Consider the following 69489-nt stretch of genomic DNA (forward strand, 5'->3'; position numbering starts at 1 on the left):
CACCAATAAAGAGCATAAGCAATCATGTTTCTAAAATATCATATGACTATTCTCAAAAGCTGAATCTATACATATAATGCATGGTCTTAATATTTTGTGCCTTCTTTATTTAAGAAGACCTTCTAGAAAGTCTTCTTATTCTTCCAAACAACCAATATAATCCATTTATCTGTGACTACTCTCAAAAGCTAGGCTCGATTTAAAAATAAGCTCTTTCATATTTTCATTTTTTTTTTCAAATGTATTTGACTCAATTTCTTCTTCGAAGGAGAATGAAAGCTAAAACAAATTAGACCAAAATATCATATGCCAGCTCATTTGAAAGTTCTTTTAGATATTCATTTAGAAAGGTTTAGCATTGTCCAAATTTCACCTAAGAGAACATTTTAACCAAACTTTAGAATTCTGCACTAGCACAATGTGCTATTACCTGGCTAAAATCTTCAATTTTTTTTTTAAATAGCTCTATTTCAGCTCATGAACTATCCTTAATTTGCAATGGACGTTTCTTGTGCTAGGTATCGGTCACTCAGTACTTCAGATTCAAAACATGATAATTTGATGAAATTATACAAAAAAAAATAATCAGTGTAATAAATCAAAGTGATAAACAATAATTAGATGTGTCAGGACTAATATCCTTGGCAACCTGGAGCAGGTATTCTACGTTAATATCATCAGGGTAGTGTTGTAAAAGTTTTATATTGGTCACAAAATCACCACTTAGCAGTTTGCTTTTCACGCAAAGTAGCATTGCGCAACAGATCCGAAGAAGCATATCCTTCAAAAAAAGATTTTAGCCATGTAACATATTATTAATCAAAATGACAAAGTAAAACCACGATAATTTTGTAAGCTAAGTATTAATTTTATCCTGAAAGTTTGCCGAGGAGTTTGATTGAGAGAGATACCTGAACACCAAAAGGGTTACTCAGAAGTGTATCCCATATTCTCAAGATAGACTCAAATTTGAACTCTTGCGTGAGTAGGAGTGTAATCCATCGGAATGCATAGAATTGTGGTTTAACCTGTTCATGAGGTTCAGCGGCATCAATTTAAATAGAATGGAACTGTACAAAACGTTGAAGTAAAAAAGTTTAAAGGTTCTACCTTTGTTCTCAATTCAAGATGACGCCATAATTGTTCATCATTTACTTCTAATAAATCTGACAAGCGAGAAAGTGTAGCAAGGATGCCACTTGAACTATTATCCAATTGTTGGCAGAAATGATCCACTGAGTCACCCAAAATTCGAACAAAACAAGAAAAACTATCTGCTTCTACATTTGCCTAATAGAAACAAGACAAAGCACAAGTAACAAAGGATAAAATTATGGTCTTTATGCTCACTAATATTTATTTATGCAGACAATTTTCAAGAACAAAAATGTGATGGATGATACGAGAGGAAGACAACTGTCATACAGCAACATATAATTTTAAAATGGCCAAGTCTAATAACCCATCAGGTAAGTTATATAATTTATGGTTGTTCAGTGTAATAGACATTGGTCAACATAACGGAAGTTGAATCATGCTTGATTGGTGCTGCTTCAATTCTAAAACAAAGAAATTAAACATCTAAATTGTCTAGAAGTAAGATTTTCAGGCTTCTGCACTGGATGATGAAAACAGAAGAGGCGTTAGTGGCATCATAAGCAATATTGAATGTTAAGATATATACACTAAAATTTAAATTTCCAAAACACAATTGAGCCTCCTTCAACCATTAATTTTGGTTTACTGCCGAAGTCATGTGAATTTTCTGCGTCATCATATATACCATGCATTTAACCTAGCTAAAGAAAAACAATGGGAACTGCCACAAATCACATAATAAATTATGCAGGGAAAATGCTTACAGCATTTTGCTTGTCGGGGTCAGTACTAAATACATAGTATATTGGTGCCAAGACCTCGTTCATGCCTTGCACATAACGAATCTCAGGATTTAACTTTGCAAAAAGGAGAAGGATATTCTTCATCGCTTCCTATAGTTAAAGTATCAACAAAAACTTCAATAAGAGTCGAACCCCCTAAAGTTTATCACTCAACACTGAAAAGTGGAAACAAAATTGAGAATTGTTTGATAAGTAGCTCAGCTAAAAACCCAAACTTACAACAAATTAACAGAAAACCTTTATAGATTTTTGGTGGTGCAGTTAGTTACCCTATTTTTGCAACTAATTGATGACTCCCCTGAGAAAAATGGCAAATCTGGATGTGTACGCTGCAGATCTCGATCTATCTGTTCTACGATCTCTGTATACTAGAAGATGGACAGACAGCGATAAGTATAAACTTCATTATCCAAACGAATTCAGTCAAAAGTAACTTCATAATGGAGGAGAAATTTACCTGAAAATATTGACTCCAAAGACTAGCCTTACCAAGGCTCAAAGGGTGATCTTCGTGAGAAATTTCATGTCGCCTAAGGGGGCCATCAACATCATTGTCCTCATGCCGCCTTGTTGAACTTAATTCCTCACATTCCTTCCAAATATGTCTTGACTGTCTTAGATTCAATAATATGATCAGTGAAAACTGGAAAGCAAGAGCTACAACACAAAGCACACCAAATATAGCCAGATAAATGTTTGATATAAATATAACTGCTTATGTTAAAATGCAAAAATCAGAATTATATTACCGGATTGCAGAGAAGATCCTCTTTCAGATTAGCATACTTTTGCCTATTCTCTTTTAGTTTCTTGTCCCACAAGTCATGAGATGAAGGTAAGTAACCCAAGAGTAGCTGGTTGTGGAAATCATAGTAGGACAATCAGCTGCTTGTATGAAGACATAACTACAATCAAAGGATTTTATAATTTTGCAAATGGAACATAAATCTAATATCTTCATTACCAGAAGATGGAATGGAAGTCATAAACATAGGATATATTATATTCAATGGTTCATCACTATTGATGTAAGTTTTCTAAGCATTAAGATGTACTTTCTAATACCAACATAGTATGGCATAGTTGACAGATAACCATGTTTGTTAAACATGTGGTCAAAGGTTCATCTGTTAGAAGATATCAACTCCTTAAAGGGATCTTAGTTGTGAACGATTAGTTTTTGACATTTTAGTGTTCACCCTAAAAAAGTTACAGTCTAATTCTCATGTTAACAACTTAACATGATGGAGTGAATAATTACCTTCCAAGCCGTTGCACGCAAACCTCCTCCATCAGGAATACCAATGTTGGCAATTCTTTGCAACTTTTCCAAATTTATCTCCCTTTGAGAAAGCTGGATAACGAAAAGGGTTAATGAATATGAAGGAACAGTTAAGAGAACGAATTGAAGGAAATCAAAACAAAACCATTTCCATTTTTCTTCTCCAATCACGACCAACCTCGTATTCCAGATCTGATCTTTTCTCTTCCTCTGAAACGGATTTCAACACCGAAACCTGAGTGACAGAATCTCTGTTCGGTCTCTGCCGAATTTTTCGCTCCTTGTCATCATCATCATCACTCTCCATGTGAAATCCTAACTCGCCGGGCTGAACTGGCTCGAGCTCCTCGCCGGACTCAAGTTTAAACTCAGAGCCTTCGATTTCATGGCCTTTTTCGTAGAACCCTGAGACCAAGCTGTCGAGACGGTCGGGAAAGACCCTCCCAACCTTGTCCGGAGCTGGAAGCTTGAGCTTGCCTTTGAGCATAGCGGCTGAGTTATGACCGAGTTTACAGAGGAATCGACCGAGTTGAAACAGTAGGAAGTGTAACGTGGAAGGATGAGAGAGTAAGAGTTGTTTCAGCTTCTGCTTCTCCATGATTCGGATATGAAACTCAGAAGAAGAATGGTAGTTAACGTTTGAATGGCAGTTAGGCGCCACAGCTTTTATTTTCAGACCTGTGAAATGGGCCTAGTGAGAAATGTTCGGCCCAACTGTATTGGGCCCTTTTGGGCTTTGGAACGAGTTCGCATAATCCTGCTGTTCCGGGTTTCAACTAGGGTAATCTCAAATTATCAGTACCCCTCTTTTTGTAGTCATCCTTACAAATAAAAATTAATCTTCATCTTCATAAATCATAATATATAAATTAAACTCACTCACATAAATATAATAAAAAGTAATCCCACAATATATAAGTGAAGGACAACCCTCATTCTTGAGCTAACTTTTGGGGTTGAGTTAGGCTTCTCACATTATTCATTTTAACATGGTATCAGAGCCAGAAACATGGTATCAGAGCCAGACTCTGTTCCTGAGACCTCGCCTTCGCGCTTACCACCCACCATTTGTTGGTTACGCACCAAGCCAGATTAATGCAAACGCACCAGAGAAAGAAAATTGACCACTTTTAATTCAATATATCAGAGATTTCCTCTTCCCATTGGCTCTACAAAATTAGTCAAAGTATTTATATATAGCTTGTGCTCAGGGGAGAAAAGCTTGTTCAATTACACTGCAGATCTTACTTATGCGTTTCACTGTTTGATCGAGAGAGCATAATGAAACAAAATATATATTAACATGAATTAGGAAATTGGATTTTGTCCTGTTCAGTTATCATACTTAGAAACAAAATGATAAACTAATCATCTTCTGTTTTTTTCCTTGTATCTGTTTGCTTAGTATGTTTAATTGATTAATCTGAAGCCTTTTATGCAACTCGTTCACATCATAAGAAACAGAAATATATTTCCCAAGAAGATAACAACCTGTGTATTACTACTTCTGAAAAAATACTAGTCCTTTAAGGCATTAACAAGTACATCAAATACAATCACAAATGTTTGAAAAACACATTCAATACACAATTCTAAACAAATATTCATTTTCACTATTCATTCCATATTCAATGGTGAGATAGATCTTCATGTATTATTCAGAATAAAACACTAACAAACTATGAGGTCACTCTTCAGCAAAGAGAGAGATTAATCTAAATAAAAGGAAGTAGCCAGTTTTTTGGATCAAAACTGAAAACTGAATGCCAATGTTTTGGTGTTGAGAGCTACCTGAATAACTTCATCTAGGAGATTTAAATCCAGAATTTTGGGAATGATGCCAGCACCAAATCCTTGGATCAGGTGCTTACCTTTGACATGTGTGCAAATGGGAAAAAAAATCAGCAAACAGCAGCCTCTAGTAGTAGTTGCCTAAGGACTGCTCAAGGTAAAGAATATTTTTACAAATTTATGTATGACATTTCAAGGAAGACACATTTTAACAATTCAAATGAATGACAATATTTAGTACCTAGATAGGCTAGATTACAATTAAAGTTAAATGATAAACAGGAGGACTGAATCCAGCTTCCAACTTCCAATATATAGGCCAGTCAACAATTTAACAGGATATATCCAAACGGGAAAACACGTAACACTAACTAATGTCTAATAGTGCTGTCCGAGTTTGTAGTTTTTACGAGGCCATTTTTTATGAACATAAATTCTACCGTTTGGCATATTTCAAATAGTTTCCAAAGGATGATCCAATAAGCAATTTTGGTATTAAAATGATTGTCTTGATGTCTGACTTCAAGAATTTCTGCTTGAATCAACCACCACATTTAAGGCTTCCTATCGCTATTCATAGTACAACCTAATTATTACTTATCTCTCAAAGAATGCAGAGCCACACTCCAGGTCTAAGCAGTAAGCACATTGAAATTGACCCTGCACATAGTCTTGGTAACTGCAGGTTCTGTCCAAGTTTTGCATTTGCACCTATGACCAGATAGCATATTTGTTCACAAAGGGTCTTTTGACAGCAATGGTTTACTTTTATTGCCTTTGTTCCAATTTGAACTTGGTTCAAATTCTATTGTTCAGTGCATATAACAAAATTACTTGTATATATCTTGATAGAGAGATGAAAATAATATAACAAATGAGTCCTGGATGTATTGACTTTTAATCTTCCATGAGTATGATGATAGAGCCCAGTAGTTATACAGTGAGATAGACCAGAGAGAAATATACAGAATGGTAAAATCACCTGGCTGTCCTCCATTCAAAACTGGACTTTCAGCTGACTCCACACCATACAGCTGGGGAGAAGAAATCATAAAGTTAGCATAAGAAACTTGTTCCCTTGTTCTCTCCCAGTGAAGAAAGTACGCATGGTAAACAAATCAACCTTAATATCCGGGTTTCTCTCCCTGAGGAATCTTCCAGCACCTGCTATTGACCCCCAGTTCCGGGTTTTTATTGAACCGATCTTGATGGAGCGTCTTAGAAAGTCTTTTTTGTATTAGTGTCACTTGAAAATTATCACTCCAAAGTCTGCTCAAAGGTAATGTTGCTAAATGTCACTTACCTTGTCGTTTTGATGACAATGGAGTCTATGGCATATTGCGTTAGTGAGTTGAAGGAAACCCTAATATTGTGGATGGAACACTTTGATCCTTCGAGATCTGATTGCAGGCACATAGGTTTATTATCTGCACCAAATTTTGTAGTTGTCCTATGATACATGAATTATAAGATTAACTTGGTAAAAAAAAATTGTGGTTCAAATTTTTCAACGAACAAAAAGATTAACATCTAATCGATAAAAAAACAAGCCAACTTAAAAAATATGTATGCATATTTTCCACTACAATAACATCTCAATAACAAAAAAAAAATTACATGTGATTGTATTGGCCAATTGATGTTTGATTCTTCATTTTTGTTTTGAATTCCAAGCCATGATCAAGTGCTGGATCACAGAAAAACTAAATTTTGCAAACTGACTAGAAGTCCGAAATGATAATCAAGTATTGTATCATGACATGCGGAAAAAAGATTTTATTTCTTTTTTAATTTCATTTTCTATAGCAGGTATATTTTATTTTGTCAACAATAAATTGTGACAATTTTAATTAATTACAATGATTTGAACGGTTAATTGTTATTTAGGGAAATTGAATGTGTGCACTTGATCCTCTAAAGAGCAGTATAGAGGATGGGATGTGTGCACTTGATCTCTAAAGTTGCACTTTAGAGGAGTCCAATCCTAAACATCTCATTATAAGTAGATGAATGCAATTCTTAATAAATTAAGCCTTTATTCAGAAAAAGGATGAAAGTTGGAAAGTAATTGTGTTTGTTATGAGTGAAATATGGGTGAAAGATTCTAAACAAAGTGAAGCTCTCATGATAGACTTTTCATTCAGAATTGAGATAAAAATGAGTAAAATACACATTAAATAGAGAAAGAGAGGGACCGTATGTCACATGTTGGCTAGACAAAAATAATCCTGCTTTCTTCCTTGTGATTTCCATGTACATGTACCTCCCTGGCTTCTTCATTTTTTTGGGTTCTTTGCTGGTGCCTCATGCATTAAAATATAATGGGTTCAACATTGCATATATTCGATTACACCTCATGCATTAAAATGTAATGGGTTCAACATTGCATACATTCGATTACACCTCATGCATAATTGATTATATACCCTTTTTTTTATATATAAAAAGTTTCTTAGATTCCCAATAAATTGGACAAATTTTTAAATAAGGGTAAACTGAAAATTTTATTAATGTTCATTTCTATTTATTTATTTTTGGTTTAATTATTCATTTGATTCCTATAATTTCATAATTTGTATATTTTAGTTCTTATAATTTGAAAGTGATTTTTTTGTCCTTATAATTTATATTTTAGTTCTAGTTTGAAAGTTGTCATTTTAATTCTTGTAATTTGTATTTTAATTCTCTTTTTGTCCATATAGTTTGAAAATAATTTTTTTAGTCCTTATATTTTATATTTTAATTCATTTTCAATTCTTATCATTAAAGTACGAGTAATGTTATCAATTATAGAAATATTAGCAAGTAATTTGTAACTAATTTATCGTAAAATAATTTGTAATAAAAAAATAATTGTTAATTTATAACTAATTTGTAATTAATTATTTTTATATATTTTTTTGCAACAAAGACTAAGAGGTAATTAAAATGCATATGATAGGAACTAAAAATATCACTTTCAAATTATAGAGACTAAAAGAAAATTAAAATACAAATTATAAAAACTAAAAATACAACTTTTAAACTATAAAGACTAAAAAAGAATTAAAATATAAATGATAAGAACCGAAAATTACGAATTGTGAAACTATAAAGAACAAATGACTAATTAAACTTCAATTTTTTTTATCTCTTTTCACCTCTCTTTCATTTCAACCAAATATTCTTACTTTTCACCCTCTTTCTTATCTATTTCACTCTATTTCATTCCTCAAAAGTCAAAACCAAACGCAATATGTAAGCATATATGCAAGCAGTGTGTTGGAGATGCCCTACTAATAAGTAAATGTTAGTTGTGATCTAGATTTTCAAGTTTAGGCGTAGATTTTCATTTTTCCGTGTTTATAGGTTTCAACTTGCTTCACCTCCACGGTTAGTAACATCCACAAACTCCAAAAGTTACTTAAAACACCGCAAAGCTACCTACTTTGATGGTTTTGGTATTGTAAAACCTCCTTTGCCGATAGTACTGCGCGTAAAAGCGACTATTGGACAATTATTTTTCCTGCTTCGTAGCACATTGATGAGATATGAGGAAAGGAATAGTCAAATGGCACACAAGACGTCATATTAACAAGCTAAAAAGTAAAGTAATTAGGGGAAGGACTACAGTGCAATTACAATAATTCTGAGTACCATATTACAAATATGTAAATATTTTAAGTTGCACCTACAGCTGGACAGCATGGTTATTATTTTCAGTTGCTCCATTGTGAACAACTTTAAAACTTCCCATGCTAACATTCAGTAATAAAATTGATCTCTTGTGGTATAATCGTTGGCTTGATGGTGAATGGTGATGGCTTGAAAATATTGTATGATAATTGTATAGCACCTCAAAATTGAAAATGATTTTGTTGTTGAAATGGCGAAATGGATTGACAGAGATTGGTGTTGGAAATTTTTATTTGGGAATTGAAGAGACTCTAGTGATAATGAATTACATCAATTCTATTCACGCGGGAGGTAATTGTGCCGATTCTTGGTGTGATTTGATTATTTGATTATCTACAACACCATGAATTAGTAAGAGGTAAAAATTGTATAAATGGCATATGTCTGCTGCTCTGAACGGAATGACTTTTAATAAGAGATGGCAAGAAAATCTGTATTCATGGATAATACTTGAGTTGACCAGGTATGGATTCGGATTTTTCTCGGATACGGGTATGAGATTACTCGACCCGTCCCAACCCCGAATCTGAACCCATCCTGTCACTTAAAATCTTTAGAATTTTTGCATAATTTAATCAAAAGGCATAAATTTTTTATTACTAATTAATTTTATTTTAAATTTTTTATATAATTTAATATTATTTTCTTAACTATTTTTGTAGACACACACGTTATAATAAATTTATTGATATATAAGTAGTTAAAAATAAATGTTTAGCAATCAGTTTATTATTTCTAAAATCAAATTTTTAATATTTTTTTTACAAAAAAAATATTTTTCTAATTTGAATTGTGTATGGGAAGAGTTCGGGGATACCCAATACCCGACGGGTATGAAGATGAGACAATAAATTTAAACCCGTCGAGGTATGAGAATATGTTGGGGAGGGAGTCGGGATAAGGAATTGGGAAGACAATACCCGTACCCGCCCCGTCCCATTGCCATGTCTATTAATAACGGTGTTTTATGACTTCACTAGTCTTTTTTTTTTTTTGCTAATGTATTTTTTTTTGGGTAATGCCTACTTGTTAACTCATTTGACAAATACACCAAATTGTCACAAGTAATCAAGTTAAAACAGAAATCTGAATATCGAGTTCACATGAACTTTGTTTGTATTTAGATTGATGTATTCTCAATTTTCAAACAATTAATAAATTAAAGTAAAGATTTATGAGATGGAAAAATTAAAAGTAAATTGGCTTAAAAATTTAACTAGTATCTAAAACAAACAAGAGTAAGAAAAACAAACACTTTTGAATGCTAAGGTTAATTCAGAATGCAAATGCATAGTGGCCTAACATATTAAATTACTTGTGATATAATGTTAATAATTTTTTTCTATTTAATATTATCCCAATTTTTATCTACATCTACTCTCATACTCTAACCTTGATTCTTCAAGTGAAAGAGCCTAATTTGTTTATTTTTTTCTCCCAAATCTCTTCGCGGAGATAAAACAATAAATTACATTAAGAAATAAAAATGTATGAATAGGCTAAACAAAATCATTTTATCCCTAGATATGATTCACTTAGATGCCCTTTCTCAGTCCTTAAGAAAATAAATACTTCTCAATGCCTAAATCCTAAACAGATGCATGAGTATGAATGATCATATCACAATCAATAACAATAAGCACAAAAAAGCAACAATAAAAATTGAAATTGCATTCAATAGATAGTAAAAAATAATTACATTATAAGAGTTTGACTGCTAGACTCCCAACAACCGGGGGTTAGCCTCTCATTATCATGATAAGCTTTACATTTTAGGGGTTAATGGGGACGAAAGAAGAATAGGGATGAAGAATGAGGGAGGAGATGACTCTAGAGAGGATTTTTCCTATTTGAGAAGCTCAAGCTTTGGATGTATTCAGTAGAGAGCTCTGAGTTTTGATGTGTCTTCCTCCTTTGCTTCCTATTTCTTTTATAGGCCTTAGTTAGCTTAATTTTCACGCAACCCTACACTAAGCGCACTGCGCTTAGCGAGTATGGTAGTGATCACTAGCTTAGCGCGAAATCTGTGCTGAACGCGTCTTCAAGTTTATTCGTAGACTTTCTTATCAATTATATCTAAATTTTACAGTTATCACCATTTGACTTCACTAATCTATGGATTCGAGGATAATTCATTTTGAGTAATAAATAAATAATTAATTGATTATATGGATCTTTGTTGAAGTAGATAATGGTAGTTTTCTTAATCAACCAGAACGGGATTTTACATCAGTAAATTAAGAGTACCCTAAGTACTCTGCAAAATTACATTAGAAGACCTTAATAGGAGTTCTCTAAGATCATCTGAACCGTCAGCACATAACCCATGAAACTTGCCAATCCCAACACACTTTACGTTAAGACATTGATGGTAGTTGTTGTTTTTCCTCTAATTGGCGTATTCGCCCCTTTGAGTGTTTGAAACACTTGTTAGACTAGCGTAGCTGCTGCTTTGCTATAGATTATATATGTACATGGGTTGAGTATCCTTATACTCCTTAATAAATTTCTTAGCTTATAAAAAAAATATTCCAAACTTCGGAATAGTGAATGATACTTCTTGAATAATAAAAAAGTGAATGATACTGTTTTTAAAAAAAAAAATTGGGCTTTTTTGGCTTCTTCTTTTTTTGATAAAGTTGGTTTCGTATTTTTACTTTCAAAAGTCATGGCTCATAACAAATAATTTTACATAGGCTCCTAAAAAAAATTTAATTTAGTTGAGAGAAATGTCATTCTCATAATCAACAGGCCATTTGTGATTAAAATATTTACTATTTTTACACATAAAATATCATTATAATAAAAACAACAAACACAATTGATTTTACATATTTTTATTTTAGTTATCACCTTAATCGTTATAATAATAATAACAACAAACAAATAATTTTACATGATTTTACACTAACTAACCATAATCATTATTATAATTATAATAATAATATAGATAAATAATTTTACATTAATTAACTTAAAAATATATATATCTCTATACATGAGAAGTATTATCGCCCCATCGTTTGGGAGAAAATATACTCTAAGCTGGGTAGTTACTTGTTAAGTTGTTTTTTTTTTTTCTTTCTAACAAATACTATTAATTAGTCTCAATTTCCTTATCATCAGAAACCGGCCGGTGAGAGGAAAGAAAATAAATGCGCATAGATGGTTTCGTCTATTGTACTTTGTTAATATAATTTTCTGATGAAAAAAAATCACATTTTTAAGAATAAAGCAAGAAATTAGGCTAATCAAGTGGCTGATATGAAAAATAGAAGAGGTAACGGGCATTGACATGTGTGTGTATTTAATTGATAATTACTTAGCTAGATCACGTACACTCTCATAAAGGGATGCATGCATAATAGTAGATATTAACATATAGCCACACACTTTTCTTTCTTTATCCTGTGGTGTATTAGGACGATGAGCCAATTGGATTGTCAAAGTAGGAGGGGACGAATCCGAACGATAAATTGGGTTAATTAGTTTTCTATTATAAGCTAGCATAGGCCCGTGACCACCTGTACCCGACCCAAGTTCTCCACTCCAATTATAGCAACACGTTCATCGTCAATTTTGCTACAACTAATTAAACTCTCCATCTGTCCACGCTTATTTATCCATGTCTACTTTATATAATTTTCTTCTCTCTTTCTAGCTATTTAATTCATACGCTCATAATACACAATACCCCATCGACCTTTTCATATAATAGTGTTAAAAAATAAAAGCCGCATTTATAATCATAACCCAATTATACAAAAAGGTGTTGTTATATCAAGCTGTGATCTTAGCTAGAGGTTTAATTTATTTCGAATTACCACAGAAAATTAAAACTTGATCAGCATGCATATTTGATTTATACATGCTCGATCTCCATAACCACCGAGTGGTCGATGAATTGGAGTGGCTCCATCTTATGATGGCAGGTAATAGAATTCCAGCGAATGTCACCTTTAACACACTTGGGTGGTTAATTAACCTAGCGTACTATTTGGTCCACAAGTACAGTGTGGATACACCATGTGCCATAGAGAGAGAAAACATGAAGAAAGTAGCTAGTCCAGCGATCAACTTCACAAGTCACAACCAAGTCAATTGCACAAACATTTATTAAAGGGGTGACTGTTAGAGAGAAAGATTTAGGTAAAGATGTTTAATTGTTGTACTAGAACCTTTTAGTTAGCCGACAGTGTGCCTTCTTTAGGTTGAAATCTCACTCTATATCTATTAATACTCTGTTCCTTATGTACTTGGCGATCACTGTTTATTGTGAGTCCAAAAAACATATCATCACTTGCACCATCCCTGAACCCCAACAAACTCTTAACAACATCATGGTGCAATCAAAGAAGTTTAGAGGTGTCAGGCAGCGCCATTGGGGTTCCTGGGTATCCGAAATTCGCCACCCACTTCTGTAAGTTATTTCCACTTCATTTTCGTCAAAATGATGTGAGATTTTTTGGCGTATGGAATACTAACAAATTAGTAATATATATATATATATTTTGTGGAATAGGAAGAGAAGGGTGTGGCTAGGGACATTTGAAACAGCAGAAGAGGCTGCTAGAGCCTATGATCAAGCTGCGATTCTGATGAGTGGGAGAAATGCCAAGACCAATTTCCCAATAACCCAAACTCCAGAAGGTGATCCAAAGAGCACTAACAGCGAGGACACTCCCTCCACCACCTCGAAGGATCTGGAGGAAATCTTACATGCAAAGCTTCGCAAATGTAGCAAGGTGCCTTCACCTTCTATGACTTGTTTGAGGCTTGACACAGAGAACTCACACATCGGAGTGTGGCAAAAGCGTGCTGGGAGGTGTTCTGATTCAAATTGGGTCATGACGGTTCAGCTGGGAAAGAAAACTGTTAATAATAATGAGACTCATCAAGCTGATAGTAGCAGTAGTAGTTCTCTTTCTTCTTCTCTACCTTCTTCTCAACATGACCACCATGAGTCTCCATCATTGAGTGTGGCAGGTAATTTTTTTTTTATCAATGTTAATTTATTAGTTTTTCTTATTAGAAATGTTAGTTGGGAGATTCGAATTCGCGACTTGTCTTTCTTCTCCCTTTTTTCTTTGCAAATTACTGGAGTAATCTTATATCTCTTATGGCAGGTAATCTTCATCACCATCAAGAAGTCGTGAGAGGAGAGATTGATGAAGAGGAGAGAATTGCCCTTCAGATGATAGAGGAGCTCCTCAACGACAGAAACTGCCCTAGCCCATCATTTGACAACAACATTCAAGAAAGGGATGGTGCTGATCATCATGACAACTTTTTTCTTTAAGCTTCTTTTCCACAGAGTGTTATGGTATTCACATGCATGTTCAATCTTCATCTTCAACAAGGTTGTCATTATTTGGGGGGAAAAAAGGAAGTGGTAGTTATATAGGCTAAATATATATAACCACATCATATCTGTCATGTCATATCTATTTTCATGTATGTCATATTTATTATAAGTGTAGATAATATATACACATACATACATATACATGCATCATGCATAGGAAAATATACACATAAGAAAATAAGAGAGTGTATACAGAATATATTTTCATTTTCAGAGTTCATATGTAAAGTGCCCTATCGTTTGCTGCTTGTTTGAAACGTTCACGGTTAATTTATTTACCATAAATAATAAATATTTGTTCAGCTTATCTTAGCGCTGCTGGATTATTATGCTCAATTGGAGGCTTAATAATCTGGTTTGGTGTATACAAAAGTCTTTCTCTGATTTCCAACAAATTAACAGCAATTCTACTTTCTTTTTATCTGTTAATAAATAATAATTACAATAAAATGAATACACATATATATAAATTCGTGCATACTCGTTCTTTTTCCATTGAAAAAAGACAGAGCTGCCATAAAATACTACTATATATGCTAATTAAATGGTAAAACAACTAAGTATATATATTAATTGTTTAAACATTTATATTTTCCTATTTCCATACATGGGGGATTTCATTATATAGGGTGCAGCTTAATTTTCTTTCTTACATTATCATTTTTTATTTCTGCTGCCTCAGATGATTAAAGTCACTGAAACAAGTCGTAGGCATCGTAAGTATTTAACGCATTTTTTAATTTAAGATGTGAACTCGAGATGAGTGATTATGATAAAACAATTTGTTGTATTCGCGAACCCTTTTTTTTTTTTTTTTACTGTTTAAGGGTATTTTTTTACGACACGACTTATCCCTTGGATAATCTTTTAAAACTCACCTCCAATTGAAAAAAAAAATACCCCTAAACAGTAAAAAAGTCATTCACAACTCAGTGGTACCTTTAAAGTTATACTAGTTACATTTATATAATTTTTAAACTTTAATATATTTTTTAACAGTAAATGTATAATATAAGCAAAAATGATATTGTCAAGGGAAATGAATTGTTTGAATAAGGATACGTGAATTGATATAAATTTTTTTATTTTATTTTTTATTCATATAGATAAAAAAAATGATGTTTTGTTATGTAATGATTGATCTAATTGAATTATTAAATTAGAGTTTAATTAAAATGATAAATAAAATTAATTTTTTTTATACTATTAACTATTTTTAAATTGTCGTATCGTTGAAATTTTTTTTTATAATAATTACTTTAAAAATAATATATCCTTTATATAATTTAGTTAAGATCCCTAATATGCCTATCACGTCACAACTATATGTTCAAGCAGACATACCCTCAACAACAGGTGCTCTCACAAATTAAAGTTGACTTCATCTTAGAATCTCATCACCCTATATTTCCAACCAGAAAAGTTATTTAATGTTGTATTGGTATACATAGAAATTAACATAATGTATATTTTTTAAAATTCATAAAAATAAGAACCATTGTATTATATTATTAGTATTGTTCAATTTTTATAATGTTTAATACAAATAGTAAATAATAATTTAAAATCGTCAATTATATATATATATATATATATATATATATATATATATATATATATATATATATATATATATTAGGGGGAAGTACCAGAAAAATATTTTTATATAAAAATGAGAATGAAAAATTTTAGTTGTAGAATATTATAAATTCTGATCAGACTCAAGGTAAGGTAAAGCTCAATCTTTATCCCAATTAATAAAAAAATATTGACTACTATTAGTTTTATAAAATAAAAAAATCATATGTTAATAAAAAGACTTAACATATAATTTTATCGTTTAAATTAAAGTAAAATTAAAAACAAAAAAATCTCTCAAAATTTGTTTTTATATACGGCTTACCATTAGCCGGTGATGTTAGAAATATCTTAGAAGATAATTTTTTTAAGTTTGATAAAATTATTCAGGCAATAATGAGCGAGGAAGAACACAAGTAGATCATTGAGCTAAAACTGATGAGATTCTAGTTACATATTTCTCTTGGGTTGTTCGCACATGACAATAATTTAACTCATTAAATAAGCTTTGAAATTACACTACGGTTCCGTTACTTTTAGGTCGACATATACATGTGATAACGTTATAAGCTTTGAATTATGACGATTTAATTAACACGCAAGCTCCATCCATAAATATAATATGGTTCTCGCATTCAAAGTCCCTTCCATCTAAGATAATTTTTCATCTAGAGTTCCACTAGCCTTTGAACTTCAAGTATTCCACTGTAACACCAGTAATCGTTTCATAGATTTTACTCTTTTTAAACTGAGTAGAAATAAGGTATAATTGAGTCTCTCATTTCACAACATTGTCCTGAATTTAGTTAGATAACCTAAAGTAATAATAACTTTGTCTAATTTAAATATAAATTTTCTTGTTATAGGAATTGCTTTTATAAATTTAATATTTTTCTCCATTTTGAAAGTAAATTTCATACATTACCTTGTAATTAGTCAAAAAATTTATCTCTCGAGCTACCTTCTTTTACCTTTACCTTTAAATTAAATTTTAATAATTTTTTTCAAATAAATTGTCAATCCTCACATCAGAATTTAAACTATTCATTATAAATTCAGAATTTAATTTATATATTCTAAGATATTCAGTTATTATGAACTATACTTATAATATAATTTATACATCAAAAAATATTTATTTAATATAAATTTTATTATATATAAATAAATATTTATCCAAAAAGGTACAAACTAAAATACTTTGTGTGTGTGCGCGCGTTTTTGTTTATTTTAAAATGACATTCTCTCACTCTATCTTCAAGATTGCAAAGTGGAAAAAATGGAACTATATTGATATCTCAATTATTATAAATTTTAACATAAAAGTCAGTAAATAATTTCTATTGATCAATATTTTAACTCTTGTAAATGCATAAGGTTGTTACGTTGCAATTAAAGTATAGTGGACTTCAGTGCATTCGAAGTTGCTTCCTGCATTTTTTTGGAATTTATTTCTTTATCTTTTGAATTGGTAATTCTGGAAGTAAAAAATAAGTAGATTCCGAAAGGTAAAAATGGAGTGCAGGAAACAACCGGAAAATGCAAGAAACAATAGCCATGTGCTTGTTAGTGTTTTAGGATTGAGGTGATTTTGTGCCCATTTCAAAATAATTGTTTGCAAGTCAGTGTGCTTTTGAGACAAGCACGATGAATTATGTTTGGAGCCAACATTCACATTTCTTAGAAGGTAAGGAGTCAGCTCAATTTTATCATATATGATCTTTTATAATTGAAAAAACTTTTGGCATTAAAGAGTAACAATGAACAAGTTTTTGAAGCACTTTTATTTTATTTATTAAAAAATTTCAAAGTTAACAGTAATGATTTTTAATTAACTATAACGCTAGTAGTTGTAGAAATGTATAAAATATAATTAGAAATTTTATAAAATATATTAAAATCACCAAAAAAAATACAAAATATAAATAGAAAAGTAAAGAAAGATCAACATAAAACTCAACAAGTAACAATAAGAGAATAAAAGGCCCATGTTATTCACACTCCTATTTATGCTTTCCACGTCCCATTTTTTTTCTTTGTTTCAATTTTATTTCCAAAGTATATCTCTTCTGTAACACTTTCATACCCCTCCCTTTTCACAAATTTTATGAAACTAGTTTCCATATGGTAATTATTTGGAACACATTATAAAATCTAGTTTTAGTCATATATTTTTATATATTATAAAAACCAATTTACGTAATGTCAATAATTTTATTATGAAAACTAGTTTTTAAAATATAATTTTTTACACTACTACACGAGTTTCCATAATGTAATTTTGTTAACTCATCGACAAGTGTACCAATTCATCCAAGCAGTAAAATAAATCAAAAATTTGAATGTCGAATTTACAAAGACTTTGATTATACTTAGAGTTGTATATATCTAATTTTCGAACAATTAACGAATTGATTCAACTATTTGTAACATGTGACATTAAAAGTAGATCGACATAAAATTAAACTAATTAGTCAGCATGTGCAATGTGAGAGAAACAAACACTCGGAGTCGTGAAGCGACAGTTGATGCAGAATTATAGATATGTTGGGGCTTAGCCTACCGAAACTACTATTGATGTAATGATAATGATTTTTAGTTATTCAATATTATTCTAAGTATCACTTACATCTACTCGTATACTCTAGTCATGATTATTCACACGAAATAGCCTAATTTACCTAATTCCTCTCCTAATCCCTTAAGAAATAAACTAGCTAAATTGCATTACAAATAGAGATACATAAAACAGGCTAAATAACACAATTTTATTCCTAGAGATGAATTATTTAGATGTTTTTTTTTCAGTTCTTAAGAGATAAACACTTTCCAATGCCTAAACCCTAAAACATAACATGAATATGGATGATCAAGCCACAAGCATGAAAATAAGCAGAGAAAAAAGACAATGAAATTGAAATAACATTAAATAGATACTAAGAATTATTACATCAAGAGTGTTTGGTTATTATGCTCCCAACAATGGGTGGTTTAGTCTTTCATTGTCATGAGAGGCTTAAAATTACAAAAATGGTGAAGGTGGTGGAAGAGAATGAAGGGAAAATGGAGAGGAAGGGAAGTGATGGCTCCTAATGGTTGATTATCCTCTTCTTGGATGTGCCCTAAGCTTTCTTCAATATGGGGAAGACTCCATCCATTGATTCCCTCCTTTTCCTCACTTAAAACACAGTGTAGTTCTGTTTTTCGCGTCTCGCGTTAAGCGCACTAAGTGAGGAGTAAGTGGTTATGTGCTAAGCGTGCCTTCATGTGACGTCTGACTTTTCCAAGTGACTTTTTTGTGCTAAGCGAGAGTTGCCTATTGAGCAATCACATCGCGTTGAGCGAGTGTGGTGCACTGAACGAGAGTCTCTTTCATGCATTCTTCTGTGTTTCTACAAAAAATATACCACCAAACAATATAAATTTACCAGTTTAAGCACTTATTGGATAAAAACTCAGATGATGATAAAAATCTAATGATTCACACAAAAAGAAACAATAAAAGAAGATAAATCTGATGATTTCTATATGAGATACAAAATATACTTATGCACAATAATTATCAAATTTTATATTATATGTTGTATTATAAAAACTAGTTTTCATAGTAAAAAATTCCAAATTACGGAAATTGGTTTTCATAATGTAAAATAAATTGAATTTGGAAAAGTAATATTTATAATATAATTACATTACAAAAATTAATATTTGTAAAGGATACTTTTATTATATGTAAAAAAGACAGTATCTGAAATAAAAAGTCTAATTATACAATTGATCATTTAATTATAATTAAAAGTTTAATTAAGTTTTTCAATTTTTAAAAAGTTCCTACAATTATATCCTTTTCGTTAGTTTCATTAATTTGATTGAGAAAGTTTTGTAAATAGATATTTTTACATGGATTATGCTGATTGTACAATATAAAAATATTTATTTTTGTCACCAAAAGGATATAATTATAGGATTTTTAATAATTAGAATATGTAATTTAACCTTTTAATTTTTAACAAGTTTTCTATCTAACAATATACACATAACTCTATTAAAAGAGGAGCATTGAAAGGAAAGGAAAAAGTTTTCGTGATTAACATGCAGGAATTTGGCGCTAACGTGAATGATATTTACTCACCAAGAAATCTTGAGAGGGAATGAAATTGGCCGTTGAGTGAATGAAATTAGCGCAACATGTATGAACGAAGGAGGATATATCTATATTTTTATTCATGAAGAGAAATTCTTATTACATTAGAATACATTTTTTCTATCTTTTTATCGATATTAATTAACTATGAGTTGAACGCAGGATTATAGCTTATCCATAAATAAAATACGCTCGAAACTAATTATTTTATTAGTTCGTAATAAATGTGAAATAATTTTTCCTAATCTTATATTTTCACAATTAAAAATATTATCTGTAAAACAAATGTACTCAAATGCATAATTCTCAGCTTAAAAGAATTATTATCGACTACATCAACATATTGCTAATGCTTAGTGATTTGATATTAGTGGGAAATTAGTAAAATTATTAAGCTTAGCTGTTAGATTTATTTTATTACAAAGTTTGATTTTCATGCATTATTAATGCAAAGAGTTTTATACTATTAAAAAATAAGAAATCATTTTAGATATGATCACTGCTATAAATATTATAAAATTTAATAAACTTGTAATTATATTTTAAAATTATTTTGTGTATTTTAATTATTTTATGTATATTATAAGGGTATAAATATTTTTCTTTATTCTTTCTGTTTTATAATACATGTCAGTTTGTATTTTTTTTTCATTTATGTTAAGATATTTATTACTTTAAAATTTTAAAAAAATATTTTTTAATAATATTTCATTTATTAATACCTTTTCTAAATACTTAAATGAATTTATAATTATATTCTTATTAATTTAAAAAATAAAATTATTTTATTACAGTAATTTGTTTAATTAATATTTTTTTTTTCATGTTTAGACTACGGATTTTAATATTTATTTTTTTCATAATGCTCTTTGTATCGTTTCTCTTTTAGTAATTTACTCTTTATATTTAATAAAAAGAGTAATTTTATCAAAGAAAACATTATGGGTTTAAATTAACAGTTACATTCCATTCCATTTTTCTATCATCTAGGGTGAGGCATGGTGTGAATGTTGATTTTTTGTTTTTATTTTTTAAAAATAATTTTTATTTTTAAATTTTTAAGATTTAGAAAACGAGAAGAAAATACTCTAATGTGTCATCATCATATTTTTACTGCTTAAAAAAAACTTAAAATATTGATATGTTATTTTAAGTTTTAAGTATGTTTTATAAAATATTTTCTAAATTTTAAACAAATATATTTTTACTCTTATTTTAGTTTTTTTTAAATAAAAAAAGTCAAACCAAAGGTGGCTAATTAAAATAAAAGATGCAAAACAACAACAGGAGTACATCCAAAAATACATATAAGCAAAACAAAAAAAAACAAAAAACTGAATTTGGAGGAATTAAGAAGAAGGGGTGAGAATACTATAATATAGGAGAGGATGCATTATCATGTAGGAATTAATTAATATATGGAATAATAGGACAAGATAAGGTGGACCCTGAGCTTTAATTGAAGCGTAGCTAGAGTCCCAATGGAGAATAAAGGCACTTGAAAGGGAATATGCCAAAGCTATGCTCATTTTTCTGCTCGGAATTAAGGTATATGCCAATCCCATATGCTCATCTTTATCTCAAAATAAACTTCAATCAAAATAGTTAGATGGTGTAGAAAAATTTTACATTATCATCCGCTTTTAAAACTTACTTTAACTTACAAATATTTTATTTCTCTCTTTTATATATAATATAAAATTAAATAGTTCTCTTTAATTTTAAATAACTCAAAATTATCACTCAAAATAATATATTTTTATTAAAAAAAACCTACTAAATAACTTCTATTGTAGATGTTCATAGTTTCACTTTATTTTAAGCTTTGGACGTACAACAAGAGATTTTAGTTCAATTAGTTATATAGATCCAAAAGCTATTTCATTTAAGTTTTAAAGTTGTTTCATCCTTTAACAACTTTCTAATATAAAAACTATCTTGTTATTATTTTTCATTGAATATTTTATTGTCCAAATGACAATAAGATTGAACACATAAAATATTAATCTTTTTTAGATTTGCCATGATACATTCTTCTAATATCTTACGACAAATTTATGCTCATTGAATGGAGAAGATGATTTTTTAAATTGATAAATTGTTAATTTATTGTATAGTTTTTTTTTTTCTTTTTCGAAGAGAAGGTATTCTCGTAATCAGAAATTACGAGATCAATATGCCAAAATATAAAAATCACCAAAAATGAATTTTAACTTTTTCTCAACAAAGTATTTTCTAACATTATTAATTTAAAGAATTTTTTATACTTTTTTAATGTGTTGTGATTATCAAACAACTTTCGTTTTGTTATGTTATTTTTTAATTATTATTAGTTAAACTTTGTCATCTATGTTTTTTTTCTTATTTTGTTATTGACAAATATTAATTATTATTATTATTGTTAGTTTTTATTAGTAATTAAAAAAAATTAAACCTGTAACTTGTTTTTCTTTCCTTCGTTCTAAGCGTTAACTCAACTTTATATCTCTTTTATATCTCTTTTTGTCATTGTAGATTATCCTGCTCTTAATATCAATCTTTTTATATTTATATGTGAATTTATAATTTTTTAAAAATAAATAAATGGAACTATATTAAATTAATAATTGATCCACACAATTATTAATTTATGAGAATAATATTCCTCAATATAATATTTTCAAAAGTAAAATCCTTAAAAATATAATATATTAATATCAGAACTAAGAAAAAAAAAACCCAAAAATTACATATATGTAATATGCCTGCACAATAATATAATATAACATTTATATTTGGTTCAGTCTAACACGTTTTTTATAAAAAAAAATAATTTAAATTTAAATGAAGATGCACAGCACAAAGAAGCACTACTGTTTCTATCTCCTTCGTAAACAGTGCACAGTAGTAGAGTAGAGATTGAAAGAAAGGAATAAAACCCGAAATATACTCTTTTTACGGATATTCCAACAATACCCTCCGAATATTCCCTCCCTCCAACCGTTATTGTATCTAATCACCGCTCCTTCTCTCACCCTTTTCTTTCTTTCTTCTCAAATACAATTATACAAACACATTCTTCTCTTCTCTTCCTCTCAAATCAATTTATTTTCTTTTTTTCATATTTTTCTTCTAATTTTCCCTTTGCATAATTTCTCGCGTAACGGAAAGCCATGAAATTCGGAAAGAGCCTGAGCAGCCAGATCGAGAAAACCCTGCCGGAGTGGCGTGACAAGTTCCTCTCCTACAAGGAGCTCAAGAAGAAGCTCAAGCAATTCGACCCTCCCGCCGCCGCCGATGAGCGCCCCGGCAAACGCCTCAAGTCCGACGCCGTTCCCGACGCCGCCGACATGTCGAAGGAGGAGAGCGACTTCCGGAACCTGCTGGAGAATGAACTCGACAAATTCAACACCTTCTTCGTCGAGAAGGAGGAAGAGTACATTATCAGACTCAAGGTACTCTTTCTATCTTTCGTTGCGTGGAAGATCTGTTTCTTTTACGATTTTTTTTTTTTAGGATTCCTTCAATTCAATGGTAAATAACTAAATATTAAACTGTTAGGATTTCTTTCTTTTGTCTGGATGAGTTTGACGTTATTATTAGCTTTTGAATGAATAGGTGGATTTTGCTATTTTAACTTGTCCAATAATCTTTCTCAATATCTATATGTTTTTCCTGGATATCTGTTAGTTTTCTTTTTCTCCCAGAATTTAAAATAAATAGCAACTCGTTATGTGATTATGGAATTTAATTTTAATTAGCTAAGCAAATTGATAGATTCACAAGCCATAAACATGTATGGATGACGATTTTTTACGTGATTAAACAGAATACCGGCTTTTGATTAGATAATATTGGTGAAGTTCTTATTGGAATTTGGCAATGCCAATTTGTCTTGCTTTTCTTCTGCACAAGATTTTGACTGGTTTGTTTAGGTTTTTTGGTTATTTTCGGATAACTGTAACCTCGGTTTAAGCGTATGATCTTTTTTTTTTTTTTTTTGGTTGGGCGTAGGGTGATTTATATTCAGGAAACAGTTAGATAATGGGAAGTTCTAATGTTTATTGTGGTTGGAATCTACAGGAGTTACAAGATAGGGTTGCCAAAGTTAAGGATTCAAGTGAAGAGATGATGAAAATCCACAAGGAAATTGTGGACTTCCATGGAGAGATGGTCTTGCTGGAAAACTACAGTGCCCTTAACTATACAGGTACTTTCAACTTTCATATATATTAGTATAATATTAATTTATTTTCCTATATTGATGTTGAAATATAAAAAAAATTGCATTCTTTAAATTTTAAAATTTTGTCCATGTCCCTTTTAGAATTTTAGCATTTCTAAGTACAATGGAAAAATCTAGTAAGATAGAATAAGATACGTTTCCAATACAAGTTGTCCACTCCATTGATCCTGAAAATTCTTCGGGGCAAGTTGGTAGGATAAAGCATATGCTTTTCTTGGAATGAAGAATCTACTTTGAAAATGTCCATGTTTCTGAAATTGAACATCTAGCCCCTTTGATACCTCTATAACTAGGCTTCTTATTCTTCTATTTACTTGGTAAGCCAGCTAATTCCAGAATAGTAAGTATGTCCTCAATGTTCGAATTAAATATGATGCTGATCTTCATAATATTCCTGTTGCAAAGTATACAAAGGTCACATCATCTTAAAGCATACACAATCAAACAGAGGAGTTTCACTTTTTTTACTTGCCACTTGAAAGTGATTCTGGTTTGAAAATGCTACAAAAACATATGGAATATGAAAAATGTGGTTTTCAGACAGATTTCTGTGATTATTATATCTCTACACTGCACTTGGAAACCACTGTGTCAACTTTAGATCAACTAGCTTTAGAGATATATGCTTTTGTGATCAGCTTTAGGTTAGTTATTTTGAGCATAAATCAAAGAATGTGTTACTTATGATATTTCTTTCTTTAAACAACTGTTCCATTCCTGGTATCTAATTATTACCTCAATTTTCATTCCACAGGGCTAGTGAAAATACTTAAAAAGTATGACAAGAGAACTGGTGCTCTCATTCGCTTGCCCTTCATTCAGAAGGTCTTGCAACAACCTTTCTTTATCACTGACTTGCTCTACAAGCTTGTAAAAGAGTGTGAAACAATGCTGGACCGCCTTTTCCCTGTGAATGATCCTGCTCCAGTTTCCAGTGAGACAACTCCCCAAGCTGAAGGTTTTGATCCTTCAACTTCAACCACTACCAAGAGTGATGGTTTGCTGATTCCCAAGGAATTAGCTGAGATTGAGTACATGGAGAGCCTTTATATGAAGAGTACTGTATCAGCTTTGCATGTTTTGCAGGAAATTAGAAGTGGAAGCTCAACAGTTAGCATGTTTTCATTGCCACCGTTGAAAATAAGTGGTTCAGAAGAAACATGGAAGAAAATCCCGGTTCTGGAACAAACAGCCAAGTAACCTGCTGGGTTACGTTGAGAGCAATGTAGTGGGATGTGGTTATTTTCCCATCTATTTTTTTCATTTAAATCAGATACCTCTGTTATGCACGCCTTAGATACTAACACAGATGTAAGATTCTAAATGTAAAGATGGAATTAATTTTATAGAATTATAGGTTCCATATAATAAAACCTCTGGATTTTGAAGATGTTATGTTTTGACATTTTGCTGACGCACGTATTCAGTATGTAATGTAATTATATATTCCATTTTTCTGCTTCATAATACAATGTTATAGGATGCATTTGGAGGTTACATTTATAAGTACCCTACTCCCCTTCCATTTTCTTTTTCTGTTTGACAATAATAGAGCAGACGCCAAGCTGCACTCAGAAGGTGGCGTTATAGAAAAATTCAATGGTAGTAGTGGTCGGCTGAATGGTAATTACATAAGTGGTACTGATAGTGTATGCTGAAAAAGACCTTGCCAGCATTAATAGTTTGTGTTTTCGTGTTAAATGTAGGTGAATATCGATATCAATGGTGGAAAACATGTAGAAGTTTAAAGCTTCACAAGTTTTAGCAATTCATGTTAGATTCAGTTATAAAACCAGTTTTCTTATCCTGACGGGTGACATTACTGCCATTGATTCACTTTTCTTTGCCTCCACATCAAAATGTGGCTGTTCTCATTGAACTAATGCCTGATACTATGTTTCTTTGTATAAAATCAAGTTCTCAGGCGAGAAATATTACTATGCAAGTAATGCCATTAAATTTTTGATGCAGTAATATTTTTTTAACGCACCAACAGTACTAACACTCAACAGTATTGATTTAGTACAATCATGGGATTGTCCGCTGAACATTTTTCTTCACACTTTACATGGATTTTAATCCTCTATAATTCATGAATTCCATCCATTCATTTTATTTTATTATATATAATATTTAAACTTAAATTTTATTAGTTTTAATGGTTAAATTTGCAACTCCGCACCTTCCATTATGTACGTGAACAATACCATGAAATATGAAGTCTTTTATTACAAGGACTTTCATGGTAGCAAGTACAGAAGCTAGCTTTGCATATCAATCACAAGAACAACGTGAACAACAATGCAAGATGAAAATGAAACTACAGTACTAGGCACATGCTAAACAAGTATGCAAAGAAAAGTTATAGATGGAATAAGTGAATTACATGTTGCTTAGAATATTTGTTTTGTGAGGTGGGCTGGAGAGGGAGGAACTGGAATCTCTTTCAATCCTTCCAACATCAAGACAACGTTCTTGATTGAAGGATGAAGAGGTGGACTGTCTTGCACACACCACAACCCCACCTTCACCATTCTTTCCAGTATCCTCCAATCTACAGTACCTTCATCTTCTTTAACATGCTTATTTAACTGCCCTGCTGCAAAGCATTGATATGCCCAGCTTGAAAGATGTATCTCCCTCTGCTGAAGAAACATTCATTTCTATGCTGCATCTGCGACACACAATCTCCAGTAGTACCATCCCAAAACAGTAAATGTCAAATTTTACTGATATCGGTGCATCCTTCTGCCATTCAGGTGCCAAGTACTTGCTTGTCTCATCATCCTCAGACACAAGAGTTGAAACGCAATACACAAGGATAGATCCTGGTGCTTTACTTGTTCCAAAAACTTTCTGGATTTCCCCTTCTGGTAAATTTGCATTTGGTTTATATCCGCAAGGGCTAGGCAATGTCTTTGTGGTTGCAATTTGGTTGGTTAGAGGGGAGAGCAGGACAGTGGTATGGACTGCAAGGCGAGATGATCCTCCGGTCACCTCAAATGCAAAGATACAACTAACCATGAATGGTAAGCTCGTGCTAATAGATGGCCAAGGAAAAGAGAAGCTTATTGCAGATTTTATTGCAAAAGCTTCCTTCGCCTCCATCTTTGATTCTGGAAACTTTGCACTATGCGACAATAATTCCAACACATATGGCAGAGTTTCAATCACCCAACTGACACTTTGTTAAGGGATCAATCTCTTCCTGATGGACTTAAACTGGTTTCTAGTTCATCTAATAAAAGCCACTCAAGTGGACGATATCGTCTCACGATGCAGAATGATGGAAATCTTGTTCTGTATCCAGTAAACACAACTGACACATCACCGAATGCTTACTAGGCCACTATGACTTTCAGTAATGGCTTCCAAACTTGTCTTTATGTCAACCAAACAGGTTCACAGCAGATTATGAATAGTGACATGAGCCATAAGAAGATTGTCAATGACGAGTCATCTTTGCCCAATGACGGGAAAGGGATCACTATCGTGCAACCTTGGATTTTGATGGGATATTCCGGCTGTATGCGCATTTTAACAATGGCAACAAAATGCATGCGGACTAAAAGGCCTCTGTGGCTTCAACAGCTTCTGCACATTCAATAAGGTCCAACCAGTGTGCAACTGTATTCCGGATTTCGAGTTAATATATCCAACCGACTCTACTCAGGGCTGTAAAAGGAGCTTTCAAAATGAAGATTGTAATGAGCAGAAAGGAAGCGCGACGGCTTATGCAGAATACGAATATGTTGGAGTTTAGGCTACCGAAATTACTCTTGATGTAAAGTTAATGATTTTTCTCTATTTAATATTATTTTAATTATCATATGCATCTACTCATATACTATTATCATGATTCCGCATACGAAAGAGTCTAATTTATCTAATTCCTCTCCTAATCTCTTAAGAGATAAATTAGTTAAATTATACTATTAACAAAGATGCATACAATTGACTAAATAACACCATTCTATCCTTAGAGATGAATTTTTAAATTCCATTTTCCAGTTCTTAAGAGATAAATATTTTTCAATGCCTAAATCTTAAAACATAGTATGAATATGGATGATCAAACCACAAGCATGAGAATAATGGGTGATTTAACCTCTTATTATGAGAGATTTTACAAATGCAAAATGGTGAAGGGGAGTGAAAAAGGTGGAGAAGAATGGAGATAGAAGGAATGAATGACTCCTAATAGTTGATTTTCCTTCTTCTTGCACGAACCCTAGCCTTTGCTCTTTGTGGGAAGCTGAATAATAATTCTCCCTTCTCTTTCTCCTTTAAAACGTAGATATGTTTTGTTATTTTTTGCGACTTGCATTAAGCGTGACTGCGTGCCAAGCGAGGAGTAAGTAGTCACGCGCTAAGAGCATGACTTGCACTAAGTACGTCTTCATGTGATATCAGGCTTCTTCATGTGACTTCTTCGCACTAAGTGAGTGTTGGCCAATGAGCGATTGCAATGCATTGAATGTGCATGGTGCGCTAAGCGACAGTCTCTAGATCTTCAACTTCTCTTCCAAGTTTTATTTTGTGTTTCTACAAAAAAATACACTACCAAAACAATATAATTCACCGGTTTAAACACTTACTGGACATAAACTCAAATGGTGTCAAAATTCTAATGATTCACACAAAAAAAACAATAAAATAGGAAAAATCCAACAATTTTTATTGACTTAATTACAAAGTATACTTATGCATAATAGTTATAAAAAATGGGTATACTTCTTTACAAAATTTGATAGGGGTATGGGGTGTACTTAGAAAATGGAAAAAAAGAAACAAAAAGATTAGTGTTGGATTGGGTAACACAAACGATTAAATATTCAAAGTTGGGTTTGGTTCAAAAGACAATAAGTGTTTGTTTGCACACAAGTTCAATTTCTAGAAATTAAACAATTTTGCATAAGCAACAGTGTATAGCTTATCGTGGATGCGTGTCAAGTGACATTGATTCAGCCCAAATTTAATAGGGTATAATAAACAGCCCCAAAATTCCTTCTCTAATTCTATCTTAACCCCTATGACAAGCAAAATGTATAAAACATAAAAAGTGATAGGTAATTAGCATTGGGTTACTCTTGTTGATTATCGAGTAACAAAAAATCATGTAGAAAACAAGGCAACAATACACACATTTGTAACTTATCACTTCGTAATTTTAATCAGATAATGTATTGACTTGATAATTTATGGATCACTAAATAATATATCATAGGCTTAAATATGTATTTATTCTTAATAAATATCTAATTATTATATTTGTTCTTTAATAAATTAATAAAATTTATTTTAGTCTTAACTAATAACAAATGAATTTTTTTTATGAAAAGACAAACATAAAATCCACAAATTTATTATAGATTAAAAATAAGTATAACAAAAAATAAAATTATTATTTTATTAGAAACTCACCCGCAAAATAAAAATTTATTAGAGAACAAACCAAAGAAATGAAATATTTATTATAAATTAAAAACATATTTAAACCATTATTATATATCCAATGGTTTAAATAGCTGGAAATTTGGTATCCTGTTAATTCAATCGATCGTAATTTACTTGCTCTGATGAAACAATATGTTAAGTTAGCCGCCCTCGTCATCCGTAAAGCATTTAATGCAATCATTTTATTTTTTTTGTTACATAAAATTTAGGAGAGGGTTATTGTTGTTATTATCATTAGCATATATCACTGATCAACACGAAGAGTACTCAATTCATCTATGTGGTGTAAGGCAGAGTCAATGACTATGGACGTATGCTTTAGGTATGCTATGGAAAGCAAATTTCTATTATTCCCCACACCACACGGTTTATGCAGAGAAAATTTGCCTATCTTGATTTTTTTTTTTCCACGGCCTCACTCTGGACCACTTGTAATTGAATAGTATGTGGAAATTCAGAATCCAAGCGAGTGTTGCTTTCTTTGGTGAACCATGGATGACTTGCTGCAGTGCACGACAGCTAGTCAACTCTTGAAATTACGTATTCCAGGTAATGAAGTTTTGTCGTTAAATAATTAATTAAGAAGTTCCTGCTACTGTGGTGGTTTAGCCAGTGAGTTTGAGTTTTGTTGAGATACCACATTACCAGAAAAGTAGTTTCCGAATCCTATGGCCTTCATACCCGTTGTGTTGTCACTGCTGTTCATGTTATTTGCAGAACAGGGCACCGGCAAAAGGGTGATTGAGTTGGGGTCACGGCTCTCCCCCGAAGGAAATCAAAGTTCATGGGCATCAAGTTCCGGCCATTTTGCTTTTGGCTTTTACTCACAAGGTGATGGCTTTGCAGTTGGAATATGGCTGGTTAATGTTAGTCCAGCTGAAAATACTATTGTCTGGACTGCTAACCGTGACAGCCCCCCACTCTCCTCTAATTCAACGTTGCAGTTGACCAAGACTGGCCTTTTGTTTTTCCAAGATGGACGCCAAGGCCAAGTTCTCCTTTCAAATTTTGTTGACGTAACTTCTTCGGCATCTATGCTTGATTCTGGCAACTTTGTACTCTATGATGATACCCACAACACTGTTGTCTGGCAAAGCTTTGAGCATCCAACTGACACCATATTAGGAGGTCAGAATTTAAGTATAAATGCCAAACTGGTTTCTAGTGTGTCCAATTCAAGTCATTCGAGTGGACGTTTCTTTCTCCTCATGCAAGGTGATGGAAACCTCGTTGCTTACCCTGTGAACAGCCCAGAAACTGGCGGTGATGCTTACTGGGCTTCAAATACTAGAGGTTCAACATTCCAACATCTCAGTCTTAATGTCTTGGGCTTTCTCTGTCTTAGTGGTCCTGGAAATCTTCACTGTTTTTTTAACCATAGCGTTAGCCCTGGAATGAAATCACAGAACAAAACTTCAATCTACCGTTCAACTGTTGATGTAGACGGGAACTTGAGATTGTACGAGCACCAATTAGAGGGCAATGGTAGCTCACATGTCCAAGTACTGTGGAGCACCCCACTTAAGAAATGTGAAACCAAGGGGTTTTGTGGCTTCAACAGTTACTGCTCCATCGTAACAGGTCATGCCATGTGCGAATGTTTTCCTGGTTTCGTCCCATCCAAAAGCAACGGTAACGTGTCTCTAGATTGCGTACTGGCCCATAGCAAGGGTAGTTGCAAAAGCAGCGAAGATGCAATGATTTCGTATAAAATTACTATGTTGGAGAATATGTCTTTTAGTGATAGTGATGATCCATATTGGGATAGCCAGATGAAGAAAGAGGAGTGCGAGAAGTCTTTCCTGGAAGATTGTGATTGCATGGCAGTATTATATTTGAACGGTAATTGCAGAAAATACAGACTTCCGCTAACATATGGAAGAACGATTCAAAATCAAGTGGCCGTGGCCCTCTTCAAGGTGCCTTCAGGAATTGTGGATAGTTCAACTCCAAACAACTCCACACTCAAGCCTAGGATCATCGTCGATAACAAGAAAAGACTGGTAATGGTTCTTGCCATTACTTTGGGTTGCCTTTTATTGTTATCTTTGGCCTTGGCAGGGTTCATTTTCCTCATTTATAAGCGGAAAGTTTACAAGTACACAAAGTTGTTTAAGAGTGAGAATCTGGGATTTACTAAAGAATGTTCTTTGCATCCGTTTTCTTTTGATGAACTTGAAATATCCACTCGAAGCTTCACAGAGGAGATAGAGAGAGGGTCCTTTGGAGCGGTTTATAGAGGCACAATTGGTGACACTAACACAAGTATCGCCGTCAAGAGATTAGAGACAATTGCTGATGAAGGGGAGAGGGAATTTCGAACTGAAATTACTGCCATTGCTCGAACACATCATAAGAATTTGGTGAAGCTCATTGGTTTTTGCATCAATGGAGCTAGGAAGCTTCTTGTTTATGAATATGTCAGCAACGGGTCTCTTGCAAGTCTTCTCTTCAATGATGAGAAGCACATGTCTTGGAGAGACAGACTAAAAATCGCCTTGGATGTTGCTAGAGGAGTCCTATATCTACATGAAGAGTGTGAGGTCCGTATTATCCATTGCAGTATAAATCCTCGAAATATACTTATGGATGAAGTATGGACTGCAAAGATCTCTGATTTTGGATTGGCAAAGCTACTGAAGCTTGACCATTCAAGAATGAAAAATGAGGATGATGAGACAAGCAAGTACTTGGCACCTGAATGGCAGAAGGATGCACCAATATCAGTAAAATTTGACATTTACAGTTTTGGGATGGTACTACTGGAGATTGTCTGCCGCAGACGCAGCATAGAAATGAATGTTTCCTCAGTGGAGGAGATACATCTTTCCAGCTGGGTATATCAATGCTTTGCAGCAGGGCAATTAAATAAGCTTGTTAAAGAAGATGAAGGTACTGTAGATTGGAGGATACTGGAAAGAATGGTGAAGGTGGGGTTGTGGTGTGTGCAAGACAGTCCACCTCTTCGTCCTTCAATCAAGAACGTCATCTTGATGTTGGAAGGATTGAAAGATATTCCAATTCCTCCCCCTCCAGCCGAGACCTCCTTAAATAAATATTCTTAGGAACATGTTATTACATTGTTCAGGGGGATTTCGTTGTACACTACTATAGTTTCATTTTCATCTTGCTTTGTTGTTCAGGTTGTTCTTGTTATTGAATTATATCAAAAGCTAGCTTGCTTTGTACTTGCCACCATGAAAGTTCATGTAATAAAAGACTAAATATTTCCACGGTAGGAGTTTTTTTCCTGGTTCTCTTTCATTTCTTCTCAGACCTTCCATGCTACGAGTTTTTTTCCTGGTTACTTTTTTTTAACTTCTAGTTTTATATATTTATTGTCCTTTTGTCCTTAAACATTTATTAGATTTCCTTTTCAATTTTTTCTATTCAAGGTAAAATTTTATTATTTTTATCTTTTATGTAATTTTACATTTTTAAGTTATTTCAACAAATAATTTTATCAAACACTTATCATTCAACTAACTAGTTTTTCAGCTTTTAGCTACCGATTAATTTGTTAGTTTTTAGTTACTTTTGTCAAACATAAACTAAATAATTAAGTATTGCTTTATTTGTTATTATCTTTCTTTATTTGTTATTATCCTATTCGTCTCGAACAAAATTATTTATGGTGAAGGATACATCTTATATACATAAGTAATTATTCATTCACATTACCCATACTTTAATTTAATATGAAAAATAAAAAAAATTATTAAAAGTATAATTGTAATTTAATTAATTCTAATATATAACATTTTACAATAAGTTTATGTAATCTATATAATCTAGAATCTCTATGATAATAAATTTACGAATCCAAAAACATGTTCGGATGATTGATAATTGCTTAAGAACTTTATTTTAATGACCATTTTGTAGTAATTATGTTAATATTTCAATACATTTAAGTTTGTTTTGGTCTTGTTTATAATTAAATTTTGAATAAATTAGAATGGCTTAAATGTTTAATTTTCATCTAATTTTAATTTATTTTGATCTAAAAATAAATGAAGAAAGAAGATAGATGATGTTCAAACCCAATTCAAGACCCTTTTAAAGGTTATTTTTGAGGATGAATGTCAGGTTTAACGTGCACTTCAAGCTAAGTGAATTGTTTCCCTTGAAGGTATTTGGGCTTAACGTGAACCTCAAGCTCAACGCAATAGGTATATTTTGCATGCAAGGTTAGCGTGCAACTCAGGGGTCAACATGCAGTCACTTAGACAAGTGTTGTTTTTGTATGCAACTAAGTGCACAAGCCATTAAACATAAATGACATTGCAACATGTTTGGCCCAGTTTAAGCTACAAGTTGCAAATTGAAGGCAGATTTGGTTGAGGGAGTTGTCTAGGGTTGAGGGTAAGACTAAGAAGTTCTCTCCCTTACTCTCCATGGCTTCCCTACCATTTCTCATAATCTCTTTCAGCTATTTTCTTATTTTCTTCTTGTGGTTATGTAGTCATGTAGTTAGATTTACATATTTTGGAGGTTGATGTGATGGAACTTATTCTTATGTTTACACTTTGATTATTAATCTATGTCTATTGTTCATTATTAAGTGTTCTCTTCTACACAGTAATGCTTGCTTTGGCTTGATCACCCTTTGCTTGATGTTGTGATTTGAATTGTCATTGGAAAATGCTTTTGAACATATAAATGGAGAGGAACACCTAATGGATTTTGTGTCTAGGGATAGAGAAAAGCTTTGGTCATCTTATTTTAACTCTTGTTCTTAAAGTAAGTCACTTGATTAGATTAGTCAAGGGATTGATATTTTGGTCAAGAGACTTAGATTCTTTTTATTTAGGAAATCGGAGTTTAAGTATTTTAGGGAGTTGATAATAATTGAGGATTGAACTAAATGAGTGACATTTGTTTGCATGAGGAGCTGCTTTAGTAAAATTAACCCCAACTCTTTTATACTTTATTATTTTACCTATTTTTATCGCACTTGAAATGTTCATAAAAATTATCCAAACAGAGTTTCTTGTTTTTTTGCTCTTGAACTTTGATGTTTTTTTAATTTCTTGTTATTTAGATTATCGCAATCAAGTTATAATTGTTGTTTCTAAAAGTCATACTTAGTGAACATTGTTATTTTATAGAGTATTACACGAGTCCATGTGGATACGATACTCCCGATTTCTCATTTTATACTACTGATGCGATTTTGTCCACTTATCAATCCATTAATAATCACACATCATATCATATGGTGTTTCATAAGTGATTGGTTCAGTGTAGTTTATATGAAAATATATTTTCAATTCAAATTCAATTTAAGATATGGCAACATTCAGAAATTGAATGGGATTAATTTTGATTTACACAAAAATTGATTTAAGTAAATTTTGTTGGTATATTTAAAATTCAAAATATTATTGTAACCGATCGGATTTTGACATCCAGTAATCAATTAATTATTGATTTGATATTTTCTTTAAATCTGATCGAAATTGATGTCTCCATTAATTTCTGAATCCGTTCATAAGTTTATTTAAATGATATGAAATTTCTTTTGCTTTCTATGTAATCTCATTCAATGCACATACACATTGTTCTTCTCTTCTTTGTAGTTCAATTTCGAGCCTACCGATCATAACCACGTCAATGATATCTGAATGTAACTTCTTTTTAGACGTAAATACTTCCAAAAAGACAAGGAGTCTTATAAACATGTCTTGCTAATATCTTTTAATTATTATTTTTTCATATATTTATGCCATTAACAAGAACCCTAAACAGTGTCTACAATCTATCAATATTGATTGAGATAGGAAAATACCACTTTCAAGGTGTGATTAGAGGGCCTCCAAATCATGTTCCTCTTGTGACTGGACAATAAAAGTACCATACCAATTGTTCTTGGAATATCTTTAATCTTTATTCAAAAATTAAAAATTCACATGTCTATAATTTAAAAAATTCACCAAAAGTTCTAAAATTTACCACATGTTTAATTATTAAAGATTAAATAAAATACATAGATCCTTAGTTGGTTCTTGATCTAAGCTTTCTTTGACATGCATTTGTTGTAAGATCTTTGCGTTTATCCATCACGATCATTAACAATTATATTATGATTCTTCCTCAACTGAAATCTCTTTATTGCTTAATAGAATTTACTTTCATAAATCTCATTAGAAGAAGAGAAATTATATGTGACGACTCGAAAAAAAAATCCATACAGAATCCATGCCTGCTTTAAGGTGCTGTGAGCACCGGTTGCTAGAGGAGTCTTGTATCCTCATGAAGATTTATTTAGACCATAAATACATAATAATTTAAATGATGCAATAATTTCTCCTGTAGAAGCAATGAAGGATGATGCTGAACATTCAGCAGGTGATGTGATGCTCGAGATCTACGGTAGAGAATTTTGGTTTCCTCCTCCTTTATGTTACTTTTGTTTTACGTTGTTAAAGAAATACTTGACCATAAAAGTCTTACATTTTCGGTGATGTCGATTTGAGACACTGACTTGAAAAAGTAAGTCTTCGGGGAGCATTAGGTTAAAAGTCTTGGATTGCCAATTCTCCAAGTGATAAGGTGGATTTGAGACGTTTAGTTAGAAAATTAAGTCATGGGAGACCATTTGCTTAAAATTTAAACTATGAAAAGGCCAGCTTAAATCTTTTCTTCTCCCTCAGTCTCAAAGAATCAAGTTCAATAGTTATGGATGCCATTGCTATAACTGTCACCTTGCTGCTACTCGTGTCTACAGGCACAAGAGTTGAAATGAAGCAGATACAACCAGGTGCCTCACTTGTCCCAAATACTACTCTTGCTTGGTAGCCTTCCCCTTCTGGTCAGTTTGCATTTGGTTGCTATCCGCAAGAGCAAGGCGATGCCTTTGTCATTGCAATTTGGTTGGTTAGCGGAGAGAACAAGATAGTTGTGTGGACTGCAAGGCGGGATGATCCTCCTGTCACCTCAAATGCAAAGCTACAACTAACCAAGGACGGTAAATTCCTACTAATAGATGAGCACGGAGAAGAGAAGTCTATTGCAGATATTATTGCAAAAGCTTCCTCTGCCTCCATGCTTGATTCTGGAAACTTTGTACTATACAACAATAATTCCAGCATCATATGGCAGAGTTTCGATTACCCAACTGATACTTTGTTAGGGGGTCAATCTCTTCCTAATGGACATCAACTGGTCTCTGCTTCATCTAATAACAGCCACTCAACTGGACGGTATCGTTTCAAGATGCAGGATGATGGAAATCTAGTTATGTATCCAGTAAGCACAACTGACACAGCACTGGATGCTTACTGGGCCTCTAGTACTACCAATTCTGGTTTCAAAACTAATCTTTATCTCAACCAAACAGGTTTGCTTCAGATTTTAAATGACAGTGATGGGAGCATTATGAAGACTCTTTACCACGATTCATCTTTTCCTAATGATGGGAACCGGATCATTTATCGTTCAACCCTTGATTTTGATGGGTTTTTTCGGCTGTATAAGCATTTTGACAATGGCAGTTTCCAAAAGGCGCACCATTGGCCGGATGAGAATGCATGTGCAGTAAAAGGTTTTTGTGGCTTCAACAGCTACTGCACCTTCAATGACACCCAACCGTTATGCACTTGTCTTCCGGATTTCGAGTTAATATATCCAACCGACTCTACTCGGGGCTGTAAAAGGAGCTTTCAAAATGAAGATTGTAATGGGCAGAAAGATAGCGCAACCTTTTACGACATGAAGCCGATGGAGGATACTTTTGTAGGGACGGATAATCCTTATTTTAAAGCTAAGATGCCAAAAGAAGATTGCTCCTCTGCTTGTTTGGCTGATTGCAGTTGTGAGGCTGTGTTTTACGACGATACGGAAGAAAGCTGCATGAAACAGAGGCTTCCTTTGAGATATCTTCGTAGGCCAGGGCAAGATGAATTTGGTGTTAATCAGGCCTTGCTATTCTTGAAGGTAGGAAACAGGAGCCTCAACAACGGGACGGGGAATGATAATCCTGTGCCTGAACAACCATCTCCAACACCAATCAAGACTACAAGGAACAAAGCAACGGTCCAGATTGTTGTCATTACATCAGTGTTTTCTCTGCTTTTATGTTCAACCATTGTCATCTCCAGCCACTACATGTACAAGATTAGGATATTGAGCTATGAAAGGCTGATGGAAATGGGTAACTGGGGCCTCAGTGAAGAGTTGACTTTAAAAAGGTTTTCATACAGTGAGCTGAAAAGAGCAACAAATAATTTCAAACAAAAATTGGGAAGAGGATCTTTTGGAGCAGTTTACAAAGGGGGTTTGAACAAAGGTAGGAGGTTAATTGCAGTGAAGAGACTAGAGAAGTTGGTGGAAGAAGGAGAAAGGGAGTTCCAAGCAGAAATGAGAGCCATTGGAAAAACCCACCACAGGAACCTAGTTCGCTTGTTGGGTTTCTGTGCCGAGGGTTCTAAAAGGCTTCTGGTTTATGAGTACATGCCTAATGGTTCCCTTGAAAACCTTATCTTTGGAGCTCAGAGTCAGAGACGTCCAGGGTGGGATGAGAGAGTAAGAATAGCACTGGAGATAGCAAAAGGGATTCTGTATCTCCATGAAGAGTGTGAGGCACCAATCATTCATTGTGACATAAAGCCTCAAAACATTTTGATGGATGAGTTCTGGACTGCAAAGATATCTGATTTCGGGCTAGCAAAACTTCTGATGCCAGATCAAACCAGAACCATCACAGGGGCTAGAGGGACAAGAGGGTATGTGGCTCCTGAATGGGACAAGCTGAACATCCCAATATCTGTCAAGGTTGATGTTTATAGCTACGGAATAGTGCTGTTAGAAATTTTATGTTGCAGGAGAAATATCGAAGTTCATGTCTCCGAACCCGAAGCGGCTCTTCTCTCCAACTGGGCTTATAAATGTTTTGTTTCTGGACAACTTAATAAGCTTTTTCTTTGGGAATCCGTGGATAATAAAACTTCCGTGGAAAATATAGTTAAGGTGGCACTTTGGTGCATCCAAGATGAACCTTTTCTTCGCCCAACAATGAAGAGTGTGGTGTTGATGTTAGAAGGAATCACTGATATAGCAATTCCTCCATGTCCCAATTCAAGTTATGTGTGAATTTTCTCTGTGAAGTTAACGTTGCAGAGTTTTCATCAGTTTGTTTGTTTCTTTGTCTTCTGATACGTACTATTGTAATCCTTTACATTATTAAACTTTTTTTTAGTGCTGTCCAGGTATAATAAGGTAGCAAGCCACAAGCTGAAGTAGTTGTTTCCCGTGTTAAAAAGTGTGGTATTTGGACTATGATTAAGTGTGGTTTCAGGTGTATAAAAAAAGTGTGGTTTCAGGTATATTTTGATGTGTCTCAAGTACTAGCTATACCATTTTTCACCAATAAAATGACAGGTTTTAAAAAAAAAATATTTCTTCCTCTCAATTTTTCTCTTTTTCTCTCTTTATTTAATGAAACCAATTGTGGTTTCAGTTTATTTTGATATGTCTAAAGTACTAGCTATACCAAGTGATCTTTGTTTCCTGAACTACTGCTGAAATGAAAATAAGTAGTTGTCGCCATCTGCTAGTTATTCAACTTCTTATTTTCATGTGGTGCTTGCTAGCTAATCAGCTTTAATTTGCTACTACATTTTCCATGTTTGCACTAAAGTGATCCCGGATATTTTTCATCAAAATTCATAAACCAAGTCTAATGTGAGCAAAAACGAAGTCAAGTAAACTACTAAAGCAAAAAGAATAGCAGTACAGGGCAAAGATAGAGAAAAAGCAGAAACGCGTTGAGGAATAAAGTAGAGGCATCAAAGATAAGAAAAAAGATAGTACCCACCAAGAAAAACAGAGATAGAGAGTGATGGAAATACCTCTCAATGATGCAATCGAAACCGTGAAATCCACCTTCAGTTCTGTATATAGTCTGAACGGAAGAAAACATAAAATGGGAATGCATCTTTAATTTATTTTGTTCTCATTTCTCCACTTTATCAAAATGTCATTGACAAACAGGCCAAAACCTTGTTAACTGTAAGAACAAAATAATTAAGATAAGCTCAATCATATATCGTAAGATTCACGTTTGTCAAGGGATAAACTCTTATATAAGTGACACTAAGCGGTATACTATAAATGCCACTAGCAAGGGAGAGAGAGAACCATCAAATATCAAGTTTGAAGTTGGCAAGATACTAGTTTCTGTTTGTTTGCATGAAAATGGATGCCATATTGGGTTCCCTAATGATTTTAGTGATGACTTCAGCAGTACAAGCCCAATTGAAAACTGGGTTTTATTCTACTTCATGTCCAAATGCTGAGGCAATAGTACGGTCCACCGTTGTATCCCACTTCAGCAAGGATCTAACCATTGCTCCTGGCCTGCTCAGGCTTCATTTCCATGATTGCTTTGTCCAGGTAAGCTAATCTCAATCTCAAATCCTTCACTCACGTAAAGCCGTAAATGTATAAAAGAGGTGTATGAACACATAAAAAATGAGAAACTATACATCAAGATTAAAAGTGACCAACATATATATCTTAGTAACAGACTATGAATTTTTAACATTTGTTCTCTTAATTTTCTAATTAACAATTATAATTTCACTTCACTTACTTCATAGTCGTCAAGTCAGGTCTTAATTTCTTTTCGTAGAATTTTATTATTTCAGACTCATGAACGTCATTTGACATTTTCTCCCACAGGGATGCGATGGTTCAATTTTAATTGCAGACTCTTCTGCAGAGAAGAATGCATTGCCAAACATTGGTCTAAGAGGTTTTGAAGTGATCGATGACGCAAAATCACAAATAGAGGCCATATGTCCTGGAATTGTCTCATGTGCTGACATCCTAGCATTAGCAGCTCGTGATGCTGTCGATTTGGTATTAAGATAAACTCTTTAAACTTCATCAAATACACTCTAGCACTAGCACACACACTTGGCCTTTTTGAAGGAATAGATAAAATTAACACTAATGAAAATAATGGCAGAGTGATGGCCCAAGTTGGCCAGTACCCACAGGAAGAAGAGATGGGAGGATTTCTTTATCATCTCAAGCCTCAAATATGCCTTCACCACTTGACTCAGTTTCAGTCCAGAGGCAAAAATTTGCGGCGAAAGGTCTAGATGATCATGATCTTGTCACGTTAGTTGGTATGCTTTCTCTCGTAGTATTTAATGAAAGAAAAATGTTAATAACACACTTTTTTAAATACATATTTTATTTACCGAAATTTATTAAAAATTTTAAATTTTGTAATATTTTATGAGTTCTATTCATGATTTCATAAGAATATGTTAGAAAAAGGAGGTGTTAAGAGAGTGTGTTATTGGTACTCTTATTAATGAAAGTGTGTGAAATATTTATGTTACTAGTATCTGAATACAACAATTTATGTTATGCATGTCTTATTTATGTGTCTTAAGGTGCACATACTATAGGCCAGACAGAATGCAGGTTCTTCAGCTATCGTCTATACAATTTCACCACCTCTGGTAGTGCTGATCCCACTATAAACGTAGCTTTCTTAGCTCAACTTCAAGCACTTTGTCCAAAAAATGGAGATGGCTTGAGAAGGGTGGCCTTGGACAAAGATAGCCCAGCCAAATTTGATGTTAGTTTCTTCAAGAATGTACGTGATGGTAATGGGGTTCTTGAGTCAGACCAGAGGTTGTGGGAAGATTCTGCTACTCAAAGTGTGGTGCAAAATTATGCTGGGAATGTTAGAGGGTTTCTGGGGTTGAGATTTGACTTTGAATTTCCAAAGGCTATGATTAAGTTAAGCAGTGTAGAGGTGAAGATTGGTACTGATGGAGAGATCAGAAAAGTGTGTTCAAAATTTAATTGATGCCTTTATGGTTGGTTTGGCAAGACTCAAGAGCTATAAATGATAAACAAAATATTACTTGATGTACCAATGGTGTAGGATAAGTATTGATGGACACCCAATATATTATTATACACTTAATGAGAGAGAGAAAAAAAACATAGATATCATAGGTATTATTATGTGACATGAAAAAAGAGATAAAAAGAAATTATAGATATTAGTTAGGTATTTAAAAAGTGTGGGTATATGTTTATCGTTACTCAATTGTGAATGAAGAATAAAAGCAAATAAAATATTGGCTATTGAAAAATGTAAAAACCCTCGTCGCCTGAGAGATTCGAACTCTCGCGGGGAAACCCCATGTACTTAGCAGGCACACGCCTTAACCACTCGGCCAAAGCGACTTGGATGTTAAATTAATGTTACTCATAGAAATTAAACTTTAAAACACTTAATTTCTTTGTCCAGACAGTTTACATAATAAGGGCGTTTTAATCTTGAACATTGATTATAATGAGGCAAATTACTTTTACAAGAACTAAAAATATAATTTCGGTTAGCATATCTGCTTTATATCATTGGTTTCTTACGTAAAAACTGATTTTTAATATTGAAAAGAGACACTCATCACCCTGTTATCCTTGTAATGTACAAGATATTTTAAAAATAAAATATGAAAACATGTATTTTTTACATTTTTATGTTTATATTTTATATTATCTCTCGATAATTTTCTGTCTAAAAATTCATATGTATGGTATGGTGAAATGATCTTTAAAAATCCGTATCATCTGACACACATCAGGGAAACCATTTTCTCTACTTATGTTCTAGTAATTTTTACAACAATTTGGTCGTTAGCTTCTGCTGCTATTATCTTTGTTGGCTTTTCTATCATTGCTTAATCCTAAGTAAACGCTATCTGACGGGTCTACAACACTCAACCACGGAGGATATTCATGAATTAAGACAAAATCTTATTACCAAAACTGCAGAATACATTATTTAATACACATTGCAAAAAGACCAACGAAGGAACAAGCAGATTCCTACATCCTTTTCTCTTTGTATAACCGTTAGGAATCTTTGAATTCAATCTAGCCAAACTTTTAATCATCACATGTGCTCATGAATCCACCAAGAAAGCCAGCTCCATTACAAGATCCACACAAAATATCCTTTTTTCCCCTGCAAGAAACATATATGTTGGATAGGATTAGATTGAAGCTAAACCAAGAAGGCACTGGCAATTATAATTCGAAGGCCTTCGTCACGGCCTATTTGTGATTGTTATCATACAAATGAATCTACTTAACAGGTTTATCTTAAAATATGTTTGAGACTTGGACTACATATTATGAGTATTGGGCACCTAATTTTTTAACAGCATTATACTCAACAAAACCATGAGTACTACTAAGTCTAAAAGTTATATTACATTATTGGAGAATCATTTAATCTTACTCTATGCATTTTGTCAGAATTTGTTTGTTTATATATTTATTCTATCCAGGCAGTATAGTTTAATTGACTCAACGAATTGAGTAGTGTCCTCAACCAAACTTGAACGCTTCACAGATTAGTGAAAGAATTTCTATTACTTTTACACATTCTGCTTATGCTAAATAGTAAAAGGTCTGCAGAAATTTCATTCTTGATCTTTATTGGCTTAGATAGACTCTATTTATTCTTTAATTAATCCTTGGTGGCAAGCAATAGCATATAGCAGGCTAGCAGCACTTGTAATGATGATGCATATAGTTTTGTCTTGTTTTGTTTTTTGAGGGGGAGGGCGGTGGGTGGTGATATAAATTGATGCATATAAGTGAATACTTATACACTATACAATACATAACAAAGCAAGTCATGCATGCTCACAGGATAAAATAGAGGGATAGGAAAGAATGTGGTATGGTACAGCTACCTGCATAGCCAACACAATCCACCAGCTTTAAATTGTCCATTGAAGTGATCTACAGAATTAACTCCAGTACCTTTGCATTGAGTACATGATTTTGCACCTGGAAGTTGAGCAAAAGATAACAATCCAGTGAGTTGAACACTGATGTTTCTAATGGAAAGGAAGAAAAAACTGAACATATCAGCTATCTCTTCAAGAAATTTGCAGCTTCTGTTGTACTCATGAAGCAAAATCAGTAGGCCACAAATATGCATGGAAAAAATCCTGACTCTTCATAAAAAAAAAATTATCGGTATTCTTCTGAATGTAAATGCACGGTAGAGAACCATCATCAACAATTAACTGAAACAAATACATAATAAGCGTGAACATTCCACCAGGCTAACCTTGGCTTCTCTCACTAAGAGTGAACTAAAAAGTATACCACATTCCCACCGGAAGCAGCATGACTATATGACTAGTTTTTTAATGTGATATCAGTATTTGGTGAATTCAACTCAAATAGGAAGCAGTTGAGTTGATAAGCTTTAAAAGGTACTAGACTTTAAAGTTTGAAGACGTTGGCTTAACTATTGGCATAACAATTTTTTAGGAAAACGCATAAAACTTCTCAACAAAACCAGAAACATTGAACGATCTAAATTTTAACGAAGTCTATGGTTTTGCTGTTCGAATTTTTGTACAAAACGAGCAATTGCTATATGATATCACAAGAAGGCTCTCATTAATTTAAACCGTCTTTAAATAAAGAATAAGAAAGCTACAAAAGATCGTAATAAGAAGAAATTAAAATCTACATTTTCACTTACCATTTCCGTCACAATCAGAACAAACAATGCTCCTAATTGTTTTGCTTTGTGTAGTTTTATCTTCTGTAGCCTGTATTAAAATCAAAATCAGAAAGGGATTCAAAATATATGCAATTATGCATTGTCAAACCCAATAATAGAAACCAGTTACATTTTACGCATGTGCAAGTTACATGTGCCACTTTCTATTTCTTAGCCCGCACTTTTTCCAAATGTGACTGGACAAAACTTTTCAGCCTATGAACCACATATCTCAAACCGTAAATAAACCACTTGATTTATACACCAAACCGATGTACTCATGGTAGCATTTTTTACATAAAAAGAAAAAAACTGAACACAAAGCACCTTATTTGTAAATGGGATACTAAAATCAATCTCAATTCTCACCTTAACCTTCAAGGACTGAAAGCTTGGAACTTTAGAATTCTGACACACTTTGTTCATCCCAAAAGCCTTTTGGGTAACTGAATTACCGGTAATTGTCCCTATTTAAATTGATACAAATTATCATTGAATTATATAAGCACTGCAAAATCCAAGAAAGCACAAACAAACAGAGAGAGTTATTAATACCAGGTCTGTTTGGGGATTTCAAGGAACAAATGGGAGCAAAGCACAGAGTGTACGACATTCTCAATCACAAAGACTTCAAAATATCAAACGATGTAGCCAAGTTTGGTCTGAACTGAACTGAAGGAGTGAGTTCAACAAATGCTAGTTGGAACAGATAAGGCCTTCGAATTTGTGGGCAAAGTTCGCGCTTTATTACTTTAACGCCCTTGGATATGTTCATTGAATGGTGGGCATTTTGGTAAAATCATTCCTTTGTGTATAAAACAAGGACATGGATTTTGTGAAGCACAAACAAATGGCGAGCACTCTGCTGTCCGTACACCACTTTCTCCCCTCTCAAAGTAAGCTTAATTGCAAGCAATTTCATCAGATTCATCGGTGTTCTGTATCAGTTTTAGTCAAATTCTCAATTCCCTTTTTAATAAAGTGTGGATATTTTCACCAAAATACTAATGGGGAAGTTTGATACTGGTGTTGGTTTTTAATATCATGTGTTTCTTTTCTTTTTTAGGGAGGGAAAAGATCGGTTGCTTGAGTGGTGTCAGGACTTCATTTTGTGGTCAAGTTGTGTGCAATTCAAGTTTCTGTGGGAGACAAATAACTAGAAGCCATGGAAACCGTCTTGTTGTTCACTCACTGGTTGCTACTCTACCATTTCTGTGGTCTCTGTCATTTTATTTATCATTGCTTATAATTGTGGTTTGCATATATTTGAAGTCTCTTTGGTGTAGTTACTATGAATTATAACTATGGAAATTCTTTGTTGGCAGCTTGGAAGGAAGGTGAAGTCTGTGAAGAGCAGAGAGACTGTAATTCCTGAACCAGATTACAGGATTCCAATTGTGCTACTCGGTGGTTACTGATTCTCTCTTTATTTGTATGTGTCTTGCCAAATAGTTTTAGGCTTTTAAGTAAGCGATAAGGCTTACTGTATAGACTGTATCTCTGTAACCATGGAAAATGGCAAGGTGTATCCCTATATATTTGAGTTGACTGTGCACACCGTTCTCAAATCAGCAGGCCATATTATTTGGGCGTTGTCCTGAATAATCTGTCTACGACTACGTAGTTTGGTTGATGACCCTTTAATTGGACTGAAGTCACTGAATTTGATTCATCAGAAAAATAAGTACCCATATTGACCATCTGTTGCCTTAGTTTTGGGTTCTTTGGAACTCGGTGAATCAAAATCGTTTCAAATGAAATTAGCCAACTCTTTTAACAACTTCTTAGTGCTGTTAACTCATGTCTTTTTTGCCTTTCCTTACATATAAGCAGATTTACAAATTTCCTAAAATATTATTTGGCTTAAAATTGTACTGTCAGGTATAGCTGGTGGATTGGTTTACACAGATAATTTGGTACCTGCAGTACCTGTTGGTCTCCTTGGATTGCTTCTGTTGTTTCAGGTGATTATTAGTAAAATACAGTGTAATTAAGAAAGGTGCAAAGTAGCATGATGATCTGGTATTGTTTTTTTAAAAGAGGCTATTAGTAAGATTATTTTGTCTGATGACTTTTCACTGTGTTTGCTACAAGTTGCATAATATGTTCCATTCCACTTTTCAGAAGCTGATTTTTTCTATTATTATTTGTCTCTTATTTCCTCAGACCACTAGAGTGAGATTTGTCTTTGATGATGAGGCTCTGGTTTGTTCTCTTCTTACTTCTCCAAGAACTTTGTGCTTTATGTATTGCATTATTTACTTTCTTAGCACTTACGCTTCAAGTCTTCATTATTTACTTTCCTAAAAACCTCAGTAGTTTGTCTTATTACAGCTTAAATTTGTTAATTCAAATTAATCTGAAAGGCCCACAACTTATACACATTCTTAAAGCACAAAATGTCATGCCATTATGTAAATGAATGTCAGATAATTTATTTTTCTTTATACTGCAAAGCAAGTGGCCCTTCTAATCATAATAACCACAAACAGAGAATTCGCCCCATTGATTTCTGATAACAATTATATTTTCAAACATTATGCTTTGTAGCAAATCTCTACCTCTTTTGTTTGATGCAAAAGGACTAAATTGCATGAAGAAACACACTATGTTCTAGAGTTTTGCAGCTTGACCGAGTGTTACTTTATATATGGTTTATATTTATATGAAATTATCATCCAGTTCTGGCTACCATCCTAGTATATGTAACTTCAGCAGCATATTGTGTGCATGACTTCATGTATATTTATTCTTCTCTCCTTTTAGTTATTCACATTAGTTTTATACAAAATTTATGGTTTAGGAGGTAAAGATAGGTGAACAGCTCCAGGAATCAGGTGAGAATGTTTTCGTGGGAGGAAAAAACCGCTGGAAGTAAGTACCCGATTTCATGTTTACGCTTACTAGAATTTCACAACAGTAGGACAAAAACTAGTTTGATATGCTGCAGGTACTCGACATTTGTTAATTGGGAATTCTGGTGGCCAAACTTCCCTATCTTGGTTTACTTCAAGGAGTCACAAACGAAGCCTGAGGGACAAATTCATTTCTTTCCCATAATATTTGTAAGCAGTTTGGATGCAAGTATAGCCAATACACATATAGGAGATAGCTAAGAAAATAAATTTTTCATTCTTACTTAAGTTGCAGACGTTAAGCTTCAACATTTTTTTATTGTTTCTTGTTGATTTATTTTGACAAGCAGAATGGGAAGCAGCTTTATGATGTTATGGTGGAAAGAGCTGGCCCTTCAAAAACTAGTGGACCAAAAGAATCCTGAGGACTGAGATGTGTGGTTAGAGCCTCAGGTATCAACCCTCTGCCTGAATTATAATCATTCTTTATATACCAATTCAGTAAAGGGATATGGATTGCTTGCTGTTTGATAGACCAATCTTGCTAGGCAGTATTGCTATGGCAATTGGCAGAGTTATCATGGATTTTTGGCATCCAGTTATAACTTTATTATATTGAGAGTCAATCTCATTAGCCTGTGAATTTTTTTGTCTTCTGAGTTCCATGCTTAGGTCTTTAGTTGTGTAACTTGTGTCTTCTGTCTACTCTGTTTTCTTCGTGCTTGCCCTGTTGCATAAATGGGTATCGGGAAAATTGTGGTAGAACCAGCGAATTCTACTGAAATTTTCTTTATCTGCCACAAGTTACATTGCCCTTACACAAATGTATGACATGTTATTTCTCAATAGATATTCTGTGAGTAATGTTATATCACCTTTTAGGCTTTTACTAATCTTCTGTTAATCCTCTTAATACTTTACAGAGAAAGTAATACATAAAATGATAGATGTATTTAATATCTTAAAAAAATATAAAGCATTTACTATTTTCTTCTTTTGATAGTGAGAATTAGGAGGAGGTCCGTTTAAAATTATTATTTTTGTATCTGTGGCATCAACAACCTACAGAATTGGTTATTCGTTCATTATACAATAGAATAGTGGTCCTAAAGTTTCTTAAATGCTCGTGTTTTACAGTTGGGGTAACTCGGAAACCATTGAAGTCCACTGCCGGTAAAGAGGCTTCTTAAGTTGGGATTGATATTTGTTTGCGTATGAGAAGAGCATGAAAATTTCCTGTTTCTCTTCCACATATTGATCTCTCAGTTTCAAGTAGCCAGCAAGTTCAAATTAAACAAACAACTTAATTATTTGAAGTCTTGTTAGCATATAACACAAGTATAGTTCGTCTTATTCCTTTCGAGATTGACCAGTGATTGATTTTACTTCATTTTGGAAGATGTATAATATCACAGTACCCATATATTTGACTTATATTAATTCCACAGATGATGTAGTTCTCTGTATACTTCAGGACTCCATATTAGTTGACATATCAAACATGAGAAATTGATACACAAGTATTTTATAAATAGATTTCAATATATAATTGGAAATTTGTGGAACTCATTAAACAAATGCCTACAAATAAAGGCATGTATACAAGACCTAAACCCAAACAGACCTACCCAAGAATCATAGGTGATGCTTGTCCAATAACACATGCATTTCAAACTACGTGGACAGATAGAGAGATCACGAAGCAGCTTGCAGTTAGCGATGTAGTTGCCACCCGTCTTAACTCGTTTCCATCAGCAATCAATCCACCACTCAAGAATTAGCTGACATAGTCAACTGGCAATAACTTGGTTTTCCATCTAGGAGCAGCAAAAACTAAAAACCAAAATTATGATCAATCCTTCTTGACGCAGTGTGCATCTGTGCCATGTTGGGTGCAATCATGATAACCCACACTACGTAGGAAGTCTCGAATCTCTTTTGCACTGCTATTACTGGCCCGTAACAAGCGCTCATCTTCTTCGTATATGAGATAAGGGGCTTGGCTTCCTTTCCTTGAGAGCAACTTTGATGCTCCTTTAAGAACGTGATATTCCCAGCCCTGAACATCTATTTTAAGCAGAAGCACACGCTCTGATTTCGGAATCACTTCATCAAGAGGAACAGTCCTTACTTGAAAAGCTATCTCTTCATTGGACTTAAATGCCAACTTTGCACCTGTGGCAGAAATCGCACTGTTGTCCAACCTACCCACCAACTGGAAAATCAAGTAAAATTGAATTAATCAGCATTGAAAGACAAGCAGAAGTTGCAATGTAAAATAAAGTAATTCATTTTCTTGTCATTTTATTTTTCATGTCCGAAACAATGAGGACTTGGCTTATAGATTTTAATGGTTACTAACTCTCACCCGGAAGAAGATATAGATTTCTCCCCAAATCCATTTCATTGGAGGAAAAAAAAAGGAACTTTGATATAAAATCATGGAGTCAACTTGACAAGTATAATTAAAACCAAAAACAAAAACAGATTTCTGTTGCATCTTTTTCAAACTATCAAACACTTTTTCGACCATAGCACACAGTCCATCTTGTGCATTATTTTGAAGATGCTATAGAAACCAGCTTAAATGAACATATTAAATCTTTGGAGGCCACTTTTCAAGCTGGTGAGGAGGAGATTTGAGACTTACAAGTTATGGCACTCATCCAAGTCTATCCAACCAAAGCAGACAAGCTGGCTCTTTAAATAAGCTTTTCTAACGGATAAACAGATCATCATTCAAAATATGCCATGTGAAAGGACTAGCCTGCCCTAACAAAATTTTAATCAGAAATTTGGGGATATTGTGGGGGCACAATTGGAAGTCATTACCATCACCTGAACCTAAGACCTTATTTAAATCTCCATCCAACCCAACTAGCTGAACTAATCAGGTCTCTCAAAATCTTATGGTCACCTCAAATGATCCAAAATAGCTCATCTAAAAAATATCCTTGAGCTTCAACATAACTCCAAATGGGAAGCTAAGAATCTTTTGAATTGCTAGACAAGAGAATACAACAAAAAATATAGCTTTTAAGAAGCTAACAGAAGATTGGTCAGCTAACAAAGGGAAAACTCATGAGGATGCTGCCACCAGTAAGATAAAGATCCAAGCAATCCTATACCTCACACATGCATGTGTTGTTTTCCCAATAAATCTGCATACTGGTTATCCTTATGCAAAACATGAACTCACACACACACTCCTTCTCTCTTTGCAAGAGTGCGAATATCCTGAATAATAGCTCCATATAAATGGCATGCTGGGTCTGCCTTATTTACCATTTTAATAACTTCCAGAGAAGATGATAAAATATGCTTTGATTGATTTACCTTATTCTGTAACACCGAACCTATTCCAACATAAACTAAATAGACTAACTGAAATATCATTAATTGCTTCCTATCCTTTAACTAGAATCAACTCAAGAACATCCTAATAAATTATATTTACATATGGCATTCCATCGACAATCATGCAAAGAAGGATTAAGATGTAAGTAAGTTTATCATGAAATTCCAAAATGTCCTACCAGAAATTTTGAGCTGATTCACCTTCACCCTTTTGAGAGTGGAAAACCACAATAGAAGTTCAAGGAAGTGGGCTATCAACTTGTCATTTTCGCAAATCTATTTATCTTAACCAGAAACAATCTCCTCCACTTTTATCTCTGCACTTTAGATGATTATTTTCTAAGCTAATTTGATTAGTATCCAACACTCCAACTAACCTAAGCCTTCTTCTACAATCCCTCATTATAGTTGACTATATAAACTTACAGAAAACCAAAATTCAAAGGCAAATCAAAATTAAATAAAAAAATGATAAAGACAAGTGACCTTGTGAACGGTAATGTTGCCAACGCGATCCGACGCAGCGGCCTCGAAGACAGTGACCAAATCCGCAACTCTATTGAAGTAAACCCCTTCACAGATCTTCTGCAAATTCTCGAACACAGGCTCGAAAGCCAGAACCCGAAACCTCATAGCGGAGGCGGCGAAGGACGCCATGCCGACATTGGCACCGACGTCGACAAAAAACCCATCCTTACCCTCAGTCCTGGCCTTCTCGAGAACCTCCTGAACCGTAACGGAGATGTCGGGTTTCCGAAAGGGTTTGCCCTTGAGCATCCTCACGATGTTCTTGTGGGGCTTGTCGGGTAAGGTTCCAAAATCGGAGAGCGAGAAGAGGAAGGGGTAGCGGACGCCCTCGACGGTGTTGGCGACGACGGGGTGGGCCTGAGGGGAGGCGGTGCAGTCGAAGGGGGAGATTGCATTGAAGGAGAGGCGGGTGTTGAAGGCGGTGAGGGTGGTGGCGGGGTTTGAGGGGCGTGAGGTAAGGAATGCGAAGAAGAAGAAGACTATGAGAGTGGAGGAGAAGAGTAGGAACAGTAGCTTTGGGGAGAGGAGTCTGGTGGCCTTATCTCTTTTCCAGGCATTTGCCATGGAAAAGGACTGTGTTCGTTATCGAAGCTGAAGCTTCACTCAATGAATGGAGAAGGGGATTTCAGTTCCAGATTTGGATCTGCTAGACGATAACACCCTGCTTCGACTGTTTGTGTTTCCTCTGCTAGAGAGAGAATAAAGAGTTTTTTTATTAAGTGAAACATATCGATTAACGGAGTATAGTTTTTTACTTTTTTTCAGAGTAATGATGTATCAGTATATGGATCAATTTTTATTTTAAAAAATATATTTTTTGTTTTTTAAAATCAAGAGACTTTATAAATAAATAAAAAAAGACAATCTGTTGTTAATTTACTCTAATTTGTATTATAAAGTTATAATCACATTTAACATAAACTTTAATGGAATTATTAATATTTTTAATAAATTTAAGAATTTTTAAGTATATTTAATTTTTTTTCAATACATTAATTTTTTTTCTTGTCTGTTTCTTTTCTCTTAAAGTCTATATACACTTTCCAAAATACTTTCTTTATGAAAATTAATCATAATAATTGTCATGTAAAGAAATAGACTCAAAATAATTCTTATTTTAATTTTTTAGTGTAATATTAACTATTTTTTTACTTATATCATTTAAAATATTAATGATAGATAATAAAAATTAAAATTAAATTAATAATAATAACATTAATTTTTGAAAAAATATTATTATTATCTATTTATTAATTCTTTTACTTATGTAAAAAAAAAACCTAGGATGATAATGATCATGGACTAAGGGAATTATATTTTTGTCTTATATTCTAGTAAACTTTTTTTATAATATCATATTCTCTATCAAATTTAAAATATAGTTTAACACATTTACATTTTTCTATTTTAATTTAATTTTGTTGTGTAATGCACGAATAATACACTTTTTTTTTATAAAACAAATAATCAAATAAAGTATGTAACTTTATTATTTATTTTAAAAATATTAATCAAATGTAATTTCAATATTTTTGTGGTGTGATATAGAAATATGTACTAAACATGTGGCATGATGTTGGACAAGTGGCTTCAATAATTTAAGAGGGAGTGAAATAAGTCTTACAAAATTTTCTACTAATAAACTTTTAACCCCTTTTAAATCATAAGTTTCAAAATGTAGAAAAAGAAATAACAATTAATTTAATAATGTTCTTTAAATGTGTAAGACAAATTTGATTGCAATAAAATAAATAAGATAAGAAAAAAGAGAATTGTAATCTCGATTTATATTGGTTGGCCACTTCCTGTGCCTATATTCGGTCCTCAAGTAACCCAGTTTTCACTACCTCTACACTTTGAACACACCTTGAGACCCTCATCCTTGTGTTCAATATTCTCCAAGAGGCAACTCGTCTCTTGATTACAATTCTCACAATCCAAGAGACAATCAATTCTGTGATTACAACTTACTTTCTGAGATGAATAGAAATATTTCTCTTCCTTTAGAGTGGATGATACAAATTGAAGATCCTAGAGGAATTTCTCTCTTTTTAAGATGATGATACAATTTGAAGTCCTTAGATGAATTCTCAATAGATTTGCAAGTGTTTATCCAAGAGTTATTGAGGGAGCATTTGATAATTAAGTTCTTTTAGAATCTCTCACATACTTTTTTAAGTCAGACACATATATATAGGCTCACCGTGCCTTTTCAAAATGGTTGAAAGAGATGTGTCTTTTCAAAAAACTTTTTTTCTGAAATTATTCACTAATAATCGATAAGGTATTCACAAATTATAAATGTTGAGCTAATAAAAATTGAGCTTGACTCATTAAATAATTGAATATAATCTCAAACTTGAGTTTATTTAATTAAACAAATAAATTTGATCAAACATTTAACGAGTCAAAATTTAATAGGTCACAAATAACTCAACTCAAAATGTGAATTTGGTAGCTTTATGACATTCATTGCTTTAGAAGATGCAAGAGCAAGGGAGCTTGGGGGCTAAGGTCATGAAGATTTTGCTGCTTTTCCTCTTGAATGGTGAAGCAACAAAATCTTTAGAGTTATGGGACTAAGCCTTTGTTTAGTTTAATGCTAGATAGATAAGAGACACACATTCTCATATACCTTTTATGAGAAGTAAGAATTTGTATTTTTTTTTATTCAACATTAAACCAAAAAGATAGACTAAGTTTGTTGAGAGACTACACATTGTGGGCATTGTGATTGTATTATTTTAATTTTAGACTTAAATATGTTTGTCTTTTAAATTCAAGTCTTTTTTTTTTAGTTTTTCAATTTTAAAATTATTTTTTTAATTCCTAGAATCCGCAAAATATTATTTTAATCTTTATGTACAGTGTGAACTAAACAAGAAATAAGAGATTAACAATTTATGATAACTTTTGACGGTCAAAATTTAATGTTTTATTTTATATCTTAAAATATAATTTTTCTACGAATAAAAAAACATTTTTTTTTACCGTTAAAAGTTATCAAAATCAAGTCAAAACAAAAAATAAATAAATATGCATTAATAACTTTAACTTTTTTATTAACTTGATTCTAGCAACTTTAAACTATGAGATAATTGTGCTTTAAAGTATATAATAGAAAATCAAATTATAACCGGGAAAATATGTCACAAATTATGTATCTCTTATTCTTAGTTTGACTTACACTATGTGTGAGAATTAAAAAGAGTATTTTATGGATTTTGAGAATTAAAAAAAATAACTTTAAATTTAAAGGACTAAAAAGAAAATTACTCAAATTTAAGAGACTAAAAACATATTTAAGCCTTTGTTTATTTATTTTTAGTTTACTGTCAACTGTTTGAATTTTGAACTGTGAAGAAAACAAAATGAATCTTTTAAAGTGAGGAGTTTGTTTTTAAAAGTAAAATTTGATGCTATAATCATTGATTAAAAATGTAATAAAATACATGTTCGTGCATAAGAAGTGCAGAAAGGGGAAGGAAAACATAGCCAACACTGGTATGTTAAAAACAGTAAAGAAAAAGAAACCAAGATACAGCATAAGAGCCATATAATGTAGATCGGTTCCCTGCAGATGATCCCTACCCTCCAATGCACAGGCACAAAAAGTGCAAGTTGCTTTATTCTTTTATCAACATGCTGAATTTAGAGGGCACTAATTGGTCTAATAGTAAATGATCTCCCTTTTCACTTGTTCGCAAGAGCCTAACGGCTTAACAAATGTTCATTCATGAAAAGAAAATAATGTACCTCAACTCATGAGGGTAATAACTCGACAAAAGGGAGAGAGAAAAGAAGGCAAAATAACTGGCATCTACTTGAGCATGTCCTTGTATAAAAGACTAGGAGAGTACTTCTCACGGACTTGTGCACTTTCAGCCTAACCGTACCAGGCATTCTACCCCTGTATTATATAATTGAATCTCTTATTTGCTATAAAGACATTCTAAGGAGTACAACAATTGCATTGATGACAAGTCCTTGTCATTCATAAAATTTAATAAATCATGCGAATCAATGGATACATATTGACTACAAATGTGTGGTCACGTTAAAATTTGTGTAAAAATAGTAGAAGTTGAAGGGAAGCCGTGGTTTTGAAGAAATGGTTCCTTATGTTTTCTGATCTGTCTTCTCATATTTCGTGTTTGTTGGTCTCAGAACAACCTCGGATGTCAACTGGACATCATAATTGTTTGCTTGTTGCTGTTGAGTGATGGAAAAACAGCAATGACCATAGCAAGGTGTTTAAACCTGGGTGTCAAGAACACTGCTTAGTGTGAAAATCTTCTGATGATAACAAACCATTGATAAGGCGTTTAAGCCTTTCTGCCCCAGGGCCAGGCTTAAGTTCAGTGATATTTCTTATGGCAGAATATGATTCGGTGATGTTTGGATTTGCTTGGTCAAACCACCTGCCAGGCACATAACCATGTTCATTTCGTCCCAAGAGTTCAGTATCAATCTTATCCAAGAGTGGTTCATTCCTGCCAAATTTTCGAGCAAAGGGAGTGTTGCTGTCAACCATTTTCTGGTAGTTATCAATTGTAAGGAAATGTGGATGTTGTTTTGGAGGGTTGTCCCATGATATGAAGTGGAGGTCATGGTTCACAGTGGTGTTTCGGAACTCCTCAGCATTGCAGATGACTGTGTGAAAATACCCTTCAGGGGAGGATAGAAAATTGGCATAATACATCAAGACAATTCTAGGCAAGTTATCCCATCCCCATAACAAATATTCAACAAATTGGCGAGAGAGCATCATCCAGGCAGAACCTGAGCAAAATCAAGTAGTATAGCAAAACTTAGATAGCATAGAGCTGGATTCTAAGCCTTCCACTTATGGACAACTATTGAAAAAACTTGAGATGATAAAATGCTGTATTTCATAGATTCAAGTAAACTAGGTGATCTCATGTGGGAGTTTAGCTGCAAATGGCTTCATGTTGAAACAAACTTAAAAGGATCCTGCTAACAAATGGCCTAATGACGTAAGTTAAGGTGCACCTAAATGACTTAATACACTTCACTAAATGCTGTTAATTACTTTAAAAATTAAGCATTAAATGATTTTTGTATATTTGATGTAATAAATGTTATCTTTTTCCAGGAATACTTTCTTCTCTTGTTCAATTAACCAATGTCCTTAGTGCACCTGTTGGCATTTGTCAACTTAAAATTGAGGGAAAGGACACCAGAATAAGCATATGCAATTAGACCCCTTGTATGAATGATATGAGTTTATGGGTAAGGGATACACTGCTCATGATAATGTTTGCCAAAGGCATAATTAGGATTACTAATGGCAATCAGTACCTGAGAGACATATGGGATATTGAATTCCAGACAGATGTGAAAACTGTAGCAATAAGAGAGAAAAGGAAAAGAATGGAGAAAGGTGAAAAGGTGCTGTAAGCCTGGGTAATTATACTAAAAACCACAGGCTACTGCAGTCATCTTTATTAGTAGGATTCACAACACTATCATTACTCTACCCCCCTCTCTCTCTTCCATCATGGCTGTTTAACTTCAATTTTCAGATTTTTCCCCCCTGCTCTTTTGGTTTATGTAATATCTTTAATTTATTATAGGGTTACATGTCTCATACTACTGAAACATTCTACATATTTGAAAGAGCAAAATAATAAAGGTGGCAAGAGAAAAATAACAAAATAGAGATTTAATCAAGATGAGGGGCATCAGATTCCAAGTTTCTCACCTGTAAACAGCTTATATGCTGTGGGAACATTTCTTTTCTCTGTCACCCAAAATAAATCAGATTTATTGACACTATAAAGAGCTGGATCAATGATAACAGGCTTGGCTCTCTGATCTCTATTGAAAAAAAAAAACAGTGAAGATTTACTTAAAAACTAGAGATATGTTTGATATTTCACAAAATTGAATGTTACTTTTGAAGAAAATGAAGTGAATCATGTAATAAAACACAGGTTGAAGGAAAGGATTAACAACTTACTCCTTCCAGCCAATATCACTGGTGTGCTCAATAAAGTTAAGGTGTCTTGGAATTGATGACAGTGTGTGCAGCAGATCTGTTGAGCAAAAGAGATGTAGCAGGTGATTGTGAAAACAGGGTAACATAATTCACAGTTCACATTCTCTAGTAAGTTTCAACAAATTACAGATTTAAGTATAATTAACTAGCAAATCATCATAAAATCCATAACAGAAATTTATTTATTTAATACGAATATTATTATGCATCAAATATACATGGCATAGTGGTTAGTGGTTACTCTTCAAAAGATTAACTAATAAATGAACAAGCAACAATGAAAAACTAGTGGAGTTGGAAGCAATTTTACTTTTAACTGAAACCTGGTATTCCTCCTCCCCCACCACCCCGGGCTACAACATGAGAGAGAGGGGAACAAGCCTGTCTGCTGACAAAAACAAACAACTCATTGATGAGCAAACCAACAAATGGAACAACTTGGAAACAGATTGAAACCAGATCACACCAATTTAAAATTCAGAAACTCGGAGCAAAATTACCAACAAGATACACATCTGGTTCTCACATCACATCTCAGAAATGCATTCAAAAACAAAAAAGCAGCATTTAAATCAATTAACACAAAACTGAAAACAGATAACAAATCAACAAAATTTCCCTAAAACACACAGAAACCAACAAAAAGAAAAACACTGACTGATCAAAACAGAAACAAAGTCAAGGGAGAGAAAAATAAAGAGGGTACCATCTTGAGTGATCAAAGGGTAATCGGAAGCGCTGAGATTGATGAACCAATCCCAGAGTCCACCTTCCTTTAACAAAATGGCAGCAGCGTGGAGAGTATTAGTGACCATAGTGGGTCCCCTATAAGTAACCAAGTTGGCCTTAACAACCATTCTAACATTGCCCACTTTGGAAAAGAGAGGTTCGTTCTTCACAAAGTTTGCAAGCTCCAATCTTTCTTGAGAAGAAGCTTCGAGGTCCAAGTGCACAACGTATTGGTTCCTGGGATGGTAAAGGGCCTTGAGGGTTCTCTTCAGAGTGCCGCCATCGCCCATTGACCCCGAGATCAGGTACGCGATCCTGGGAACAGAGTCACTGGATGACGTGGCGGACAACCTCAGCTTTGACTCCACGAAACGAGGCTCCTCCACCCTGCCACGTGTACGGTAGAGGTAGAGCAGGGAGGAGGAATCGGAGGAGACGAAGATGGAAAAAAGTATGAGCAGGGTGGACAGTAGTAGAGACAGAACCAGTGGAATAAACCACTTCTTCTTCTGCTGTTTGTTGTTGGTCTCCATGGGATGATTAAGCTTTTCACTCAAATGCCAACCTAACCTTTGTTGCTGCAATACAAATCCCGTTTGCTGGGGTTTCTTTCACTGTTTCTGTCGCAAGGACAGACACAGAGAGAGGAAGAAAATAAGAAAGAGAAGACGTGTAATATTAATTACTATTAATTATAATTATAATTACCGGTAATAGTCTAATGCTAACAATATTATAGTTAATGGTATATTTTTGTGGTTGTACTTGTCATTGTATATTAGTCAATTAAACTCTGCGTCGCTTTCCTTTTTTTTTTCTTCTTCTTCCTTCGCCGCTTCTAAGTTCTAACACAGCTCTTTCGGTTTACAACTAGTTCTTAGTCCACCAAAGAAAAATTTTTTATTTATATTTATTGGCTTCCATGGATGATTATTAGTATTTTCTTAGCACATTCGTGACTCGTACAAACTATGATTAATAATATTAAAATGACTTATCATTGTTGTTGTTTTACTTTAAGAAGGAGTATGTTATTGCAGGCTTCCATGCTTATTGATACATAAATACATTATGTCTATTATTTGCTTTATTGTGTTAATAAAAAAATGAAACAATTTTAGAGAAATATTTACAGAATGTTGTTGAATAATAAAATTGATTACTAAACTAAAAATTTATACATCTTTTAACCTCTTTTTTTTACATTTACAAAACTAAATTTTAATGCCTTGTTTAAGAGAAAAAGTACTAAACATGTATTGAACTTAGAAAATAACTTATTGAAATATGTCATGTAAAGATTTGTAATATTATTGGTTACAATAAAAAAAAAGTGAACTTAACTTCTTCAACAAAACTTTCAAAATTAATTACAAGACATGTGTAAGAGAAATTCAAGAACCTTATTAATATGTCAAACTTGATTGTTAGTCCACTGATTCTTATATTCAAATATATCATGTCATATATGATTACACTCGTATATTACACTCTTTGTGTGTATAGTATGTATGAGAAAAATAAAATTCGTCATCCCACCATTCAAACTTAACCCGTGCTGTCCAAATTATTTATATATTACAGCATTGTTAGATGTAATCATATCAAAGTCATTCAATCAAATCTCGATCTCATACTTTTAGTCTCTTCGTGCTCTCATTATTAGACAAATTAATTCTGAAGTAAGGGGACTAAGATTTTATCTTATCTCATCCATCTTATATTTTATAAATATTATATGATATATAAAACATATTCCAAATGTATTTTAATCATATCCTACCATATTATCCTATATCATATTATGAACAAATACCTCAGGTAATTCTAAATCTCAGGAGAACCCTAAACCAAAACAACCTTTGAAGACTAATTAAATTGTAAAAGAAAACATATATTTGGGAGAAAAATAAATAATTTGTGACAAAATGTTAGTGTTAACTCGAGAAAAAATAATAATTCTTTAAACTCGAGAGAAATTTGACAAGGTGCACAACATGAATAGTACAGTGAAAGATAAAAGAATGAGCTGTGGGTGGGGAAGACTGAAGTCTGAAAAGCGCGAGTAATAATAATGCAAATATAAATATTGCAATGCAGTTGAACTTTAATAAACGTTGCATGAAAGATTAATAACGAATAAATACAACAACAAAAAATGAACGGATCTTTTTATATCCTACTAGTATCTTTTTGAGAGTTACTAGAGTATATTTTTTAACTTTTTTATAAATACTGATAATCGGTTTTTATTATTCTTATGGATAATTTTTTCTTGGATCTTGTTAATCAGTCTTCTTAAAATATTGGTTAAAAATTAAAAATATATATTTATTGTATAAATCATAAAAGCATAATTTTTATCTACGAATAGAAATATTTTTATTTTAAATTTTTTAACTAATATCCTTAAAATATTAGGTAACATTTAACTTTTTGTTTTAATACTGTAAACAAAAGCTGTAATCAAATTCTCTTTTGTTTTATGATTAAAAAAGATCAAACTAAATTTTAAAGAAGAAAATATACACGTGTCGTGATTAAATGAGGGGTAAAAAAGTTAAAGGTAGAGTGGGATATGTGCGGTGTGAATTTGGATCCAAGAAAAGCAGCGCATGACGTGACCGCAAAACTAAACAAGTGTCGGTAGTAGGCAGCTGAGCACAAACGCGATTGTTGTGTGTGGTTCACCCAACCATTTTTACACCCACTGGCCGTTAGGTAAAGAGCACCGCTCACACCCATTGGATAGCATTTGCTGTTTGGGATATTTCTTTCACGAATTATTTGTTTAATTTTTTTAATTTAGATTTGAAAATATTTATTTTTATATTTATTATAAGATCATAAAATATTTATTTCTGGATACATTACATTTTTTTTAAAAAAAAATATTTGAAATAATAATTTTATGCTACATTCTTAAGCAAAATATTTTTAAAAATAAATAAATAATCGATAAAGCAAACATGTGTATGAATTTTCGATATCATTTCATAAAATTTTCCAAGCATTTTTAAGAAAAGAAATATTGAGTGAATTTGTTTAAATTTATTTCTTGGAAAATAATTTATTTTAATAAAATAATAAGTATCGTTTTGTTTTTTGTTACATTTGTTTAAATTATTTCTGTTTAAAAATATATATATTTTATATCTATCCTGAGAAACAAATAATATCTGTTTATTAAAAATATATTTTTAAAAAGTATTTATTTTAAGTTTAAACAAACTAACACAATATTAATAACAAGTATTTTCTTATGTATCCATAAATAATGATATAAAAATATTAAATATGTTTAATAAAAAATCTATGTACTAGTAATGTAAATAGTTTTATCATTTTAAACAAATTAACATGTGTAGTAAATTTATTGATTTCTATAATCATCAAAAAATTAATTGGTTCCTATTCTAACTTTTATTGGTTGTAGACCATCTCATCGGGTAAATCGAACCAATATAATGGATCATTCGTGGAAGGACAATTTGGACCTTTAACATCAGGTTTAATTAGGGATACTATTGGCCCTTATACAAATTCCCCTACACAAATTGTTATTGAGTCTTATTATCCCTTGAAATTACCCTTTTACCCCTAACTTCAAAATTCCTCACCCTTCTATCTTCCCTCTTCCCCTTCTCATTCTTGTTTCTTCTCTTTCCTTCCTTGGCAAATACCTGCCCCTTCCCCTTCTCGTTCTCCTTATTCCTTTCCATTCTTGTTCTTATTCTCTTTCTTCCTCCCTAACCCAAACCTTTCCCCTCTCCTCCCCAACCCTTTTATTCTCTCTTTCTACACCCCCATCTAATTTTGAATTTTTTTGGTCTTATTCAATGGAACAACGATTCCGTTGTGGTTTTTGGCCGGAACCATGATTCCCTTTTGGTTATTAAAGTTTTCATTATTTTGTTATTATTTTTAATTATTATTTTTTAATATTTTTTGTTATTTTTTATTAATAGTTTAATTGTTTTTTCCTTTAATATCATGTGGCTCAAACCAAATATACTTCATACGTGGTTGGACGCAATCCCTCTCATAAGGGCTCAGGCCCCTCATATGATAGGGATGATGTTGGAGAGAGGCATCGGAGGCTGACTGCGTTAGCACATGATCGATGACATCCGTTAACAGAGCCAGTGCCAGAGCTAGAGGCACGCCCATCTAATAGGACCATTGGAACTCTATTTGGAGGAAGTCCAACTGATTTGTCATTGATCTATCTTACAGGGACCACTGTCTTGGTTATGTATGGATCCGACAGGCGTGACTTGAGATAAAGCTGGTTAGCCATGATGCCCAAGTCTTACCATTCCCCCCACTAAGTCGACAGTGAGGGCTTACATGGTGTGGTCAGGGTTATCAGTCCTAGTTACGCCATGATACCTTGATGCAAACAAGGGTTTCGTGAATGCCCTTATGGAGAAATGACACTAGGAGACGTTGTTTTTCCACCTGCCTATCGGAGAAACGACCATCACTTGGATGATGCGTCACGTTCCTGCATCTACCTGTGACAGGTAGGCCCATTGATCATGTCCCCTCCACCTTCAATAGAAAGGTCGTGAAGATTCTACTCCTGACTTACCTTGACAGTCCAACAGAGGAAGAGGTTATAACGGTGATTAACGCAGGTGCCAAGGTTAGGTTGACATGGCAGGCAAACCTATATCACTGGTACGTCTAGTCAAGATCGTACATGTAGGCTACCATTTCTTATCTTTTGCACTTGGTTGGCAATATGATATTTGCAGACAAGTCCTTGACTTGCGTCCATGTCACCTACCTCCTCTACCTCGGCAACCTCGATGACTACCACTAGTACGCATGGGGAGTCGCTACACTAGCGTACCTATATGACCATTTCTTTTGTGTGAGTTAGTACACCAGCAACTAGGTTGGAGGTTTCATGACGTTGGTCATGTTAAGTAAATAGTTGTTTAATTGTGCTTATTTGTATTTTACTTTCTTTACTATTGTAATTAATTTTTTTTACAGTTTTGTGTGTTTGTGCACCTACCCACTATTGGTTATTTTAAGTTTGGGTGCTCTGGATGACCCGATAGTCAGCAAATGGAAGCCAACATGAGGCACCAGGCAAGCTTATATGATCAAGGAGAAGCTGGATAACCTCCAGATGGATGTTGACATTTGGTTTCCTTATGAGTGCCACAGGGGGTGCGGGACGAATGTGTGGCCTTATCTTCCATTGGGTGATGTTGTGCTACATAGGGGTCCTTGGGGTTGCACCCTTGACTATTTGCCTTGGTTTTACTAGGTTTCCTACCCTTATGCCATTTCGCTAGAGGGGGGAGAGCTACCACGTCCTCCAATACGTTTATCGCCCATCCCAATATAGCTATCGCCTAGGCAGCCACCGACAGAGTATTTACTAGGTAGAGACTCTTGTTGCTAGTAAATCAAAATGGGTTTTGTTAATTTTTCCCCTGAATTGTCACTTCAAAAATAGTTATGAATTGAAATTGTTCTTGCAGGATCGAACCTAGATGGCATCAGGCACCATTAAGAGTTTGTTGGACCTCAAAGTTATGCCAGAGGACACGAGTCATCATCAAACCATACATCAAGCTATGCAATTAATGCATGAGGGCTTCGAAGCTAGGTGCAACTTAGATAGGCAAAGGAAGAGCGTTGCCTAGGATGGTGGCAAGGACGACAGGAAGGGTGGCAAAGACAGATGATTATTTAATTATTATTATTTGTACAATTTTTTGGTTTTTTTACGTATATATTTTTTTAGTTGATGGTGTTTCATTCACTTATTTGTACAATCGAGTATTTAAACAACATGTGCCTAGTAGTAACAACAATTCTTCAATTAATTCATAAAATAAACATCTGGATAAACAACAACTAAATAAACATTGATAATACAAACTTTTTTTGAAAATAAAATAAACAAACAACAAACGATTTTGATAAAGTAAAAACATGACTACACATATTTAACACGCATCATAACAATGATCTCATTAGTAGATCTTGGTTTCATTGATTTGCGCAGTAGAACAAGGATTTCATCTAGAGATGGGCAAAATTTGTATTTGATAATTGTTATGCATACATAATTTGTACATTTAAATCACATAACAATTATCTACTTTCCTCTTTTTTAATGCTTCTATTGTGTTAAAACGTTAGGAATTTAGCTTATTATGAGCTTTTATCCAGTGGATGCTAAAGTTAGTTAATTTATAGTGTTTTGATTGTATTTTTTTGTAGAAATGACACAACAAGAGGCCTGAAAGATGGTTTAAGAGATGGAGCAACACAATCAGTGCAACATCACCGCTCAGCACAAGAAGCCCCCCTCAGCGGGAGAAGCCAACTTGGAAGCCATCTGACATGTGCAGGCGTGCTAAGAGCACATCTAGTGGCTTAACGCCTGACCACTTAAGTCAGTTGGACTTTGCATGTGCGCTCAGCGTGCACATGCAAGCTTAGCACACAATCAATGTTGAAAAACATGATTGTGCTGTATTTTGAAGATAAAAGGGGGGAAATATTGTGCTATGATCTTCTTCAGCAGAGAATAGAGCTAGGGCACGAGAGAAGGGAGTAACCCCACTTACTTAGAGCATCATTCCTTCCATTTTCTCCATTTTTTTTCCATTTCTCTTGCTTCCTTTTGTATTTTGTAAGCTTCTCATGACAATGAGGGGCTAAACCACCCATTGTTGGGAGCTCAACAATCAAATACTCTTCATGTAATGATTATTAATATCTATTTAATGTTATTTCAATATTATTGTCTCTTTTCTGAGTTTATTGTCATGTTTGTGGCCTGATCATCCATGCATATGTAGTGTTATTGTGATTTTGTTGTATTAAGGGGGGTGTTGAAAAATATAACAACTTTTGTTATTATGCATATACAACATAATCACAATTTCATTATTAATAAGGGGTGAAAATTGTGATTTTGTGGGGAGGGTGTTTTTGGAATAAAAAGCAATCAACCCCTTGGTAGGGACCAAGAATAGTTATTATGGGACCAACAGTAACTCCTAGTTTAATGGCATTCCCAACATGATAATTTTGGGCCTTAGACCTTTGGTCCAATTACATTCCAGTCTTGATTTTAGGTTGGCATTATTGTCTCCTCAGGCACCCCAAAAATTACTTGCAAGTGTAAGTGACATTACGACCTCTTCAGATGTGAAGTAAGAATTGTAAGCATAAGTTGGCATTAGGACCTTCCCAGATATCCTAGAAAAACCCACATTGTGTGAGTCAATGTTATGATTTCCCCAAGCATAGAGACATAAAACTTGTGGCCATCCCAAGTGAGAAAACAAAAAAGAAATGTGTGAAGGTTATATAAACAACTCTCTAGTACCCCATTAAAGACCCATGCATATAGGTTAGCAGTATGACTTCCCGAGCTTGAAGATATAAGACTTGTTTGTCACAATCGGCTAAAATAGGCTAATAGGAAAGAAGACAAGGATGAAAAGACTCGTGAGTAGATCACATAACAATCCTCAGACACCCATAAAAAACTTAGTAGTGTAGGTCAACATTACGACTTTCCTGATCCCAAGTAACCAAGAAACTAAATACATACATGTTTAACCGAGAGGTACATTAAGCAAAATCATCAGTAGCTAATTACATACACATCCAACTGAGAAGCACACTAAGCAAAATCAATGAAGAACTAATTGCATACACGCCAAATTAAGAAATACATTAACCGAAGTCAACCAAAAGCCAATTGCACATGGATTCAATCACAAGTTGTATGACTAAAACACCTACAAGGGTTAGCATAACAACCTCATGTTGGCATATACAATCAAGAGATTAATTACATATGCATTCAATCGATAGATACATTAAGAGAACAAACTAAAAAAAATTATATGAGCAATCAACCAGACAATAATATGTCAAGTTAATCCTCCCTAAATTACACAATTGCGCAAATTCCAAAGGATCCCAATTTCATTTAATAATTCACTCATAAATGTAATATATTCTTAGCATTGTGGGTCAACCAAACATAGCAAGCAAACATGCCTTTTAGGTTCAACACTTGAGGAGTTATAGACCATTCAACCAAAAAGGTTGACTAAGCATAGCAAACACCCATACTTTTTTAGATTGAGTGCTTGAAGGAATGTTGACCATCCAACCAAGAAGGTCACCCCAGGATGGCAAGTGTTCATACCTTTTAGACCTAACACTTGAGAAACTATTGATCGCCCGATCAACCAGACCAATTGAGCATAATGAATCACTCGTAGTAGGACAATTAGGTCTCAAACATTGGGCCTAATGATATTTTCCAACATATGAAGATTGGACCTTTAACCTATGGTCCATTCATATCCCCCTTGATCACCCTAGGTTTACACACATTTTAAGATTTTGTTGAGAACTCTAAAGTTTGACTTTAATGTTTTCAAGATCTGGACATTAACAAGATGATAATATAAAAAATATATACTAATCATGTGTAGAAATTAAATTAACATATTTTAGTAATATTTACAATTATTTAAAACAATATGTATTTAGTGATAATAAATAATTTTTTGTTCTTAAAGATTTTATAATATGTCCACGACCACAGATTTAAAAAACCAGTAGTAATAAAAGTAATGAATTGTATTAAAAGTATGTGGCTATATATCACAACAATTTTAATGTAACAAAAGGTAAAAAAAATATAAATTGATTACTCGGAGAATAAAAAGGAATTATATTTAAAGCACTAATAACACTAAGAGTTCATTCGATTCCTTAAAAATTATGGTACTAGAGATGACAAGAAAAACAATAAAGGACAAAGACACAAGTTATATGACAATAGTAAAATAATATTTTTTTCTTTACTAAATACCTCTTATTAATTATCTTAATATAAGTTATATCAAATTTAATGTATTTATCGAAATAAATATAGAGCGATTATATTACAAAAAAAAAAAATTGTGTTTCCTTTTTAAAATGATTACACTGGTAATTATTTTTTTGGTTGTTAAAGAGATAATAATAAGGATATATATGTATTTTTAATATTTTGCACCTACCAACATGGTGTGGTATGGTTGATAGATAATATTATCTTTTAACTATGTAATCATGTGTTTGATCCATTTGAGTAAGGAATATCAGATTATTCACATAATATTTAATATATAAAATATATACCTATTAAATTATATGTATATAATATTATTATGCAAAATCAACCGGTACATACCAAATTATGCTAAGTTGATGGTACGACTGGTCTAACAAGAGGATCGAATTGATCAAATCATTGATTTTTTATTTATTTATAAGAGTTAAATATAAGTATAAAAAAATTATAATAATTCATATATCATGTTTAACCAATTAAGTTAGATTCCATGATAAAAATAGTAACATGCAAAGGTAAGAATTTGTCTTCTTTGTCTATACTATATGCAAAGGTAACGGTAAGGCTTAATGGGTAGTTTTTTTTCATTATATAATTTGAGTACCTCATCTCAAGGAAAGGCAATGCTGTTAACGTGTATGAGAGTTTCCTTTGATCTGTTACCCCCCTCCCCAAATGAGGTTTTTTAGTGGTCAAAATGTAACGTTAAGTTAGTTGCATTTTTGGGGGGTTTACACTTTTAGAGTGCAATTCGAGCAAAGGGAAGCATCGTGATTCTTGTGAATCCTCAAACCTTATTTATTTGTCCTCGTACAGTTAACAAGTGCCCTCAAAGTCAGCTATCCCATGTGATAAAAATTCGTCAAACACGCCAAAGTTGGGAGTATAGGCATAATGCTTCCATCCCCAAGTTCAAAACTGAACTCAATCACGTGCTACGCCACTTGTTTATTCTGTCCACTTCTCTTCCTTGCTAACCAATTGCTAACCACGTTTTACTATTAGACGTTACAATTAAGAACCGGTTTAGATAACCACTATCGGTCACGCTTCCTTACACTCCTCCTAAAACTATTGGTCCAATTGGAATGCCAAAATTGGTGCCACCCTAAATTTAATGTTATGATAAACCGATTCAGTGGCATCTTAATTAGAAGAAAAAACCACAAGAGTGTGAAATAGAAATACCAACACATTGTTTTTGCAAGTAAGCCCCACGTAATGGAAATTACCCAACCAAACCTCACCTAAATGAAAGGACTTAATTGGTATTATAATTATTATTGGATATCAAACAAACAAGGAAAGCCCATCAAATAGCCCAAGTCCGTTAGAAAGCGACACGTTATTATAATCGCACAATACTAAACCATCGATTAGTCTTTACTCAAAGTGAAGCTCTTGAATACAAGTACTATAAAATAAGCAAAATTAGTGATTCAATTGAATTCGAGTTTCCTTTTTAATCACCTGGTTTGAGTTTTGAAGGAGATCCAATCCAAGTGCATTGAATGCTGATCACCTGAAATTCCGCCAGATCTCTCCCTCTTCCACGCTCTTGATAAACCGAAACGAAGCAATATCCATCACACACCACTGTTAGGGTTAGGGTTAGGGTTAGGGTTGGGGGTGTTCTGAGAAACAACAATGGCGGTCTCCGACGGCGTCGTGAAGAAAATCGTCCTCTCCTACACTTACGTGGCGATATGGATCTTCCTCAGCTTCACGGTCATCGTGTACAACAAGTACATTCTGGATCGCAAGATGTACAACTGGCCCTACCCGATCTCGCTCACCATGATCCACATGGCGTTCTGTTCCTCCCTGGCGTACATTCTCGTTCGCGTCTTGAAGCTCGTGGAACCGGTTTCGATGTCTCGGGATCTCTACCTCAAATCCGTTGTTCCAATCGGTGCACTCTATTCACTTTCCCTCTGGTTTTCCAATTCCGCGTATATATACCTCTCTGTTTCGTTCATTCAGATGCTCAAGGCGCTTATGCCTGTTGCGGTTTATTCAATTGGTGTCATGTTCAAAAAAGAGGCCTTTAAGAACGAGACCATGGCGAACATGGTTTCCATCTCGCTCGGTGTTGCGGTTGCGGCTTACGGTGAAGCCAAATTCGATGCATGGGGTGTTACCCTGCAGCTTATGGCGGTTGCGTTTGAGGCGACACGGTTGGTTCTGATTCAGATTTTGCTCAATTCGAAGGGGATTTCGCTGAACCCTATCACCTCGCTTTACTACATTGCTCCCTGTTGTTTGGTGTTCTTGTCCGTGCCTTGGATTATCATGGAGTACCCTTCGTTGAGGGACAACTCCAGCTTCCATTTGGATTTCGCGATTTTCGGCACCAATTCGGCTTGTGCTTTCGCGTTGAACCTCGCGGTTTTCTTGCTGGTGGGAAAGACTTCGGCTTTGACAATGAACGTTGCTGGGGTGGTCAAGGATTGGCTCTTGATTGCGTTCTCTTGGTCTGTGATAAAGGATACTGTGACCCCACTTAACTTGATTGGTTACGGCTTGGCATTTTTGGGGGTTGCGTATTATAATCATTGCAAGTTGCAGGCTTTGAAGGCTTCGGAGGCGCAGAAGAAGACTCAGCAGGCTGATGAAGAGGCTGGGAGGTTGTTGGAGCAGAAGGATGAAGGGACTGGAAGGAAGAACGACAACCAGAACTGATCTCATTTTTGCTCACTCTCTTCGATTAATGTTGGATGAGGCAGGTTTTGTTTTTGGCTTTGTTGTCTAATGTACTGCTATTATTAGGTAATTATTATGATCGTCATTATTGTTATTATCGTTGTCATTATTATATTATTATTATTATTACTAATGTTACATGTTACATCTCCCAGTTTAATTTTCATACCCTTGTTTAGTTATGTATTGGAGGCTGAGATTGACGTTTGTTCCTTATATTACTGATTCGAGTTTATGGGTAGAGAATGAAGTTGCATTATGATTTGATAATTGATTAATGTTATGCAAGTTTATTGTGGAACAGCTAAGTTGATGGTTGTTATCTCTAAGTTTGCGGTTATAATTCTCGCTTTCGCTTCAAGTTTGCTTTTTGCCTTTATCATTGAGATTCGGATATTAAATGTGATACTGTGTC

General features: G+C 33.4%; 10 protein-coding genes, 1 non-coding gene and 1 pseudogene across 14 annotated transcripts; 7 read left to right on the forward strand and 5 right to left on the reverse strand.

Moving 5' to 3' along the window:
• Positions 1–521: 521 nt before the first annotated feature.
• On the reverse strand, positions 522–4006 carry LOC114375358 (TBC1 domain family member 13-like). The gene is made up of 9 exons (XM_028333133.1): positions 3362–4006; positions 3163–3255; positions 2651–2755; positions 2359–2511; positions 2171–2269; positions 1863–1991; positions 1111–1290; positions 912–1028; positions 522–781 (listed from the first exon to the last, which is right to left on the reverse strand). The coding sequence occupies exons 1-9, from the start codon at positions 3779–3781 to the stop codon at positions 599–601; spliced, it is 1479 nt and encodes a 492-aa protein (XP_028188934.1). The 5' UTR covers positions 3782–4006; the 3' UTR covers positions 522–598.
• Positions 4007–12703: 8697 nt separating this feature from the next.
• On the forward strand, positions 12704–14312 carry LOC114375848 (ethylene-responsive transcription factor WIN1-like). Its single transcript, XM_028333713.1, has 3 exons — positions 12704–13069; positions 13172–13635; positions 13776–14312. Exons 1-3 carry the CDS (start codon positions 12900–12902, stop codon positions 13946–13948), a joined length of 807 nt encoding a protein of 268 aa, XP_028189514.1. The 5' UTR covers positions 12704–12899; the 3' UTR covers positions 13949–14312.
• Positions 14313–22760: 8448 nt separating this feature from the next.
• LOC114377616 (SPX domain-containing protein 1-like) lies at positions 22761–25458 on the forward strand. Its single transcript, XM_028336220.1, has 3 exons — positions 22761–23170; positions 23799–23925; positions 24716–25458. Exons 1-3 carry the CDS (start codon positions 22889–22891, stop codon positions 25159–25161), a joined length of 855 nt encoding a protein of 284 aa, XP_028192021.1. The 5' UTR covers positions 22761–22888; the 3' UTR covers positions 25162–25458.
• A 4243-nt stretch (positions 25459–29701) lies between these two features.
• On the forward strand, positions 29702–32656 carry LOC114374301 (G-type lectin S-receptor-like serine/threonine-protein kinase LECRK2). The gene is made up of 2 exons (XM_028331931.1): positions 29702–29967; positions 30136–32656. Exons 1-2 carry the CDS (start codon positions 29910–29912, stop codon positions 32481–32483), a joined length of 2406 nt encoding a protein of 801 aa, XP_028187732.1. The 5' UTR covers positions 29702–29909; the 3' UTR covers positions 32484–32656.
• Positions 32657–35967: 3311 nt separating this feature from the next.
• On the forward strand, positions 35968–38746 carry LOC114376509 (annotated as a pseudogene). Its single transcript, XR_003658982.1, has one exon. The product of XR_003658982.1 is annotated as a G-type lectin S-receptor-like serine/threonine-protein kinase LECRK1 (transcript).
• A 591-nt stretch (positions 38747–39337) lies between these two features.
• LOC114376511 (peroxidase 25-like) lies at positions 39338–41548 on the forward strand. The gene is made up of 4 exons (XM_028334673.1): positions 39338–39813; positions 40102–40281; positions 40391–40553; positions 40827–41548. The coding sequence occupies exons 1-4, from the start codon at positions 39610–39612 to the stop codon at positions 41246–41248; spliced, it is 969 nt and encodes a 322-aa protein (XP_028190474.1). The 5' UTR covers positions 39338–39609; the 3' UTR covers positions 41249–41548.
• A 4-nt stretch (positions 41549–41552) lies between these two features.
• On the reverse strand, positions 41553–41634 carry TRNAS-GCU. The gene has a single exon. It is a non-coding gene; the product is annotated as a tRNA-Ser (tRNA).
• A 550-nt stretch (positions 41635–42184) lies between these two features.
• LOC114376513 (chaperone protein DnaJ-like) lies at positions 42185–44694 on the reverse strand. 2 transcript variants are annotated; one of them, XM_028334677.1, is made up of 5 exons: positions 44537–44694; positions 44357–44448; positions 43961–44030; positions 43155–43251; positions 42185–42418 (listed from the first exon to the last, which is right to left on the reverse strand). In XM_028334677.1, the coding sequence occupies exons 1-5, from the start codon at positions 44592–44594 to the stop codon at positions 42340–42342; spliced, it is 396 nt and encodes a 131-aa protein (XP_028190478.1). In that variant the 5' UTR covers positions 44595–44694; the 3' UTR covers positions 42185–42339. The 2 variants fall into 2 exon arrangements, with proteins under 2 accessions (XP_028190478.1, XP_028190477.1); XM_028334676.1 differs by having other exon boundaries at positions 44351–44448.
• Positions 44695–44758: 64 nt separating this feature from the next.
• On the forward strand, positions 44759–48304 carry LOC114376512. Of its 2 annotated transcripts, XM_028334674.1 has the most exons (9): positions 44759–44877; positions 45048–45175; positions 45307–45388; positions 45863–45945; positions 46148–46186; positions 46785–46855; positions 46932–47046; positions 47187–47289; positions 47974–48304. In XM_028334674.1, exons 1-8 carry the CDS (start codon positions 44808–44810, stop codon positions 47259–47261), a joined length of 663 nt encoding a protein of 220 aa, XP_028190475.1. In that variant the 5' UTR covers positions 44759–44807; the 3' UTR covers positions 47262–47289; positions 47974–48304. The 2 variants fall into 2 exon arrangements, with proteins under 2 accessions (XP_028190475.1, XP_028190476.1); XM_028334675.1 differs by lacking the exon at positions 46148–46186.
• A 55-nt stretch (positions 48305–48359) lies between these two features.
• LOC114376510 lies at positions 48360–51444 on the reverse strand. The gene is made up of 2 exons (XM_028334672.1): positions 50680–51444; positions 48360–49051 (listed from the first exon to the last, which is right to left on the reverse strand). Exons 1-2 carry the CDS (start codon positions 51283–51285, stop codon positions 48689–48691), a joined length of 969 nt encoding a protein of 322 aa, XP_028190473.1. The 5' UTR covers positions 51286–51444; the 3' UTR covers positions 48360–48688.
• A 2942-nt stretch (positions 51445–54386) lies between these two features.
• On the reverse strand, positions 54387–58158 carry LOC114377384 (beta-glucuronosyltransferase GlcAT14B-like). Its single transcript, XM_028335863.1, has 4 exons — positions 57450–58158; positions 56705–56780; positions 56447–56562; positions 54387–55503 (listed from the first exon to the last, which is right to left on the reverse strand). Exons 1-4 carry the CDS (start codon positions 58003–58005, stop codon positions 54989–54991), a joined length of 1263 nt encoding a protein of 420 aa, XP_028191664.1. The 5' UTR covers positions 58006–58158; the 3' UTR covers positions 54387–54988.
• A 9591-nt stretch (positions 58159–67749) lies between these two features.
• Positions 67750–69382, forward strand: LOC114376698 (probable sugar phosphate/phosphate translocator At2g25520). The gene has a single exon (XM_028334934.1). The coding sequence runs from the start codon at positions 68019–68021 to the stop codon at positions 69051–69053; it is 1035 nt and encodes a 344-aa protein (XP_028190735.1). The 5' UTR covers positions 67750–68018; the 3' UTR covers positions 69054–69382.
• The last annotated feature ends 107 nt before the right edge of the window (positions 69383–69489 follow it).

The sequence above is a fragment of the Glycine soja genome, chromosome 11, assembly GCF_004193775.1.
Source record: "Glycine soja cultivar W05 chromosome 11, ASM419377v2, whole genome shotgun sequence".
NCBI lineage: Eukaryota > Viridiplantae > Streptophyta > Magnoliopsida > Fabales > Fabaceae > Glycine > Glycine soja.

Excerpts from the sequence above, each read along its gene's own strand:
- LOC114375358 (XM_028333133.1), bottom strand. The coding sequence starts at position 3,781 with ATGGAGAAGCAGAAGCTGAAACAACTCTTACTCTCTCATCCTTCCACG. Across the intron at positions 2,512-2,650 it reads AGGATCTTCTCTGCAATCCG|TCAAGACATATTTGGAAGGA; the intron begins GTAATATAATTC and ends AATCTAAGACAG. Across the intron at positions 1,029-1,110 it reads ATCTTGAATTGAGAACAAAG|GTTAAACCACAATTCTATGC; the intron begins GTAGAACCTTTA and ends CCTCATGAACAG.
- LOC114375848 (XM_028333713.1), top strand. The coding sequence starts at position 12,900 with ATGTACTTGGCGATCACTGTTTATTGTGAGTCCAAAAAACATATCATC. Across the intron at positions 13,070-13,171 it reads GAAATTCGCCACCCACTTCT|GAAGAGAAGGGTGTGGCTAG; the intron begins GTAAGTTATTTC and ends TTTGTGGAATAG. Across the intron at positions 13,636-13,775 it reads TCCATCATTGAGTGTGGCAG|GTAATCTTCATCACCATCAA; the intron begins GTAATTTTTTTT and ends CTCTTATGGCAG.
- LOC114377616 (XM_028336220.1), top strand. The coding sequence starts at position 22,889 with ATGAAATTCGGAAAGAGCCTGAGCAGCCAGATCGAGAAAACCCTGCCG. Across the intron at positions 23,171-23,798 it reads AGTACATTATCAGACTCAAG|GAGTTACAAGATAGGGTTGC; the intron begins GTACTCTTTCTA and ends TGGAATCTACAG. Across the intron at positions 23,926-24,715 it reads CAGTGCCCTTAACTATACAG|GGCTAGTGAAAATACTTAAA; the intron begins GTACTTTCAACT and ends TTCATTCCACAG.
- LOC114374301 (XM_028331931.1), top strand. The coding sequence starts at position 29,910 with ATGGATGACTTGCTGCAGTGCACGACAGCTAGTCAACTCTTGAAATTA. Across the intron at positions 29,968-30,135 it reads CTTGAAATTACGTATTCCAG|AACAGGGCACCGGCAAAAGG; the intron begins GTAATGAAGTTT and ends TGTTATTTGCAG.
- LOC114376511 (XM_028334673.1), top strand. The coding sequence starts at position 39,610 with ATGAAAATGGATGCCATATTGGGTTCCCTAATGATTTTAGTGATGACT. Across the intron at positions 39,814-40,101 it reads TCCATGATTGCTTTGTCCAG|GGATGCGATGGTTCAATTTT; the intron begins GTAAGCTAATCT and ends TTTCTCCCACAG. Across the intron at positions 40,554-40,826 it reads TGATCTTGTCACGTTAGTTG|GTGCACATACTATAGGCCAG; the intron begins GTATGCTTTCTC and ends ATGTGTCTTAAG.
- LOC114376513 (XM_028334676.1), bottom strand. The coding sequence starts at position 44,594 with ATGTCGTACACTCTGTGCTTTGCTCCCATTTGTTCCTTGAAATCCCCA. Across the intron at positions 44,031-44,350 it reads TTCAGTCCTTGAAGGTTAAG|GCTACAGAAGATAAAACTAC; the intron begins GTGAGAATTGAG and ends ATTTTAATACAG. Across the intron at positions 42,419-43,154 it reads GGATTGTGTTGGCTATGCAG|GGGAAAAAAGGATATTTTGT; the intron begins GTAGCTGTACCA and ends TGTTTCTTGCAG.
- LOC114376512 (XM_028334674.1), top strand. The coding sequence starts at position 44,808 with ATGGATTTTGTGAAGCACAAACAAATGGCGAGCACTCTGCTGTCCGTA. Across the intron at positions 44,878-45,047 it reads CCACTTTCTCCCCTCTCAAA|GGAGGGAAAAGATCGGTTGC; the intron begins GTAAGCTTAATT and ends TTTCTTTTTTAG. Across the intron at positions 46,187-46,784 it reads TCTTTGATGATGAGGCTCTG|GAGGTAAAGATAGGTGAACA; the intron begins GTTTGTTCTCTT and ends TTTATGGTTTAG.
- LOC114376510 (XM_028334672.1), bottom strand. The coding sequence starts at position 51,285 with ATGGCAAATGCCTGGAAAAGAGATAAGGCCACCAGACTCCTCTCCCCA. Across the intron at positions 49,052-50,679 it reads GCAACATTACCGTTCACAAG|TTGGTGGGTAGGTTGGACAA; the intron begins GTCACTTGTCTT and ends TTGATTTTCCAG.
- LOC114377384 (XM_028335863.1), bottom strand. The coding sequence starts at position 58,005 with ATGGAGACCAACAACAAACAGCAGAAGAAGAAGTGGTTTATTCCACTG. Across the intron at positions 56,563-56,704 it reads AGTGATATTGGCTGGAAGGA|AGATCAGAGAGCCAAGCCTG; the intron begins GTAAGTTGTTAA and ends TTTTTTCAATAG. Across the intron at positions 55,504-56,446 it reads AGCATATAAGCTGTTTACAG|GTTCTGCCTGGATGATGCTC; the intron begins GTGAGAAACTTG and ends GATTTTGCTCAG.
- LOC114376698 (XM_028334934.1), top strand. The coding sequence starts at position 68,019 with ATGGCGGTCTCCGACGGCGTCGTGAAGAAAATCGTCCTCTCCTACACT.